At 40.3% G+C, this 72,089-nt stretch overlaps 1 protein-coding gene and 1 long non-coding RNA gene across 2 annotated transcripts; one reads left to right on the top strand and one right to left on the bottom strand.

The window, feature by feature from the left end:
* Positions 1-40,824: 40,824 nt before the first annotated feature.
* Positions 40,825-69,881, bottom strand: LOC142101456 (uncharacterized). The gene is made up of 3 exons (XR_012679019.1): positions 69,743-69,881; positions 53,328-53,469; positions 40,825-41,007 (listed from the first exon to the last, which is right to left on the bottom strand). It is a non-coding gene; the product is annotated as an uncharacterized LOC142101456 (long non-coding RNA).
* On the top strand, positions 55,782-65,250 carry LOC142102099 (uncharacterized). The gene is made up of 4 exons (XM_075186656.1): positions 55,782-56,012; positions 58,271-62,935; positions 63,131-63,237; positions 64,529-65,250. Exons 1-4 carry the CDS (start codon positions 55,943-55,945, stop codon positions 64,583-64,585), a joined length of 4,899 nt encoding a protein of 1,632 aa, XP_075042757.1. The 5' UTR covers positions 55,782-55,942; the 3' UTR covers positions 64,586-65,250.
* Positions 69,882-72,089: the final 2,208 nt, after the last annotated feature.

Raw genomic sequence — 72,089 nt, 5'->3', positions numbered from 1 at the left:
GGGTAGATTAGGTCATCTGCAGGTCGGAATCTGAAGTCTGCAATCCTGCTTCAAAGGGTGCTGAAGGAGAAGGTTATGAAGGAAGTTAGTTTGGGCCGCATGATTGGGCCTTTTGCTTCTCCTCCGATTCCTGGTTTGATCATTTCTCCGGTTGGAGTTGTCCCTAAGAAGGCTGCAGGCAAATATGGTTTAATACAACATTTGTCCCATTCCCCAGGGTTTCTGTTAATCACGACATAGACGCAAGCCAAGCTAGACATAGAATCTGCGTTCAGACTCCTTTCCCTCACCCGGAATCTTTCAGAATCATGGGTTTTAAGTTACAGGACGATTTTTACATCGATCGCTGCCTCCCCATGGGATGCTCAGTGTCATGCGCCTTTTTTGAAAAGTTTAGCTCCTTCCTGCATTGGTGCATACAAGCAGGAACCGGGCACCCAGGAATCACCCATTATTTGGATGATTTCTTGTTCATAGGTCCTCCTTCATCCTAGGTCTGTGCGGCCACCCTTTTTTCAGCTAAGGCTTTGTTTGCAGTGATGGGGGTCCCAGTGGCGCATGAGAAGACTGAGGGTCCTAGCACTTGTCTGTCATTTCTGGGCATCGAGATAGACACCATTGCAGGGTGTTGTCATTTGCCTAAGGAGAAGATAGATAAATTAGGGGCAGCGGTCGCTGAAGCGCTTAGTTTCCCGGCTAGCTCCTTGCGTCGGGTTCAGTCCCTTCTTGGTTCATTTAACTTTGCATGCAGGGTGATACCGATGGGACGCATTTTCTCTAGGACATTGCAAATGGCCACAGCTGGACTAAAAAGACCTCATGTGAGAGTACGCTTATCGGCAGAGATACAGGGAGATTTGCGGGTTTACGCTAAATTTTTGCAGACTTTTAATGGAGTCTGGATATGGCCTAAAAAGCAGGTTTCTAATGTATTATTAGATTTGCATACAGATGCCTCTTGGGCAAATGGTTTTGGGGCCATTTTTCAGGACAAGTTGTGTGCAGCTCCTTGGCCTGCGAATTCCACCCATAACCATTTGGTGGCAAATTTGCTAGTCCTGGAGTTATTTATTTCCTATAGTTTTGTCCCTCGATCTCTGGTGCCATAGGCTAGCAAGCCAGAATGTTGTTTACTGGTGTGATAATCTCGGGGTGGTGCAGGCGATTAAACACCAAAGCGCAACATCATTGCCAGCGGTGAATCTGTTGCGCAGGCTTGTTTTAAAATGCTTGAAGAATTATATAATTTTCCAATCCAGACATGTCCCTGGAAATGTAAATAATGTGGGAGATGCGCTCTCGCGTTTCCAATGGCGCCGCTTTAGGGAACTCGCTCCTACAGCTCAAGTAATTTGTGTATGATGGTAATTACTCCTACAAACAATTTTGTTTTGGCCGTACAGCTCCATGGAGTAAATGTATCAAGCTGCGACTTTTTGGCGTGTTTGAAAAGTGGAGATGTTGCCTATAGTAACCAATCAGATTCTAGTTATCATTTATTTAGTACATGCTACAATATGATAGCTAGAATCTGATTGGTTGCTATAGGTAACCTCTCCACTTTTCAAATCTACCAGAAACTCGCAGCTTGATACATTTACTCCCTGCAGTCCAACTAGTAGAACAATGGAGGTCCAGTCCTCTTCAATCATATGAATCATTTTGGAACAGCACGGACATCGATTGATTGAACACCTGTATCTGTTTAACCCTGGTTAGAAAGGGGTCACATTCAAATTTATCCTAAACTGTATGACTGGACAATAGTAAGTGGATGTGCTGGGGTGAAGTGGATTCACCCAAATCACGTGGTCCCAGGCATAGGACCACTTCTTCTAGAACTTGTATAAGACAGTCCCTGCTGTCAGTTACATACAACCTTCCCCTTCATATTTACCCTTTACTGGTGTCACCCAAACAGAACCGCTTGTGATTTGGAGCAGTTTCCCTTGTAACTAATGACATATATATATTTTTCTCCTTAGATCTTTCTGGCAAAGAGATACCCACCCATACAACCACGAAGATTAGAACGACAACTTGTCGTATTAGAGATGCTACTCCACCACTCACTTCCCACACTCATAAGCATATTAGTACTACTGCTCCAACTACCAAGCAAACCACTACTAAAGTGATCGCTCCTACTACTAGCAACATAACAACGCAAGCAAATACTACAATGTCCACACATGTTCCTAAAAACATCACTAAACAAATTGATACTACAATTTCTATTCTTACTACCAACGATGGCACAGCGAAAACTAATATAACGTTGAGCAGTGCGACTACTAGTAGCACTAATCAAACAAACAGTATAAAGACCAACTCTACTACTAGCACCATAATCAAGCAAACCAATACAGCAATGACTACTCCTACCACTAGCAATCATCATCCTATCACTGAGCAAATTCAGACTACAATGACCACTCTTACTATCACCAACAGCACTGAGCAAATCAATACTGCAATAGGGACACTTATAACCAGCAATAGCTCTGAGAAAGCAAATACTACAATGACTGTCCCTGTTACTAGTAGTAACATCACTGAGCATATTGGATCTACAATGTCCACTCTAACCATTAGCACCAGCACTGAGCAAGGAAATAGTACAATGACCATCCCTGGTACTAGTAACACCACTGAGCATATTGGAACAACTATGTCCATTCTTACATCCAGTAACAGCACTGAGCAAGCAATTACTACAGTAACCGTCTCTGTTACTAACAACATCACTGAGCATACTGGCACTACATTGGCCACACATACTACTAGCAACAGCACTGAGCAAGCAAATGCTACAATAACGGTACCTGTTACTAGCAACATAACTGAGCAAACTGCTACTACCATGCCTATTCTTACTTCCAGCAACAGCACTGAGCAAGCAAATGCTACAATGACTGTCCCTGTTACTAGTAACATCACTGAGCATATGGGATCTACAATGTCCACTCTAACCATTAGCACCAGCACTGAGCAAGGAAATAGTACAATGACCATCCCTGTTTCTAGTAACACCACTGAGCATGTTGGAACTACTATGTCCATTCTTACATCCAGCAACAGCACTGAGCAAGAAAATACTACAAAGACTGTCCCTGTTACTAGCAACATCACTGAGCATATTGGATCTACAATGTCCACTCTAACCATTAACACCAGCACTGAGCAAGGTAATAGTACAATGACCATCCCTGTTTCTAGTAACACCACTGAGCATATTGGAACTACATTGGCCACACATACTACTAGCAACAGTACTAAGCAAGCAAATACTACAATAACGGTACCTGCTACTATCAACATAACAAAGCAAATTGCTACTACCATGCCTATTCTTACTTCCAGCAACAACACTGAGCAAGCAAATACTACAATGACTGTCCCTGTTACTAGTAACATCACTGAGCATATTGGATCTACAATGTCCATTTTAACCATTAGCACCAACACTGAGCAAGGAAATAGTACAATGACCATCCCTGTTACTAGTAACACCACTGAGCATATTGGAACTACTATGTCCATTCTTACGTCCAGTAACAGCACTGAGCAAGCAATTACTACAGTAACCGTCTCTGTTACTAACAACATCACTGAGCATTCTGGCACTACATTGGCCACACATACTACTAGCAACAGCACTGAGCAAGCAAATGCTACAATAACGGTACCTGTTACTAGCAACATAACTGAGCAAATTGCTACTACCATGCCTATTCTTACTTCCAGCAACAGCACTGAACAAGCAAATACTACAATGACTGTCCCTGTTACTAGTAACATCACTGAGCATATTGGATCTACAATGTCCACTGTAACCATTAGCACCAGCACTGAGCAAGGAAATAGTACAATGACCATCCCTGTTTCTAGTAACACCACTGAGCATATTGGAACTACTGTGTCCATTCTTACGTCCAGCAACAGCACTGAGCAAGCAATTACTACAGTAACCGTATCTGTTACTAATAACATCACTGAGCATACTGGCACTACATTGGCCCCACATACTACTAGTAATAGCACTGAGCAAGCAAGTACTACAATAACGGTACCTGTTACTAGTAACACCACTGAGCATATTGGAACTACTATGTCCATTCTTACGTCCAGTAACAGCACTGAGCAAGCAATTACTACAGTAACCGTCTCTGTTACTAACAACATCACTGAGCATACTGCCACTACATTGGCAAGATATACTACTAGTAACAGCACTGAGCAAGCAAATACTACAATAACGGTACCTGTTACTAGCAACATAACTGAGCAAATTGCTACTACCATGCCTATTCTTACTTCCAGCAACAGCACTGAACAAGCAAATACTACAATGACTGTCCCTGTTACTAGTAACATCACTGAGCATATTGGATCTACAATGTCCACTCTAACCATTAGCACCAGCACTGAGCAAGGAAATAGTACAATGACCATCCCTGGTACTAGTAACACCACTGAGCATATTGGAACTACTGTGTCCATTCTTACGTCCAGCAACAGCACTGAGCAGGCAATTACTACAGTAACCGTATCTGTTACAAACAACATCACTGAGCATACTGGCACTACATTGGCCACACAAACTACTAGTAACAGCACTGAGCAAGCAAATACTACAATGACTGTCCCTGTTACTAGTAACATCACTGAGCATATTGGATCTACAATGTCCACTCTAACCATTAGCACCAGCACTGAGCAAGGAAATAGTACAATGACCATCCCTGGTACTAGTAACATCACTGAGCATATTGAAACTACTGTGTCCATTCTTACGTCCAGCAACAGCACTGAGCAAGCAATTACTACAGTAACTGTCTCTGTTACTAACAACATCACTGAGCATACTGGCACTACATTGGCCACACATACTACTAGCAACAGCACTGAGCAAGGAAATAGTACAATGACCATCCCTGGTACTAGTAACATCACTGAGCATATTGGAACTACTATGTCCATTCTTACGTCCAGCAACAGCACTGAGCAAGCAATTACTACAGTAACTGTCTCTGTTACAAACAACATCACTGAGCATACTGGCACTACATTGGCCACACATACTACTAGCAACAGCACTGAGCAAGGAAATACTACAATAACGGTACCTGTTACTAGCAACATAACTGAGCAAATTGCTACTACCATGCCTATTCTTACTTCCAGAATCAGCACTGAGCAAGCAAATACTACAATGACTGTCCCTGTTACTAGTAACATCACTGAACATATTGGATCTACAATGTCCACTCTAACCATTAGCACCAGCACTGAGCAAAGAAAAAGTATAATAACCATCCCTGTTACTAGTAACACCACTGAGCATATTGGAACTACTATGTCCATTCTTACATCCAGCAACAGCACTGAGCAAGAAAATACTACAAAGACTGTCCCTGTTACTAGTATCATCACTGAGCATATTGGATCTACAATCTCCACTCTAACCATTAGCACCAGCACTGAGCAAGGAAATAGTACAATGACCATCCCTGTTACTAGTAACATCACTGAGCATATTGGAACTACTATGTCCATTCTTACGTCCAGTAACAGCACTGAGCAAGCAATTACTACAGTAACCGTCTCTGTTACTAATAACATCACTGAGCATACTGGCACTACATTGGCCCCACATACTACTAGTAATAGCACTGAGCAAGCAAATACTACAATAACGGTACCTGTTACTAGCAACATTACTGAGCAAATTGCTACTACCATGCCTATTCTTACTTCCAGCAACAGCACTGAGCAAGCAAATACTACAATGACTGTCCCTGTTACTAGTAACATCACTGAGCATATTGGATCTACAATGTCCACTCTAACCATTAGCACCAGCACTGAGCAAGGGAATAGTACAGTGACCATCCCTGTTACTAGTAATAGCAGTGAGCATAATGGAACTACAATGGCCTCTGTTCCTACTCGCAACACCACCGGGCAAGCAAATACTATAGTAACCATCACTGTTACTAGCAACATCACTGAACATATTGGTACTACAGTGGGCATTCTTTCCACTAATAACAGCTTTGAGCAAGCAAGTACTACAATCACTGTCCCTATTAGTAGCAACATCACTGATCAAATTAGTACTACAATGACCACAATTACTAATAGCAATATCACTAGACAGAGTAATGCCACAATAATTACTCCTACTACTAGCAACAACCTCAATGAAACCAATATTACAAATTCTCATCCCACTACTAGAAAAACAACTAAGCAATTACAAGTAAATACTAAACTTTCCACTACTTTTACAAGTAACCACCCAACACTCACCACCAATGCCAGTAATATCAATGAGCCAACCAATATAGCAGTGACCACAGTTATTGTCAGCAACAGTAGAGAGCAGACAAGAACCACAAAGATCACTGCTAGACCTACAGCTACTTTTGACAAATCAACATCTAAGATCACAGACACCACTGCTAGCACTACAACTACCACCAAGCTAACACCATCTAAGGCCACAGAAACAACTGCTAATACTACAACTACCCCCAAGACAACTTTTGAGGCCACAGAGACCGCTGCTAGAGCAACAACTACCACTGAGGCTACAACAAAATCTAAGACTGCAGAGACCACTCCTAGTACTACAACAACCCCCAAGAAAACATCTGAAACCACAGAGACAACTCCTAGTACTACAACTACCCCCAAAACAACATCTGAAACCACAGAGACCCCTACTAGCACTCTAACTACCACAGAGGCAACAAGAGCGACTACCATTGACACCATAATATCTAAGACCGCAGAGACCACTGCTAGCACTGCAACTACCACCGAGGCAACAACAACATCTAAGACTGCAGAGACCACTCCTAGTACCACATCAACCCCCAAGACAACACCTGAAGCCACAGAGACCACTACTAGCACTGCACCTACCACCGAGCCAATATCAATATCTAAGACTGCAGAGACCACTCCCAGTACCACAACAACCCCCAAGACAACATCTGAAATCACAAAGACCACTACCAGCACTGCAACTACCACTGAGGCAACAACAAAATCTAAGACTTCAGAGACCACTCCTAGTACTACTACAACCCCCAAGACAACATCTGAAATCACAGAGACCACTACTAGCACTGCAACTACCACCGAGGCAATAACAACATCTAAGACTGCAGAGACAACTCCTAGTACTACTACAACCCCCAAGACAACATCTGAAACCACAGAGACAACTTCTAGTACTACATCTACCCCCAAGACAACATCTGAAACCACAGAGGCCACTACTAGCACTGCAACTACCACCGATGCAAGAGCGACATCTAAGACTGCAGAGACCACTGCAAGTACCACATCAACCCCCAAGACAACATCTGACACCACAGAGACCACTACTAGCACTGCAACTACCACCGTGGCAACAGCAACATCTAAGACTGCAGAGACCACTCATAGTATTACATCAACCCCCAAGACAACATCTGAAACCACAGAGACCACTACTAGCACTGCAACTATTACCGAGGCAACAACAAAATCTAAGACTGCAGAGACCACTCTTAGTACTACAACAACCCCCAAGAAAACATCTGAAACCACAGAGACAACTCCTAGTACTACAACTACCCCCAAGACAACATCTGAAACCACAGAGACCACTACTAGCACTGCAACTACCACAGAGGCAACAGCGACATCTAAGACTGCAGAGACCACTCCTAGTACCACATCAACCCCCAAGACAACATCCGACACCACAGAGACCACTACTAGCACTACAACTACCACCGTGGCAACAGCAACATCTAAGACTGCAGAGACCACTCCTAGTACCACATCAACCCCCAAGACAATAACTGAAACTACAGAGACCACTACTAGCACTGAAACTACCACCGAGGCAATAACAACATCTAAGACTGCAGAGACCACTCCAAGTACTACAACAACCCACAAAACAACATCTGAAGCCACAGAGACAACTCCTATTATTACATCAACTCCCAAGACAACATCTGAAAGCACAGAGACCACTACTAGCACTGCAGCTACCACCGAGGCAACAACTACATCTAAGACTGCAGAGACCACTCCTAGCTCCACATCAACCCTGAAGACAACATCTGAAACCACAGAGACCACTACTAGCACTGCACCTACCACCAAGGCAACAACAACATCCAAGACTGCAGAGACCACTCCTAGTACTAAGACCACAGAGACCACTGCTAGCACTGCAACTACCATTGAGGCAACAACATCTAAGACTGCAGAGACCACTCCTAGTACTACAACAACCCCCAAGACAACATCTGAAACCACAGAGACCACTACTACAACTGCAACTACCACCGAGGCAACAACAAAATCTAAGATTGCAGAGACCACTCCTAGTACTACTACAACCCCAAAGACAACATCTGAAACCACAGAGACCACTACTAGCACTGCAACTACCACCGAGGCAATTACAAAATCTAATACTGCAAACACCACTCCTAGTACTACAACAACCCCCAAGACAACATCTGAAAGCACAGAGACCACTGCTAGCACTGCAACTACCACCAAGGCAACAACAAAATCTAAGACTGCAAAGACCACTCCTAATACTACTACCACAGAGACCACTGCTAGCACTGCAACTACCATCGAGGCAACAACAACATCTAAGTCTGCAGAGACCACTCCCAGCACCACATCAACCCCGAAGACAACATCTGAAACCACAGAGACCACTACTAGCACTGCATCTACCACCGAGGCAACAAAAGCGACTACCATTGACACCATAATATCTAAGACCGCAGAGACCACTGCTAGCACTGCAACTACCACTGAGGCAACAACAAAATCTAAGACTGCAGAGACCACTCCTAGTACCACAACAACCCCCAAGACAACATCTGAAGCCACAGAGACCAATACTAGCACTGCAACTACCATAGAGGCAACAATATCTGGGACTGTAGAGACCACTCCTACTACCACATCAACCCCCAAGACAACATCTGAAACCACAGAGACCACTACTAGCACTGCACCTACCACCGAGCCAATATCAATATCTAAGACTGCAGAGACCACTCCCAGTACCACAACATCCCCCAAGACAACATCTGAAACTACAAAGACCACTACTAGCACTGCAAATACCACTGAGGCAAAAACAAAATCTAAGACTGCAGAGACCACTCCTAGTACTACAACAACCCCCAAAAAAACATCTGAAACCACAGAGACAACTCCTAGTACGACAACTACCCCCAAGACAACATCTGAAACCACAGAGACCACTACTAGCACTGCAACTACCACAGAGGCAACAACAACATCTAAGTCTGCAGAGACCACTATCAGTACCACATCAACCCCCAAGACAACATCTGAAACCACAGATACCACCACTAGCACTGCATCTACCACCGAGGAAGCAACAACATCCAAGACTGCAGAGACCACTCCTAGTACTACTACCACAGAGACCACTGATAGCACTCTAACTACCACAGAGGCAACAAGAGCGACTACCATTGACACCATAATATCTAAGACCGCAGAGACCACTGCTAGCACTGCAACTACCACTGAGGCAACAACAAAATCTAAGACTGCAGAGACCACTCCTAATACCACATCAACCCCCAAGACAACATCTGAAGCCACAGAGACCACTACTAGCACTGCAACTACCATAGAGGCAACAATATCTAGGACTGTAGAGACCACTCCTACTACCACATCAACCCCCAAGACAACAGTTGAAACCACAGAGACCACTACTAGCACTGCAACTATCACCGAGGCAACAACAAAATCTAAGACTGCAGAGACCTCTCCTAGTACTACTACAACCCCCAAGACAAAATCTGAAAGCACAGAGACAACTTCTAGTACTACAACTACCCCCAAGACAACATCTGAAACCACAGAGACCACTACTAGCACTGCAACTACCACCGAGGCAACAACAACATCTAAGACTGCAGAGACCACTCCTAGTACCACATCAACCCCCAAGACAACACCTGAAGCCACAGAGACCACTACTAGCACTGCAACTACCATAGAGGCAACAATATCTAGGACTGTAGAGACCACTCCTACTACCACATCAACCCCCAAGACAACAGTTGAAACCACAGAGACCACTACTAGCACTGCAACTATCACCGAGGCAACAACAAAATCTAAGACTGCAGAGACCTCTCCTAGTACTACTACAACCCCCAAGACAACATCTGAAAGCACAGAGACAACTTCTAGTACTACAACTACCCCCAAGACAACATCTGAAACCACAGAGACCACTACTAGCACTGCAACTACCACCGATGCAAGAGCGACATCTAAGACTGCAGAGACCACTCCAAGTACCACATCAACCCCCAAGACAACATCTGAAGCCACAGAGACCACTACTAGCACTGCACCTACCACCGAGCCAATATCAATATCTAAGACTGCAGAGACCACTCCCAGTACTACTACAACCCCCAAGACAACATCTGAAATCACAGAGACCACTACTAGCACTGCAACTACCACCGAGGCAACAACAACATCTAAGACTGCAGAGACCACTCCTAGTACCACATCAACCCCCAAGACAACACCTGAAGCCACAGAGACCACTACTAGCACTGCACCTACCACCGAGCCAATATCAATATCTAAGACTGCAGAGACCACTCCCAGTACCACAACAACCCCCAAGACAACATCTGAAATCACAGAGACCACTACTAGCACTGCAACTACCACCGAGGCAATAACAACATCTAAGACTGCAGAGACAACTCCTAGTACTACTACAACCCCCAAGACAACATCTGAAACCACAGAGACAACTTCTAGTACTACATCTACCCCCAAGACAACATCTGAAACCACAGAGGCCACTACTAGCACTGCAACTACCACCGATGCAAGAGCGACATCTAAGACTGCAGAGACCACTCCAAGTACCACATCAACCCCCAAGACAACATCTGACACCACAGAGACCACTACTAGCACTGCAACTACCACCGTGGCAACAGCAACATCTAAGACTGCAGAGACCACTCATAGTATTACATCAACCCCCAAGACAACATCTGAAACCACAGAGACCACTACTAGCACTGCAACTATTACCGAGGCAACAACAAAATCTAAGACTGCAGAGACCACTCTTAGTACTACAACAACCCCCAAGACAACATCCGACACCACAGAGACCACTACTAGCACTACAACTACCACCGTGGCAACAGCAACATCTAAGACTGCAGAGACCACTCCTAGTATTACATCAAACCCCAAGACAACATCTGAAACCACAGAGACCACTACTAGCACTGCAACTACCACTGAGGCAACAACAAAATCTAAGACTGCAGAGACCACTCCTAGTACTACAACAACCCCCAAGAAAACATCTGAAACCACAGAGACAACTCCTAGTACTACAACTACCCCCAAGACAACATCTGAAACCACAGAGACCACTACTAGCACTGCAACTACCACAGAGGCAACAGCGACATCTAAGACTGCAGAGACCACTCCTAGTACCACATCAACCCCCAAGACAACATCTGACACCACAGAGACCACTACTAGCACTGCAACTACCACCGTGGCAACAGCAACATCTAAGACTGCAGAGACCACTCCGAGTACCACAGCTACCACCAAGAAAATAAGTGAGATCACAAAAATCACTGCTAGATCAACATCTTCCACCAAAGCATCAGCATCTATGACCTCTGAGACAATTGCAAGTACTAAAGCTACCCTCAAGACAACATCTGTGACCACAAAAAAAACTGCTAGCACTACAGCCACAATTATTTCAAGTAAGTTTCTAAACAATAAAACTTACCTTCAGTTATTTAGACTAGTGTTGTTCTTACTTTATGTCGATTTTTATGGATAGGTTTTACTGGATGGGCAATCTGGTTACTTAAAGTAACGATGATGGCTTTGCCTAGCTCACTTAGCAGACTATCCACAATGTCGTGAACGTAACCCTAGGACAGAAGCAATGCCACTGCTGCATGCTCACTTTTTCTAAGAATTTTAATTCATATTCCCTACTACATGGTCCATTAATGTATCTTGCTAAATATTTAATGATAACTAAGAGTCAACATTTTTATACATGTGGAAGTAAATGGAAAAGTGTTTGATTTAAATGTATTTTACATGTCCAAATTTTTTGCATCTTGAGCAAAAATATGTATACTTAAGTCACTGGATGTTGCCATTTTTCTATAAGTGACCCCCCTCCCCCCCAGAAATCAGGGGCTTAGAAGAGTACACAAGATACTTATTTAGCAGACTTCTATTCTTCCTGTTATTATATCACAGTTTTGAGGTACATTTGTTAGGATATCTATTTTTAAAGTAGGCACATGAGTATTAAAATGAAATTGTCTTTGTCCCTAGCACAGTACGCTGTCATTAATATGTCTCATCATGGCATCTACCAGTCAGTAAATACAGAGGCTGAAATACGCATGTACAGATGAAGTACCTTTATTGTAGACCAGGCCTAGCCAACCTTTGTCACTCTAGGTATATTTACTAATCTGTGGGTTTGAAAAAGTGGAGATGTTGCCTATAGCCACCAATCAGATAATAGTTATCATATATTTAGTACATTCTACAAAATGACAGCTAGAATCTGATTGGTTGCTATAGGCAACATCCCTACTTTTGCAAAAGCACATATTAGTACATATACCCCTCTATGTTTTAACACTACAAGCCCCAGCATGCTTTGCTTGTAGATAGCCAGCCAACATCTGGAGAGCCACAGGTTACACTTAAGAACATTACACTGTTCCAGAGCCTCTCAGCAGGTAACTGAGAACTTCATCTCCTGTTGTCCAATATTAGGGAGATGAAAACCTCACCCTTCCTATTGACTCCTAACTTGCTACCAGCACAACCCCAGTGTACCACCAATAATTGATTGCAGAAAGAAGTTACCTGTTCTGCTTCCTACAATCACTGTTCACAGTGATGATAACATGAGTGGAGTAGGGATGAGGTGAGAGAGACACTCAGCATGTTAGCCACCATTCTACTAGTACAATGATTGCAGTAAGGAGGACAGGATATATACTTGCCTACTGTTTGGCTCTCCTGTCTTGAATTTGAGCCATCAAGGCGTCGCCTACTCCAGAAGAAAGTGATGCGGTATCTCCTGTAAATTCTGGGAGAGAAGGTAAGTATCGCACAGGTGAGACATGTCGCTCCAGAGTCCCGCTGGTGACTGGAGCGTCAATGGCTACAACAGTACAGGTGCAGCCTGTCAAAGCCACTTTTCAATCTACCTGCCTTAATTGTTAATCTATGCCCCTGAATCTATTCAAAATGTTTGTATTAAAAAAACAGAACTGTTCTGCAAAAGAAAAATAACTATTGTTAGGTATCTATGTCCACTTAAATTATGAATCACAAATGGAAATTATATTGAAAAAAAAGTGCTTTAACAATGGACATGTCATGTCTGTCTATTATTGCCAGAGTCAGTAGAGGGATCTGCACTTCCGTTTTGGGCCATCATTCTCATCTGTTTGGCTGTTATTCTGTGTGTCACTTGTCTCCTGTGCATCATCTATGCGGTGAGTCAATATTTCTCCTGATTATGTGGATGAGTTATTGAAGGTGGTATATGTTTTTCTGAGCTTCTTTTTGACATTTTGGAATTGTTTTTATACCTTATAATGACCAGATAAATCCCTATTAAAGTGTTCTAAGGCGCTAATGCTGGAGTGTTTAAAAAAAAAAAAATACCTGCATGTATTTATGCTTATGCAATGACGGTCAGCTAAAAAAAACACTGCTTAAAACATAAATGTCTGCCACAGTAAATGCCCCATAGAGCTATGAACATGGTAGAAAATTAATTACATCACTTTTGCTGGCCCCAAAGATCATAGCCGGGGACAGTATTTCCAGCAGTATTCCTCTCTATAGGCTCTTCTCTTCCTTCAGTTAGATATCACCATCTTTTATTTATATAACACAAAAATACAATGCCCAGCTGTACAATCAGGAGAACAGCTTGAACATTTCATCAATTACAATAACATAACAAACAAAGAAACAGACAGCAGGAGAGCCTGACTCACTAGAGCTTACAATCTAAATGAGTTTGGATTAAAAAGTATAGAAGTTTGTACAATGGACCAGCTACATGCATCATCATCATTATCATTTCTTTGTAAGGTGCCAAAAAACTCTGCAGTCAGACTCACAATTTATAGTAAATACAAATATAACCAAGGTTGATGAAAGCGGTGTAGACAAAGGGTAGAGAGGGCCCTGGTCATGAGCGCATATACTGTATATAAACATATAAATAAAATGAGTTGGGGAGCAGATATTGCTGGAGGGTATAACAATGGCAGGAGTCAGTGGCGAAATTATCATTGGTGCCGCAGGTGCGGTGCACCGGGGCCCATAGAGATAATTGGGCCTGCTGTGTGGGGAACTAGAGAGCTGTGAGCCCTAGTTCCCTCTTCACCGCTTCCCTGCACCGGGGCGCACAGCTCGATAGTTCCGCCTCCGCCAGGAGTGTTCAGGATACCTCCAAACATCTGAATTTGTAAATCAGGATATTTCAGCCCCATCCCCAATCTATGACCTGATTGACTTAAATCACAACTTTAAACCATACAGTTTCTCCTATTGTGAAATCCACATTCAGAAGAGGAAATCAGGACTATCCTCACATCAATATAACTTTAGTATTAAGTGTTGTATAAAAAGGTAATATATAGGTGACAGAGAGTGGGGTTACCTGCTTGACAAAATGAACTGAAAGCAGGGTATGAAAGCTGACCACAGACGTTCCGATCCCAACACTGGACCCGAGGACTTTTGGACAGAAGTTGACTGCACATACAAGGCAACAGTATTCTTCTACCAACTGCACTTTCCATCATGCCTGATAATGAGAGGATCATTATTGAGTATCGCAAATCTTTCAAGCCCACATACTGCTGCCATTTTTGGCTATGATATCGCAAGTAGTTTGGGCACCTTCACTGAATTTAATAGGCTTAACTGAGGAGAAATGTTGCAAGGGTATATTGTAAGCTTGCGAGCAGGGCCCTCTTACCTCTCTGTCTGACTGTATTACCCAGTATTGTTTTATTAATGTTTGTTCCCAATTGTAAAGCGCTACGGAATCTGCTGGCGCTATATAAATAAATGTTGATGATGATGATGATGATGATGATGAAGGGTATGCTTAATACTTTGAAAGTTAGGGTTTATTCTAATTTTGGATAATATCAAATCAAACTGTGTGAATATAGTCAGGTTGAATCCAAGAAGACTAGCAATGGGGATGAGTGCTCAAGTTGGAAATTAAGGCTGTGCGAAGTTTACAGTATTTAACTGTTTCATTAGATAGTGTGGTGTGGTTACTATACTCAGCACTATATAAATGTACAACCCTTGAAGAAAGTCATCTCTAGAGATTTTCAAAACTGCTCCGCAAAATTTTGACTCATTCTGCATTTGGTCAAGAAATATTTCACTTTTTTGACCTTAGTTGTCCACCGTCCAACCCCAACTACGTCACACAACAGCATAAATTGTCATCGCTGTCTTCCCCTCTTTTATGCTCATGCCATGACATACCTGACACCTCCATGTCTGTGGCAGCACTGCCAGTAGGTGAACCTAGGCAGTCCTCTAGGGCTCCAAGGTTTGGGCCCAAAACACTGAGTGATATAATGTAATTCGTAGTGCGTGCAATATACTTCATAAATTTACCCTGGTGTACAGTAATTATTGTCCGCATATCGCAGTGTAATCATTATCAGTATAATTATGCAATGCAGCGTGTACATTCATTTGATATATTTTTTTGTAACTAAAATTTGTTTTAACCCCTTTGTATCTAGATTTCACGTTTAGGTAGGAGACGAAGACGTCCCACGGTGTACGTGGTAAATGAAGAATTATTTTAAAGCGACACAGGACCTCTTTCCAGAATCCTTTGCAAATGACTTGCCAGCCCAAACCTCACTAAGCTTGTGAATTTCCTATGCATGTAGCAGTGATTCCTAACCTTTCTGGGGTTGTGACACATATAAAGCTTTCCAACAAGAGGAATTATCCTATGACAAGCCAGTGTGACAATCATATTTGCTGACTCTCCCAGAATGTTTAGTAGACTCCCAGTATAGGGTGAGACTTCAAAAATGTAAGAGAGAGGGGATGTACCATGACGATGCATGTCATCATATGCCTTAATCCTCCCACTTGATGATGCTATTGGCGTCTTCAGACTCCATCGTCCACCTCAGGAGGCAGGGGGATCAGCCACATCATCCAACGCTTACCCATACTTGCCAAACCTGGAGGGGAGCTCTTGTGACAAGTGTTGTGGGGGGTGTGGTGATGCCATCACTTCACCGTGGCCCCTCCCGGTGCTATGGAATAGGAAAATTCATGGCACTCCATAACTCCATAGCGGGAGGCAGTGATTGACGACGCAAAATTGCGTCATTAAGCCCCACCTCCACCACAGAGGATGTCTTCTATATCGGGAGTCATCCCGCACATTACCTAGTTTTTTCATACCTCCCGGCATTAAGGCATGAAAACTAGGCAAGTATACTTAAAATATTGTTCAAATAAAACCAAAATCTTGAATAAAGATGTTTATATTTGAAAACCAAAGTGAACTACAATTAATCTGTTTAAATTACAATTAAAACATAATTGATGTGTACCTCTATTGGCATATATTTTAACAATTTACCCATTACCCATAAATTCTTGTAACATATGAAGACTGGTACACTGGTTGGGAATCACTGTGCTATAGAAATACCTCAACTTTCATGTACTGATAATTCAACCTGCATATTAAACTTTGTAGTGGTCAGGGTATAAATTGTATTATGACATTTATGAAAAAGTAATGTAAATATTCTTCTGTTGACAAGCTGAGCTGTGCTGAGCTGAGTGCAGGCAAATATTGCACAATGAAATGTCGATTTGGTCTTGGTATGCTGTTGTACATATTATCTGAATGTAAGTAATGACATTTTTATAAATACTTGTATATGCCTCATTTAGCTGGTTAGTCATACTTTATTACCGTAGATATAATGTATTTATTATTGTTCAATTATGTATGTGCAATATAAGACTAAATGTGTGTACTTTATTCCTTTTTATAATGTATACAAAATTTTGTTTTTAAAAACAACAACTATTATAGAATCTGGCTGGAGAATAGCAACCTTTCAGATGTTATCTTTGATCAGGCTAATGCATGTTAGACTACTGAGAGCTAATATATGATATTCCTATGGGACATAGCATATTTGCACTGTTTAGACCAGTGATGGGCAACAGACGGCCTTAGCCTGCAACCCCAACTCCTTCTTAATTTATTGTCAGATTTGTAATAACTTGTGACACTTGCTTAAAATGCCCACTGATATGTTATTACAGAGGTGTCTCTTTTTTTGGTCAAATGCATTTTTTTATTTATTATTGAGATTATGGGTATTGTGCAGCCCTTGTGTCTGGTTGCCTATCACTGGTTTAGACCGTATATATAAGTTATATCATTTCAAGGTGTTAAATAAGTGGACATTTCTCTGATGGCAATAGAGTTATTGGAAACCATATTTCACTGTATGAAATAAATAAAATTAATTGTACAATCAATCTGCGGATTTTTAAGAATAATGTTTCAATATATGTAAACATTTTGGTGCTGATCAGGGATCCTCGAGAACTGGTTCATCGAATTGGCTCTAAACTTCAAAAATGAGTTGGAAACTCTCAAACTTTAGATAGACTAAACGATATGAGCTAAATTTAAGCAAAACGAACCAATTAGATTATGTTTGAGCTGGTTCAAACATGGTTGAATCGACTCAAACAAGTTTGAACTTAATGACTAAATTTTCCAACGCAAGCAGCGACCCTAAACTGTCAATGGTGCACCTCTCAAACTCAAACAGTACCAAGCAACATTTTATAGTTTAAATAATAAAAATATTTTAATAAGAACCTGGAATGAGTACAGTAACCTGCAAATGCAAGCGCCGAAATATGAACTCCAAATGTGGATCGCAAAATTATATTGACTTAAAATCAACTTTATACGGTGAATATATTTCAAAACTGATTCGAAATGTAATTCAATTTTGAATGGGTTTAAATTTTTTGTAAATCTCTTGTGCTGATTGCAATCGATGGACTGAATTCTGTTCTTTGTCCTTCTACAATGCAGGAATGTCTTCTCTCAATGGAGAATGAACAGCAGTGGTAATTTAAACTAAACGGTATGGTTATTACAGAATGGGAAAAAAGTGTAATTTACCCGATTTGTAATAGGTCTTCTTCTTTCTAAGTGGTGGAGCGCCGGGGAATAACTTTATATATCTTGTATTATCTATAAATGTAAGAGAGAGCATTTAGACCCCTTAGGGCAGCACCCCACTCCAATAAGAAAAAACCTGAACGAGTTGACAGCGCTTGGGATTTTTATCTAAAAAAGTGTAATGGATGAAATAGCGGTAAAAGGTAATAAAGGATCAATGCAAACAAACATATACTAATACACAAGCTTGTGGTTCTTTTCCTATATATGTACATAATTGGCTCTACTCACTGATGAGTAGCTGCTTACAGTAAACACACTGTATGAAATGACATATAGAGATCATTCATAGAGGTATCTATGTACTCTGCGCAATCGAGAACCATGGCTAGCGAAGGATGTAGTTTCTCAAGCAACCAGTAGCATCTCAGGGTTGCCCTAGAATATTTCTGGTTAGCAGTCCTTAGCATCACATTTAATTTTGTATTTATTTAAGGGATCATTAGAGTGACTAGACCCTCATCTTATTTTCAGATATGATTTATAAATGTAAAGACATTGTATGGTGCTAATCTGACTTTTCACTGCAGCTCTGTTAAACTGTTATGTTTCCACTCCAATAGACAACTGAAGCCCCTCTCACATTTTTCGGATTGTGACCTAACAGGATGTGTTACAGATTAATAAAAGGAAAAAATTATAAAAATTGATACCCCCTTATATGATAAGTAACCAGCACCAATTCTATAGCCTGACCTGGTTACCACTAAACAAGGGGAGAACAAACCTAGGTTCCAGTACCAGGCTGTTCCAGGTAGTCAGTGCATGCTTACTCCGCAGACCTGAATAGCACTGAGGCTTTACCTGGTACCCCTTCAGTGGTGGGTGCCATGGTAAAGCTAGTTAGTCATAAATAGATGAAGTACTATGGTGGCACAAGTTCCAGCAAGCCCTGGAGGTCATTGACTGCTTGGACTTCTTTCTTCTGTCCAATAGGAATAAAAACAATCCATATGACAATGACGAGACTTACTCCTAGAGGAGCAACATCGCAAATTAATGATGGGGTCAATGTGCGAACAGCCAATCAGAGTTGCTTGTGTCTGATTGGCCGGAGCATGGGAAAACTAGTTTGGTTATGGGCTATTTTCTACTTGAGGTTGTTACTTAAGTCATCCTATGCTTGTCCATGGGTTACAGTGGAAGCACTGATGAGATTGACTATAAGCCTATCACAGATAAAACCACAATGACAGACTTGACAAGCATCATGTCTCTGACATGGTGTGAGAGTATACATAGTGCATCATATTATGGGGTATGCTAGTGGCTATAACAGATGAAGAATTAACTAGAAAATGGGGCCATTGAGGAGACAGAGGACTTACAGCATCAATAGCAAATGACTCACAAAGAACCAGTAAGAAACTGTTAGAGTATCTTTACCAGCTGAAAAAGTGTTATCTAAAGATTACACTAAATGTCACTAAACCTGTGAGCGAGTAGTCAGAAGAAACATTTGCTGAAAGTGATGCTAACCCAAGACCCCATTACAATAAAGCTATGGTGTTGTAAGCCACAGAGGAGATGTTTTCGTTCTCTCAGTTGATTAAAAAGGCATGGCACAGAATAGACTACTAGGAGAGTAACTACAGTGATCTCCCACCCTGAGACAACTAGCAAAGATAAAGAGGAGATGGAGGTGGTTAAAATTCAAGGGGAATTAATGTTGCAGTCAAGTCCATTAGTCTCCAGCCCCATGATTTCTTGTTCACCTCAATGGGCAATTTTGTGAACTCCTCCTAGAAATTGAGTCACATGTGTCTATCATATTTTACAAGTGGCATTGAAGACATCTGCAGAAAAATTATATATATACTCTGTAACAGGTGATTTCACCACAGTTATATACAATATACAAAACATATTTAACTATTTCTCTACCTTCTCACTGACCCTAGTCTACTCTGGTCTATTTCCTATCCCTCTAAGATGTGCCTGCATTCATAGGTACCGATTTATGATCTTTTTCAGTTCTCCAGAGAGCTGGGAGAGAGAATTATTTTTATAAATGTTCTCATCCAGTCTGTCTAGCAAGATACCAAAAGAAAGAGAAGTAGATGGAAGGGAGCAATAAACTTAGACTTGAAAGCTTTGAGTCTGACTTCCAAAGTAGTGACATTCCTCCAACAGAGAAGGAGAAAGTAGTCGCTGGGATAATGGGAGAATAGGACTATGGACTAGAAAAAGGAGAAAGGAGTGGAGCATCAAATCCATCCATCTGATAGATGAGAAGCCATTTCAAGAAATATCTTGTAGGGTAGACATGGAGGATGTGAGGCAACATTTATGGAGTCTGCTAGACAGAGGAGTAAAATCAGATAGCCCCTATGCTTTGCTTACAGTGGTATCCCCAAAAAAGAATGGGGATATTTGAAAGTGAGTTATCATAGTCTTAACAGGCAGACTATTCCTCATCTGTACCCTGTTCCCTGAATTGACGAAGCCTTGGACTATGTGCAGGGGAGTTAGTGCTTCTCAGTGTTGGATTTCAGAAGTGGTTATTACCAGATCCCCATGAGCAAGGAGAACAAAGAGAAACCCACTTTTATTTGGCCTGGGTTCAAGAGAATATCTCAAAGAGTACCAGAGGTCCCAGACACTTTATAGAAGTCTACCACTCAGAACGGTAATTGATGCACACCAAACACAGAACAAAATACAGATAAGGAAGAGGCAAGAGAAAAAATAGAATCAGTAAAAACCAATACAAGAAGAAACAATAGAGAAAGACACTAAATAAGAAGACACAACTAGAATAAAGGAAACTTTATAAAGAGGATGAATTAATTGGAGGTAGAGAGGGCCAAACTTGTGAGAGTGAACATTCAAGAGTAGTAAGGAAGTAAGTAGTAAGTAAATGAACATGATAAGGGTGGAGGGAAGCGAGAGGAGGGAGCGGTTTAGGATGAGATTAGGTAGCAAATGGAGATAATAGGGGTGGAGGAAAAGGAGTGGAAGAGGCAGGCGGAGCATGAGGAGGGAACTGTCTCAGGATGGAGTTGGGTAGGCAAGTATGAAAAGGTGTGTTTTGAGGGAGCTCTTGAAAGATTTGAGTTTGGGGGGGCAGGGAGTTCCACATGTGAGAAACAGCTCAGGCAAATTCCTGAAGTGATGGGACTTGGCCAAGAAGGAGTTGCCCAGATCATTAAAATCAAAATGTTGAGAGGTATAAAATATGTAGTTGTAGTGTAATATGTATTTTAAAACAAAAATACTTTAGGCTTTCACACAAGGTAGCACTAAAACGTATACACATTTTTGCTTTATTTTTCAGCCAACCATGAAATGGTTTGTGACAAAAAGACACTTTCCCTCCCCATTGAGGCAGGAGACAGAAACCCAATTTGTTGTAAAAAAACATTATTTCAGATCCAAAAAAAGCTCATAAATGCAGAGGCATGCATGGTATAGAGTTGTTGTTTTAGACATGTATATAGAAGAAATATGGAGGGAATTTGGACCAATTTGCATTATACACTATATGTAGCATGGTGGCTTAGTGGTTAGCACTTCTGCCTCACATCACTGGGGTCATGAGTTTGATTCCCGACTATGGCCTTGTCTATTTGGAGTTTGCGTGGGTTTCGTCTGGGCGTTTTCTCCCACGCTCCAAAAAACATACTAGTAGGTTAATTGGCTGCTATTAAATTGACCCTAGTCTCTCTCTCTCTCTCTCTGTGTATGTTGGGGAATTTAGACTGTAAGCTCCTATGGGGCAGAGACTGATGAGAGTTCTCTGTACAGAGCTTCGGAATTAGTGGTGCTATATAAATAGTTGATGATGACACAGTACATATCCCCATGTCCATATCTGTGTACTGCACATGGGGGATGTGCATTACTATATTTACTGGACATTTGGCTGTGTATGATGGGCAGTTGGGTGTCTGTGCAAAATATTTTCTTTTTTTTCATGCCTATGAGCAGCACAGCACATGTTTTACTGCAGCATGGAGGCTGAGTTTTATCTATTACATGGCAGAAATCACTTTAGTTTTCACCAAAATATACAACATCTATATTATTTCACTATACTGTCTACTAAGTGGGTTCTTTTTGCAGAAAAGCAATGTGCTATACAACACACACTAATTCAACACCCCTGTGGTGTGCGCTGACCAACAAATGACTTAGTGAAATCACAACAGCACCCACTCTGTATTGTGTGTGCTTTAGTGCTTTGCGTTCTTTGCAGTTGTGTATAGCAAGCTGTGTTTTAAGGTATGTTGTTTGCTAAAAGTTTGCGTATGTCCTTTTGGACAGCTCAGATGTTGATGGGTTTAGCTGTGCACCCCCTTAATGCCAACAGTAATTACACAGCACAAAACTGGAACTGTGCCCACTAAATGACAAATATGACAGAAATAAACACTGTGAAAGCTTTGTTAGACTTGTACACTTATAATGACAGACAGGCCAGGGCTGTTGTTTGAAGGGCCACTTTATTATACTTACACCTCAATTCAAAAATTCCAACCTTTTGCTGGTGTACATTAAAGTCTATATATAACAACTTAAGGGTCACTTCAGTTAGAAAATTTTCCTGTCTACAGCATTACTTGGCTTAGAACATAAGGGTTTAGCGTTGGGTGGTGTACTTAGTAAATTCTGCAAGTATCTTTTGGTATTGCAATATTTGCAGGTAAAGTAAAAGTATGCACAGGATCATGAGTCTTATTCTAGTATATATCATTGCTCTCATATACATAGAAACATAGCATTTGACAGCAGGTAAGAACCACTTGGCCCATCTAGTCTGTTCATCTTTTTACCTATGATAACCTCCAGCCCTATTTGATCCTTTATTCTTTGTATGGATATCCTTATGTCCATCCCAAGCATGTTTAATTTGCTGTACTGTATTAACATTTAGCTTCTCGGATGGGAGGCTCTTCTACTGGGGCTAGGTACACACTGACGAATTTTCCGACCGACGTGCTATCTACAGCGACTTTCCCTTCGACCGAAGGTCCGATCGCCCAGACGATTAATGCATACACACAAGTCACGTTTTAGACAATTAACGAAAGACCGACCATACGGGAAGCGACTTTTCATCGCCATATTGTCGTACATTTGTACATACTTAAATGTCTATAGAACAATATTCCCAAGAAATTTAAATAAGGGGCAGAGCATGTCCAGTAGTAACCACCCCAGAAGCACCTAATTACAAAATGAGTGACGTGCGGGCACCACAGCACGTGAGACTGGTACATGCATCAGAAATTAACATACACACGCCCCCAAAGGAGTCGCAGTTCCAGGATCTATCGGCACTCGGTCATGGATCGATCGAAAAATGATACACACTACATGGTCGTTAGGTGGATTGGTCGAAAAATATTAAACAGTACGACCAACCAAATGAGCCGACAATCGCCACTTTGGCATGACTTTCGACCATCGTGTCACATTACACACTAATCCAACTTCCGACCGAACGGTCGAATGTCGGCTGATTCGCCCAATTTTTGGACAAAAATGCTTCAGTGTGTACCTAGCCTTACCCACTACCCGCTCTGTGAAGTAGTTTTTCCTCAAATTTTCTCTGAACCTACTTCCCCCCAGTATCAGTGCATGTCCTTGTGTTCGAATACTTCTCTTCCTTTAAAGAATGTTTCCCTCCTGCACCTTGTTATAACCCTTGATATATTTGAAAGTTTCTATCATGCCCCCCCCTTTCCCTTCTCTGCTCCAAACTATACATATTAAGATATTTTTGTCTTTACAGGTAAGTTTTGTGATATAGACCATGCACCATTTTAGTTGCCCTTCTTTGTACAGTCTCTAATGTATTTATATCCTTAAGGAGATGTACATGAACTGAATCTCTCATCATCTCATCCTCTTCTATTCTCATCAGTGCAACTGTGCCTGTATTTAAAAAAAAAACAAGTATGTAATAAGACTTTGTTATTTGCTGTAACCTTTGTTTAGTTGCTGCTCATTGAATCTTTTTTATGACTGTGGCCTGGCTGTTATGTAGCCTGAGTAAGCCCAATATTTCCCCACCTCCCTTCTCTGATCAGCTGTCCAATTAGCAACTTAGGGCCTGATTCATTAAGGATCTTAACTTGACAAACTTCTTATTTCAGTCTCCTGGACAAAACCATGTTACAATGCAAGGGGTGCAAATCAGCATTCTGTTTTGCACATAAGTTAAATACTGACTGCTTTTTCATGTAGCACACAAATACTTGATAGCGTATTTGTACACTGAAATTTAAAGTTGATATTTGTGTGCTACATGAAAAAACAGTGATGATGAATAACAGAAACATGGCTCATGCAATCAGACACTGCCTCACCTGCAGCCCTTTCACATGGTGGTCTCCATTTCACCCACACCCCCAAACCAGGAGGCAGACAAGGAGGTGGGGTTGGACTACTTCTCTCCCCACAGTTCACAGTTCTACTAAATGTCCCATCACTCACGTTCACATCTTTTGAAATACGTAGTGTTAGGATTTTTAACCCTGTTTTCTATGCATGTTGCTGTCATCTATCACCCCTCTGGACCACACCAACATTTTCTTGAACATTTCTCTGCATGGCTCCCTCACTTCTTATCTTCTGACATCCCCACCATCATCATGGGTTATTTAAACATCCCTATTGCTAATTGATGTTCCAATGCTGCTTCCAAACTACTCTCTCTAACCTCCTCACTTGACCTCTTCCAGTAGATTGGATCCTCACCTGTATGATAGGTGGCATTTTACTGTGTATAAAAAAAAATAGAAAACAAATAAATAAGAAATAACAGCATAAACCCCTTCCCCGAAAAACAATATTAACCAGCGCTCATAGAATGTGCTGGCTATTGCTAATACGGGGAGATGAACGGTGTGTGGGTTTCCCCCGCATTAAGCCACAGCCATCACCTGGTTATAACACTATATACTGCGCTGGTCTCACTGTAACAGGGAAATCTGCTGTAAGGGGAACAGTAAGGGAAGAAGAGTGGAAGAATGTAGGGAATAAAAAGAAAAAGAAGAAAAGAAGAAGTAAAAAACATCCCTGAGGATTTAGCAGAGGAATAAAGATGGCAAAGAGGGAATGGGTGAATCTTTATTTAAAATATAGGATTTTTATAAATTATACTTTACTATGTGACAATACAAGTACCAGCGGCTGTCAGGAAATACTGAGTTTTGTACCTGTACAAGCTCCACTATGTTCTAGCAGACACTGGCAACCATCGGCCTGCTGGTATCCTGACTGTCAGGACTGTGCGACACTACCACAGAATCGGGAAAGTCCTGTCTGAATTTAGACAGTTGTGATGAAGGCATAAGGTCCACGTGTGATCAGGCCACTCTGCCTTAATACTGAACAGCCACATTTGGTCAAAAAGGGGTGAGCCCATAGACCACCATGCTTACAATGATAAGTTATGATAGTTGTGGGCAGCATGGTGGCTTAGTGGTTAGCACTTCTGCCTCACAGCACTGGCGTCATGAGTTCAATTCCCGACCATGGCCTTATCTGTGTGGAGTTTTTATGTTCTCCGTGGGTTTTCTCCGGGTGCTCCTGTTTCCTCCCACACTCCAAAAACCTACTGGTAGGTTAATTGGCTGCTATCAAGGTGACCATAGTCTCTCTCTATCTCTGTGTATTAGGAAATTTAGACTGTAAGCTCCAATGGGGCAGGGACTGATGTGAGTTCTCTGTACAGCACTGCAGAATTAGTGGCGCTGTATAAATAAATGGTGATGATGATGATGATGATAGGAAGTAACATAGCAGTAACTAGCAATGTTGTTACCTCCTGCTCCATATTAATAGTTATCAATATTTCCTGTACTTTTGCATTGTAAGTAACTATATGACAGTTCACATTGGGCAGTAGCTACCAGTACACAGCCAGATAGGTGCTATAGACACTGACCATTCACTACTGATTTACTGTGTGCAGCCCTAGCGTAAAGTTATATGAATCTCTTAGCCCTCATTTGAAAACACAAGTGTGGCCTAGTTGCAAATTGCTTTACTATCGATTTCCTAGCCCTCCCCGTCTTTGAAATTAAAGTACCACCTGTCCACTTTCACAGGGATGGTTAGGTTGGGAATGTTATCTCCAGGTTTCTCTAATGCTGTATCTGAGATCAGACACTTGATGCAATGACCAGACCGGCAAGGCAGCCCTGAATTAATGTGAAATATTTAGCTACAAGGGCCAAAGTTATAACAAAACAAGAGTGTGGGAGGGGATAAAGGACCAGTAAGCCCCCCTTAATTTCTTGCCCCTTCTCTCAGGAGTCTTGCATTGAGGAGCAACACTCCATCAGAAGAGTCCTGTATTATAGCCATCATAATCCCCACCAACGCGTTTCTTCTGTAAAGACGCACGTTCGGATGTCCTGTCTCGTTGGTAACAATAGTGTGTTATTATATTCCTGCAGTATGTCTCTGACTCACATTACATTTCATGCATGTCATATTCCCTCACACAGTTACAGATTTGTTTGTTCTAGAGATATAATGCATACGCCTCAACTGTTTTCACGCTTTGCACAAGAGAGATTGCTTCCAAACCATGTTTGCACAAGGCTTGGCACTCAGGTCTGATGTCAGAAAGACACATATTTGTGTGTTTATTGTCACAGCAAAAAGTACATATTAAAACCTTCCTCTCTGGAGTATATGCAAATATGTACAAAATGTGCTAAAGTATTGTGTGTCTGAAAATGAAGATAAATTTGATTGTCTTCTTGACCCCAGTCCTCAATTGTTATAAACTAATGTATAGATAGCAATATAGTTAGCTCTCAATTAATAGTAGAAACTCCACTAAGCATAGCTGCCCATATTTAAACACAATTGACAGGGACAATCTGTTTCTGGGTACATTTGCCCATTCACATAACACAATGAGCAGTGCTGCTTTACTACAATAGCATGGGCGCCTGCAGGAAATTTGTCAGTGGGGACATAATAGAATAAACTAAAGTTTACTGGTGGAGCTTTGGGGCGGAGTACCTATAGATGAGGCATTGCCAGTGGCTATCCATAAAAGGTGCAGAGTGTGTATATCATGGGGACCCCACACCAGACTCTTGATTTGTGGGACCAACCTGCACCAATCCAGTGAAGCATTCTGTTAGGTTCTCTCCCTACAGCAGACATGGAGTCCCTTATGATGCGGTGGCTCTTAGTCACTGATCGGCACCTCATCACGTGATCTGGTGGGCATTAACTTTGCTACTATTTATGCACAGAGTGTAGCTCTGTTCAAAGAGATGGAGACGACGCTATGGCCAAGCAGAAGCAGGATGCCTGAGACTGCTGTATACCTACTATTGTTTCCCAGCCCAGTGAATGGCACTAGATAATAAGCTCTAACACAAATAGGTTTTCTGCATTTATTTTGACTAGCTGGTATGTCCCTGTTTTATGTATGCTCTGTTTTTTCCACTGTCTGGCACGGCAGAGCACAGTGGTGCCTTACAAATCAGCAACCAGGGCCGTAAAGTGTGTGTAAATTATATGGGCAGATGGGGCATGTGTGTGTAATGCATGTGGGCAGAAGGGGCATGTGTGTAATGCATGTGTATAGTGGGGGCATGTGTGTGTGTAAAGTATGTGGGCAGAGGGGGCATGTGTGTAATGCATGTGGGCAGAGGGGGCATGTCTGCATACCTCCCAACTTCCCACCACCTGCTATATCCCCCTGTATCCCAACTAAATATATTCTATACCCACAATGTATTCCAACCCCTGCTATAACCCCTGTACCCCATCTAAATATATTCTGTACCCCCAATGTATTCCACCACCTGCTATATCACCCTGTACCCTAACTAAATATATTCTCTAATCCTAATGTATCCCTTTCTACATACCCCTGTACATGCCCTCCCGACTGTCCAGATTTTGGCGGGACCGCAAAAGGGGTGGCGTTTAGCAGGAAAGTGGGCAGAGCTTTACATTAATGTGCCATTTGTGGGTGGAGTTTGGGTGGACATGGGGTGGGGCTTATTTGGTCCCTCTTTTGGGATTGTAAATGTTGGGAGGTTTGTAATAGATCTAATAGTCTATGAATACAATTTAGCAGGCCTTTAGTTGGTCGTCATAACAACAGGCTAAACTTTATTCATGAGTGGAGTAACAAGATCAATGGAGACTGACTTATGACTGGCCGACCAGTATCACGTGATCGCTGGCTCGGCGTATATTCAGTGTCCGGAATAAAAGGCTACTTCTTGCTTCTGAAGAAACCGCCTTAGTGAGCGGAGAAATGCGTAAGTTGACGCTGTTGTTTTGCTATTGAGCTCTGCCCATTCAAACCCCAGGGTTCGGCATTATCAATGGGATCAGAAAAGGTCGCCAATAGTTACTGAATTAATATATTGGGACTATTTTCCTCAATTCCACTGTGGATATTACAGCTGACACTGAGAAGCATTTATGTTACTTCGGGATAATTCCAGCCCTCTGTTATCCTTTTTCGTAGAAAACAGCAGTTTCCTCCAGGTTTATGGCTGATCGCAGTTTTGAAAATAGAACCCTGAGCTACATCTGCTTGGTAGGTACAGAGGTAGATGGAGATATACACCACTACCACCCACCAGGCAAACAGGGGTTACATAAAAACATGAAAGCTAGTGTGGGCAGCTTAGTGGTTAGCACCTCTGCCTCACAGCTGACCTCAAAGGCCTTACCTATGTGGAGTTTGTATGTTCTCCCTGTGTTTGTGTTTTCCTCTGCATGCTTGCCTACTCTCCAGGAATTTCTGGGAGGCTCCCGGAAGAGTAGGCAAACCTCCCGGATCCTATAAAATGCCGAAATTCACGGCATTTAATAGCGGGGGTGGGGCTTAATTGCATCATTAAGCCCGCCCCCTGCTATTTAATACCTTGAATTTCTGTATTTTATAGTGGGGGTGGGGCTATAGTGACGTAACGTCGTTGTCATGCCCCCTCCTACCCTCTGCCACATGACCTGCACTCCGGAATCTCCCGGAGTACAGATTTAAAAAGTAGGCAAGTATAATCCTCTGTACAGCGCTGCGGAATTGGTAGCGCTATATAAATAAATAAAGATGATAGTGCCATGGCAAGGCACTTCTTTCTCAAATATATCCTGTTTTATTCATTTGATTTAAGGAAGTACTTGTCTACAACACAGGATCTACCACTCTCACATCTAGAAACTTTCTAATTAACCTATTTTTTTCATAGTTATTGCAAAGATGACTCTTTATGTTGCCAATCAAAAACAAACATCAACACCTGCAATTAACTAGGATTTGAGAACCTTTTCATTAGCATTCTTCATCTCCCAGGTCACTAGAATGGTCACAGCCACACAGAGATTACCAGGAGATGAGTGTGCTGATCATGTGGGCGGCAGTGATCTGTCCTCTCATGTGATTAAGTGAGGATTATGTGATAGGGGCGGTATTATCATGTAAAGCGGAGAATGGAAGCAAACAGATCAGGGCTTGCTGCGGTATAAGAATATGATGCAGAAATACTGTTGTGTGTTTAAACATGAAACTTGTGCAAGAAGTTTTCATGAGAAGTCTGGGCTCAAGCAGAGAGAACTCTGGTTTCAGGAAACGTCCTCTTGTCTGAACGCGCTGTGTGAATCGGGGTTAGTCACACAGTGAGACATTGGTATGAATTGACAGATACGTCACAGGTGAATACAATCAAACATTTGTTAAGAGATTCTTTGCGTATGCAAAATAGACTATGAAGCTTTCACGCTGCATGCATTGTTTGCACAGGTTCATCGGTACAGGTAGGGTATGGTTGTACTTCTGTTTGCTCGGCAAAACATTCTGTACGGAATCAATAAAAAGAAGCATAGTAAGCGAAAAATAGAGGGGGGATGTTATGTACATGTGGCCACACATATAATATACATTTGTATATATACTCACTGTACTGACCATATACACAAACGGCCAATGTGTGCCTACTCACACATTGTTGCAGCCAGCCATGTAATGACACACACACACACACACACACAGTATACTGTATGCCAAAAGACACATAGTGTACTGGCTTTATGACCATACACATGCCTTACACATACTATACTGTCCATGTGCCCTCACATACACACCGTATTGGCCATGAGTCCATACACACACAATACCGGATATGTTCCCATATACACATTGTACCATACTGGACATGTGGCAATGCACAAACGATGTACTGACCGTGCACCAACACATATAATGTACCAGACACATACACATAGTGCACCAGGCAGCCTGTACTGTGTCCTTATGTGACCCTACAGAACCAATAGTCCTTGAATGCTAGTCCTTTAGTTCTACAAGCACCAGCATACCCAAGCAGTTTATGACTGCCAGGCTTGTTGGGACCAGCAGTGTGCCACATACAAAAATGCTATTTTTAAGCTATTTTACACCATTACATCCTATTTCCGTAAAAATACGCTTTTCCTTGCTGCTGACAAGTACAAAAAAACAAGTACAGTATACATATATGTCCATATACAGTTTGTGACACATCCTAAACATACGAATCCTTAAAGAACAACATCATGGGGCATAGAGAAGGGATGCACAAATTGCTTTTCTTAGTCACAAATTGCTTTTCTTAGTCTCCTTTCATGGCATGATCTTTAGGACTGTGTCATCTTTCACCCCTCCACCAACACACAAATTTGTTCATATTGCACCTGCATTACTCCACTCACCTCTAGTTAACACCCATGAACTGTTGTCCTATTTATTATCTCTAACAAGTACAGCCTCCACCTGTCGCCAGAAAATAAAAGGCCACACATCTTACAATCCCCTTGCCTATCTTTCACTCACTCTGCTTCTATTAGCTGGTGATATATCACCTAATCCAGGTCCCCCACACTCCTCACACACACATACATCAGAACACTACCGTTCTATAGCAAACCTCAAACACATCACCTGTCTCCCCTCTCTTCCCAAGTCCTTTAAATGTGCCCTTTGGAATGCACGCTCTGTTTGTAACAAACTTACCTCCGTTCATGATCTCTTCCTCTCAAAAAACCTCAACCTTCTGGCAATAACAGAAACATGGCTCATGCAATCAGACACTGCCTCACCTGCAGCACTTTCACATGGTGGCCTCCATCTCACCCACACCTCCAGACCTGAAGGCAGACAAGGAGGTGGGGTTGGACTACTTCTCTCCCCACAGTGCACATACACAGTTCTACCAAATGTCCCATCACTCACGTTCACATCTTTTGAAGTACATGCTATTCGCATTTTTAATCCATTCTCCCTACGTGTTGCGGTGATCTATCGTCCCCCTGGAGCACACCAACAATTTATTGAGGATTTCTCTGCATGGCTCCCTCACTTCTTATCTTCAGACATCCCCACCATCATCATGGGTGACTTCAACATCCCCATTGATAACCCACCTTCCAAAGCTGCTTCCAAACTACTCTCTCTAACATCCTCACTTGACCTCTCCCAGTGGATTGAATCATCTACTCATAAGGATGGCCACTGCCTTGATCTTGTTTTCTCTAGACTATGCTCAGTTTCTAATTTTATTAATACACCCTTCCCCCTCTCGGATCATCACCTTATCAGCTACACTCTCACCCCCACTGCTCTAACCTCTCTACTGTCTGACTCAACCAAGCCTCCTCATACTCGTAGAAATCTTAATTCTATTAATCTTCAACAATTTTCCACCTCTCTCCAACACCTTCTCTCCCCTATCTCTACATTCTCATCACCTGAGATGGCAGTACCTCATTTTCACCTAACCTTAGCAACGGCCCTTGATCAAGTGGCTCCAGCAACACTTCATACTACACGTCGACTTCGATGTCAACCGTGGCACACCAAAGCAACACGAAATCTTCAAAAACTGTCCCGTAAAGCAGAACGTCACTGGCGTAAATCTCGAAGCTCTAATGACTTCTTCACATATACTTCTGTCTACCACTCCTATCGAAATGCTCTGGACACTGCAAAACAAACATACTTTCAATCTCTTATCTATGCTCAGGCTTCTAACCCCAAACGCCTTTTCAATACAATTAATCATCTTCTCAATCCTCCCACCCCGAACCCTCCATCTACTATCAGTGCTCAGGATCTTGCTTCCTACTTCAAGGACAAGATTGACAAGATCAGACTAGAAATGGTATCCTCTTCCTCAACAAGCCATCAGCTCATTTCCTTCCCACTACCCTCTGACACCCTTTCTTCATTTGACCCCACAAATGAAGAGGAAATTTCTACGCTCTTCTTATCTTCCTACTCTACCTCCTGTCCTCTTGATCCTATTCCCTCGCAAATTGGTAGATCCCTGTCTTCTGTGCTCATTTCACCTCTAACTCAAATCTGTAATCTCTCACTCTCTACTGGCATCTTTCCATCACTATACAAGCATGCAGTGATTACTCCTATTCTAAAAAAACAAAACTCCGACCCAAACTCTCTCTCAAATTACCGTCCCATCTCTCAGCTCCCTTGCCCCTCCAAGCTTCTAGAGAGACTTGCCTACACTCGCCTCGCACGCTTTCTTTCCGCAAACAACCTGTTGGATCCTCTTCAGTCTGGCTTTCGTTCTCAACACTCCACAGAGACTGCGCTGACCAAGGTTGTTAATGATCTGATCACTGCTAAGACTGAACGCCATTACTCTCTCCTAATTCTCCTTGATCTCTCGGCTGCATTTGACACCGTTGACCACTCTCTTCTCATACAAACGCTGCAATCCCTAGGTCTTCAAGACACAGTTCTATCCTGGTTCTCATCTTACCTCTCTAATCGCTCTTTCACTGTTAATTTCTCTGGAGCCACATCTGCTCCGCTTCCCCTATCAGTTGGAGTACCACAAGGCTCGGTGCTAGGTCCTCTGCTGTTCTCTATCTATACCGCTTCTCTTGGAAATCTAATAAGTTCCTTTGGCTTTCAGTATCATCTCTATGCGGATGATACCCAAATCTATCTATCCTCTCCTGATATCTCGACATCTGTGTTGTCTCGTGTAACTGACTGTCTTTCTGCCATTTCATCTTGGATGGCCTCTCGTCAACTCAAACTTAATCTTTCTAAAACAGAGTTAATAATATTCCCACCCGCCAACAAGAGCATACCTGACATTTCTATCTCTGTTGATAACATGACCATAAATCCCACCCCACAAGCTCGCTGCCTAGGTGTAATCCTTGATTCACGCCTATCCTTTGTTCCCCACATTGACTCTATATCTAAATCATGTTACATACATCTAAAGAACATTTCCAGAATCCGCACATATCTCACACAAGACACTGCTAAAACCTTAATTCATGCACTAATCATCTCCCGCATTGACTATTGCAATTCCCTCCTTACTGGTCTTCCCAAAAACAGACTCAAACCCCTAAAATCTATTTTGCATGCTTCGGCAAGACTGATTTTCCTTGCAAATAGCTATTCCTCTGTTGAATCACTCTGTATGTCTCTACACTGGCTGCCTGTCTTCTACCGAATCCAATATAAAATACTTTTACTAACCTACAAGGCCATCAACAAAGCTGCACCAACATACATCTCCTCTCTTGTCTCAAAATATCTCCCAACTCGGCAACTCCGTTCTGCAAAAGATCTGCGTCTCTCATCCACCCTCATTACATCCTCCCATTCCCGGATACAGGACTTTTTTCGGGCTGCACCCACTCTATGGAACTCTCTCCCTCGCACATTAAGACTCTCCTCTGTTCTACAAACTTTCAAGCGTTCTCTGAAAACCTACCTATTCAGACAAGCTTATAATATTCCTCAACCACCATCTTAACCTCACTACCTTTAGCCTGTTACACAATTTCACACAAGACAACTACCCCCGGAATAACATTGTTGTGTGACAGGATCATTTAGCTTATGAGTCACCCTACCTTTGCAGTCTGGCTGGGCCAAGATGCAAAATGTATACTTAACCTTATGTGTCAATCTCCCATTGTCCCATAGATTGTAAGCTTGCGAGCAGGGCCTTCTCACCTCTTTGTCTGTTTTACCCAGTTTGTTTATTAGTTTATTACGTTTGTCCCCAATTGTAAAGCGCTACGGAATATGTTGGCGCTATATAAATAAATGATGATGATGATGATGATGCACAAGCTTAGGCTAAGTACAGTAAGGGGATCTTACTGTAATGGCGACTGAACTAGCGCTTGACACTGATATAGACAGGGCTGCCAAGAGGAATTCAGGGCCCGGGTACAACAAATTCATGCCCCCCCCCCCCTCATAGTCGAGTAACCCCCAAATATTTTTACTATATATCAATACATTCAGGGGCGTGGCAATGCGCCGGTGGGGCGTAGCTAGCCTAACGGCGGTGCAGAATTTTTCAGAGGTGTGGTCATGCATTTGAGGGCATGGCAAATGCGCCATTGGGGCGTGGCTAGCATCAAAATCACTAGACTCTCAATTCGCCGGAGCGTCACATATGTTCAAGCACTCCTGACTTTCAGGACATCTACCACCACAGTGTAGTATACAAAGAATGCAGTGTGTACACAAACAGTTCAGTCTTGGCCTACACCTTACATTGGGCACAACATTCACCAAAAATTGCCATTGTTCCTACTAGAATCACAACATTTCACACACTGTGCTGCACTCTCCTACCTGTTCTTCTCCCTTTCTCCACCTGTGGCTGCTGGTTTCTTTAGTTGTGGCTTGTCCGGATCCAGGAATGTTGAAGGACCTTTTTTGAAAAAAAAATGACTACATTTAGAAAATTACAGCCAGCCCCGGCGTTAAATCAATAGCACTCACAATTAATAATTAGGCCTTCCTCCAGCCCCAACATTAAAATAATACTATTCACATTTAATAAATAAACCTATTTCCCTTCCTGCAAACAGCCCCAGCAGTACCTATTTCTTGCAACCATCACTGCCATTAAATAATTCATAGTCACATTTAATAAATAGACCTCCTTCTCCCTAAACTCACCTCAACATTCAATAGCCCCCAAACCTTTTTTTCTCCCCTGTTCCTCTCTCCTTTTTTTCCTCCACTGTTATCCTCTTTCCCACTTTTTTTTCTCCTCTGTTCCTCTCTCCCACTTTTTTTCCTCCTCTGTTCCTCTTTCCCACTTTTTTTTCCTCCACTGTTCCTCTTTCCCACTTTTTTTTTCTCCTCTGTTCCTCTCTCCCACTTTTTTTTCCTCCTCTGTTCCTCTTTCCCACTTTTTTTTCTCCTCTGTTCCTCTCTTCCACTTTTTTTTCCTCCTCTGTTCCTCTTTCCCACTTTTTTTTCCTCCACTGTTCCTCTTTCCCACTTTATTTTCCTCCTCTGTTCCTCTTTCCCACTTTTTTTTCCTCCACTGTTCCTCTTTCTCACCTTTTTTTCTCCTCTGTTCCTCTTTCCCACTTTTTTTTTTTATTCCTCTGTGGCTCTCTGCTTTTTTTCCACCTCTGTTTCTCTCTCCCCTTTCTTTATAGTACTGTCCCTCTCTGTTTTCCTCCCCTTGCCTCTCCGTTTCTTTACTTACCTTTTGTCAACTTCTTTCCTTTCTTTCCTTTCTTTTCTTCTCTTCTGTCTCCTCTTCTGTCTTCTTTCTTCATGCTGGCTGTGGCGCTCCTCACTGACTGACGGACGTGACTTGATGACGTCACGCCCGGCATTCAGTGTGAATAGAGAAGAGGAGAGGAGGGACACGGCTCCGCGCGATCATGTGAGTATCTTTTTTTTGTTTGTTTGTTTTTTTTCTTCCAGCACCCCCCACCAACGAATAGCCCCCCCTACCCGCGGGAAAAAAAAAAAATTAAAAAATATTTAATTAGCGGAGAGGGCCCGGCCCGGGCCCCCTGGCATGGCTGGACCCGGGTAAAATGTATCCGCTCCCCCCCCCTCTCAGCGGCACTGGATATAGAACCACCTTTTAGGAGCCGTATCTCTTACGGTTGCCGGAGGGCTGGTGCAGAGAGCCCATGTCGCACAGTCCTAGTTACGGCCATGCTGCTTGTGCATTGACTTCTCTAGTTTATAGTACTTATCAACAGCCATTATCATCAGCCACTGGCATGTGCTTAGTCCCCTGGCCAAAAGTGGCCAGCCCTCCCTTGAATGTGGCTAATTCACATTCAGCAACACCTCAATCCACCAAGTTTCACTCTGAATTATTTATCTCACATGAACCGGTTCCTAAACCAAGAGTACTCTCATCACTGATCTTTTTCCCTAATTACTTGTTGATGACATGAATGTGTTCTGACATTTTTCTGGTAGAATAAAGTATGTGTTATGATGTTGATTTGCTGTCTATTGTCTTTGTTTTTGTTTTTTACATTAGCAGATAAATCATTATGGCATGTTTTGCTCATATTATTAGATGCATGATCAATCTAAATACATTGGATAACTGCATTCATCGTGTGGTTTTATCCAACGTAAGAAAAGAAGTGTCAACATTATAGTACGAGTTCTGTATCCCAAAGAATTTACAATCTAATTGGATAGTAGGAAACAGAGGGGTTTACAAAAGTAACTGAAATGTGCTAAAATGTAAAGTGTTGATCATAGGACTCAGTAGAAGATTACTCAGTCATTAAAACATTTCTGGGACTCTAGGTAGGAGAAATTCAGCTTTGTTTTGCAGGTAGATGGAGACAGAGGGCCTGATGCAGAGTTGAAGGCAATTTGCGGGCCAAAGACCCAACGCGTTTCAGCCCTTGTGTTGAGGCTGACGCATTTCAAGATGTGACCAGCTTTACATCTGTAGCACATGCGCCAGGTTTACCGCAGGCGTACTTACACCCACATAAGCGATTATTTAGTGCTAATGATCGTCATCATTATCATGTGTATTTGTTCCAGCCCCTAGACTGGTGCAAATAATATGGCTGTAAAATGCGCCTCTGCTACCAAGTCTGCATCAGCTCGCACTTCCGCAAACACATCCTTAGTGTACACTATGGCCAACATTCCTCTTTAGGCCCTTGGGCTGTAGTCCAGTTAGACCTCGGATTAATCCAACCCTGGATATGCTGCACCATGAATGATGCCCTAGTTAACCATACGGTGAAGTTCAGGAACATGATATCATCATTGGCTTAGAGTCGCTATGGTTGCCATAATGCCTGCATGCAAATGACGGTCATAATCAGAGACAGTGACGGCACAACTCCCCCTTTGTTTAAAAATAAAAATAGGAGCATTTCAACACCACACTCAAAACAGACAGGTAATCAAGAGGGCATTTGGAAGGTTTAAGACTAAATAGTAGAGCCTTGGCGGCAGTGTTGAAAGGAATGATAGTCACCTGCTGTAGGTTACATAATGTTTGTGAGATAAATGGAGAGGCAGAGAGTTGGCAAGGACCTGTAACTGCAGATGAGTCTGGGAACAATAATGCGATGCTTAGTTCAGTGAGGTACCTAGACATATTAAATGTCAGGGATTTATTGTCCGGGATGCTTACTGCTCTTTTGTTCCGAGCCCGCATGCTGATTAAATGGTTTATTGTAATGTTTATTTTATATTTGTAAAACAAATACAAGTTGCTGTGCACAAAATTCCCTTTTGTTGATGCTACTTGTACATGCTTGTTATGCGTAGAAATAAAAACTACAAAAAATACATTGTGCCTTCATGTTCATCACAAATGAATATTTATTGTAGTTATTCTCCAAATGCTTTTAATTTTTAGAATAAAAATGTGTGTGTATATATATATATATATATTGCACTTATAGCAATATAAATGCAATATTAAGCAGTAATATTTCTATTCATCAAGTACAGTCAAATTCCCATTTTAGGAACTCATAGACCTCACATATAATAGGTTATCTGTGTTAGTCCACAGCCGGCACAATCAGAGCTCATGTTGACCGATTTTGAATTGTGCATTTTTAAGCTTGTATTAAAGCTTTGGAGCCATTTTGCTTTCACTGAAAACTGTTCTAGTCTCCTTGGGTACCCATATTTTTGTATTTTTCTTTGAAAGCTAAATGAATGCATTTTTATTCCTATAAATATAAAACACATAAAGTCTCTAAAAAAATGCATAAGTCATCGAGAATGGACTTGTGCTCTCATGATCTTCTCTGGCTGCATGATTTGGAAATATTTAGCACACACATGTGAACAAAAAGTACAATAAACTAACACAGCCCAATGAGAACAGTTTAGTAGGCAGAAAGAGGCAATGGAATGTTCTTATATCTTATACGCTGGAGTCTAAGTTCACAGCGCGGGTTCTCAAACTGCCAAATAGAGATCTATGTGGTAGAGGCATCTAGAGATGTCCTTTGTCTCCCTTTCAATGCTTCCTTTCTCTCTGATGCCCCTCATCTGCTTGTATCAAAGCAATGTGATGGGCACACCATGGAATACGATGTGAAATTTGGGCCACAGGTCCTTGCATAATGAGTGGAACACAATTTTTGCCAAAGTAAAAAGGTAAGTCCTCCTTCATTGTGTCATCACCTGTCAGTAAATCCATAATGTCCCTCAACCTCTATCCATTTGTGGACCAATACTGGTGACAGGTTCTGAGCTGACTGGTTCATTGCAGGTGCATTTATGGAACTTTCCTAGGTTGGTTCAAAAACATTGTCAAGATCTGTCAAATGAAGGATAGCATTCTTTAATTTTTCCGTACACTTTCTTTATCGGCTTTGGCATGTTCTATTTTCTGGCCTTGACCCTTGTGTTAAGGGGTCTTGACAATGGGAATATAATCCAGTAGAGTTTATTGTTGTTTCCTTGTCTTGTAGAAGATTTTGGAGTGCATAATATTATAAAGTTGTGAATAAATTACAGTAAGTGCCGCAACAGTCTTTGTGTAAGTTACATATTGCCTTTACATATAGTAGTTCAACATTCACAAGGTGTTAACATTTTATATGTTTGTCTAATTAGTTTATTGTGTTGACCTGAGATACTTTTCATGATGCAAATCGTCTGCAGTCTCTCGACAGGACTTAATTGAAACAATACACTTTACGCTACATTTCTTTCTTAAATATGACTTTCATTCTGACAGCTGCAAATAACCCAACACTTGGCAGTGAATGGACTGACAAGATTTATGCTATGGCAAAAGAGGGACATCCTGTGCCAGTCATTCAGAAATTACTGCAAAGCTCAGAAAAGTGTGTAGTGTCATGCCAAAATAACTGAGAAAAACCTGCTGTCCTAGTCACCCAGAAGTACAGATTCACTCTATTGCACCTTAGTAATTCATAAATAAAGTACTGTGTGGTTCTGCTCCCATCTAATAACTTTGTTTGTTTTTCATTCATTTGCAAAAAATTTAGGAACATGGTGAATTCAAAAAATCATGAGCATGATGAATTTTGTGTGGGTAAAAAAAAGAATATTAAATGTCAGCATGGTATTGAAATCTCCAAAAACATCATACAGAGTATGAGACGTCAACTCAGATGGACTTTTGGTCCAACCAACTAGAGTATACAGTAGTAAAATACTATACACTAAGTGTCTAAGATTAATGTATATGTTTACAGCATTAATGTTTCTTAACCATACCCAATTACCATCACTTTATATATGTGAATAAATAAAAAAAAGGCTAGCCCAGCCCAGTGCTATTATTGGCAGTGGGGAACAAATCAATGATGTGATATTCATGGATTAAACATCTGCGGCTTTGAAACGTTTTTCATCACCGACTTTTAGGAATAAAATCCCACCTTTACATCAATCAAGTGAAATGGTAAAGCTACAGGAATGTGGTGGTTGTATTACAATCTGCATGCTTCTTACTATATGGTATGTACTTAAAATTTAACACATTTAGTTTTTCTACATATTTTTAAGATTGTTATGTCAAATAATTGTTAATTTGGAAAGCCTACTTTCAGCCCTGCGCATTTCAAATGGGAGATATGGAATTACTCTAACCTGTTAGAACTGGAGACACATGCACCAGAAAATAGCATCTTACATGTTGCTTAAACTACAACTAATGTTGAATAGCCTCAGACTTGCTAAGTGAAAGTAAACAAATTACAGTACCATAATAAAAAGGTTAAACAAGACAACTGTTTTTGGTTGCGCTACATTGACTTTCTTTAGCTAAGTAGCAATGGCATTACAAATCACTTTATAGATCAGCTTACTTCAGAAGTACAGGCTGTATACTGTATTCACATTGTAAATATTACATGAAATGAAATGAATGGTGGTGTTGAAAGAAATTTGAGCAGCTAATGGAAGCCCTGGTCTATTATGGACACAGTCCAGTAATGCTATTTATAAACCAGAATATAGTAAATAAATAAAACTATAAATAAATAATCAAACAAATTATTGGTAAACCAAAGTTCACTTAACTGATACAAAGGAAGACATTGTTACAATATTATATCAATCGGAAATTAATTTTATTCACCTCCAGTACACACGTTATACAACAAAAGTAATATCATGACAGCCCATTTTCTTTATGAATCCCTCATGTGTGCACGCAGCTGTCCACCGTACTTGTAGTTTATCATAGCCAATATATAGATCCACTGTATAATTCTGGTATTGCGTATGCGTCATGATGACTGTGGTCGTAGAGGAATTAAGGACCAAACTATCGGAAGGGATGTTATCTGACTGTAGATGACAATAGCTGCAAAGATGGGCGAACATTGCACAGATTAGCGTAATGGTGCAGTATCCCATTGCCACCACAGTGCATTTCTTATACAGGAAAGGTAACAGAGAAAGAAGGAAGATGAGAAAAATAGAGGTGCAAACAGGAAAAACACATTTCCAGCGTGTACAAACCCCATTAAAATGAGTGGAAGAAGCGTCATTGCAATACAATTTTTTTTAAACAAGAGTGCCCCAACCTCAATGACAATACTGCTAGGGGTTGTCTTGTGGGAAGACACTCCTCTTTGGGGGGGGGGGGGGATACGAGACATACAATGGAGTATCCAAACCTGGACAAGTCCATTAACAAATAAAGAACTGTAGGAATAATAATGACAAGGTTCCCAAATTCTCCACATAGTGTACTGTCAGATAATAGGTTGTTTTTCATAATATGTCTCTTTCTCTTCGAATTGAATTCATGATATTTTGTTCTAAGAGTTAATTTGAAGACCCAAAATCTAATTACGATTGATGAAAATTTACTTATACCTATGGCTGGCATGGTCTGACACTTCCTGAAGGGAAGAGAATCGGGCATGCATCACAGTTATCAGTGGGCAGCACAATAGGCAGCTCTAATGACCGATGCTCGATTGCACCATTTGTCTAAGTAAACTTTGCTCCACCTGTACTAAGCTTGAAGAATTGTTACATTGCTGACTACAGATGGAGTGTTTGTTGTTGAAACAATTCACTCACTTAGTTCACCAAATAGTGTGAATATTATAATAAAAATATTTTTATAAAATAAAGGGGCATTAATGAAATGCTTCAGTAAACAAGTAAGTCTGTAGCTTTTGAAGGTTCCTAGAGTTCAGGTCTGGTGAACTGTGCGAGGCAGAGAGTTCCAGAGAGTAGGGGCTGCAAAGCTAAAAGCTCAACCCCATATGAATTATTTGAGATTCCAGGAACATTTAAGAATCTATGGATTGAAGAGAGCGAGTGGGAGTGTAAGGAATGAGAAGCTGCTTCAAGCACCCAGGACTCTGGTTGTGTAGGGTTTTGCATGTCAATTAGCCAAACTTGAAACAGATTTGCCATCTTACAGGAAGCCAGAGTAGGGAAGGGAGAACAGGTGTTATGAGGCTGGTTAGTTAGCAGCCTGGCTGCTACATTTTGTGCAAAAGGCAAGTGGTACAGTTCTTTTATGGGAGACCCACTAGAGTGTATTACGACTCTCTCAGTGAGATGTAATCTAGTTTTTAACATGCGCACCGTGGTATACACCCTGCACCAAACCAGTGAAGCATTCTTTTCGGTTCTCTCCCTACAGCAGACCTGGGGGTAAATGTATCAAGCTGAGAGTTTTCCGGCGGGTTTGAAAAGTGGAGATTGTTGCCCATAGCAACCAATCAGATTCTAGCTATCATTTTGTAGAATGTACTAAATAAATGATAGCTAGAATCTTTCAAACCCGACGGAAAAATCTCAGCTTGGTACATTTACCCCCTAGGACTTGGAAGTAATAGCTACAATATATAATGGCTAATCATCCTTTATAAATAGGATATATTTAGTTTCGTATTTGGGACATATTCCTAATAATTCCAGAATTTATTTATTGTATAAATGATCCATGTTCGTCATGGTGAGGGGAATATTCATGTGAATTACATTTCTTCATGAAAGAATTGAGAATATGCTCTTATTTAAACTTACTTTATATGGCTACCACCATATCCACTTAACCCCTATTTCCTCCGCTCATTCTCCCCTCTCTCCCATTGCCTCAACCGGCTCCTCTTGTGCCTGGTCTATCAACCCTCCCTTAGGATGTAAGCTCGAATGAGCAGGGCCCTCTTCCCTCCTGTCTCCTTACCCGTTCTTCTGCTCCGTGTCTATTGCATCTGCCTGCCTGGAGTTTTTGAAGTATTGGTACTTTTTGTTTATTGTTCTGTACTGTTATACCCTGTATAGTCTACTGTTTGTACTATGTGCGGCGCTGCGGAAACCTTGTGGCGCCTAACAAATAAATGATAATAATAATAATAATAATAATGGCTGACATTACATTTTTGCTCAAATGCTAAAGGTGCTATAACCTTATTTATTTATTCACATAAAGATAGTAGCTACAGATGGCAACAAAATTGAATTCTTTATGATGGGAGAAGCTTTGGAAAGTTTACTTACGTCTATATATGTATCTATAGACCTTTCCATCATTTCAACAACAGCTCAATAATCCACCATATGATGTTGTATTAAGGTCTTATCTCTGAGTATATAAACCGTTACAGTAACAACCGTACTCCTCTTCCTGCAATAAGAAAGGATTTCACTGACACACCTTAATGTCACTGCTCTGACCGTTCTGTATCAAAACGCTGTCTGCACATCTTGCAAGAGAAGTGCCTAAGCTTGAGATTAATACTGATGTCACAACGTGTCTCCACCCTTCTCAATAACCAAAGCATATAAAACTGTATTCAGGAGCAGTATTCCAAAAGCATTTTATAAAGTATCATCTATCAGACAAGTGGATATTTTCCCCCCGAGAACTACTATGAAATACTCAGGATTACATGTTATCGCACACATGGGGCTGCTCATACTTATAACAGGTAAGTCAGCATATCAGCTGTATCAGTATGTAACAGTTCAGGTGAACTGCTGTGAGGATGAGTGTAAGGTATGAAACTTATGTGTCTCCATTTTTTACATGTCGGGACTAATAAATTCTGCATTTTAAAGTCACTGTAATTCTTGTTGGCATTTTCGTAGTAGCAATAATGACTACTACCCATCACTAGTTCCTGCGTGTATAATGACTGTGGAACCTGCAGTCAGTGTGACCTGTCACCTGTTTCATAGCTGCCACCTGTCACTTATTACCAGGGACAGTTACAGGTTTTAAAGATATGTCCTTGGAAAAGTCCCTATTTTTTTTAATATTGACCAAGTAAAACATACAATTCCACTTTTCCGCCTCCTAGATGTGGATCTACCATCTGTTCTCCATCACCCTTAAATAATTGTTTTTCTGATTTTATTTTTTCCCCTTTCAAAGTGTGTCCCTTTGTTCTAGAAATCCTCTTATATTTAGTACTGCTGTCTCCCTGAACTCCATTACTACTTGTAATATATTTCAGTGTTCCAAAATGATCACCTCTGTTCCTTCTCTCCTCTCAGTTGTACATGTTCAGGTCGTCCCTGATCCGTTTTGTTATGTAGCCTATGCACCATTTTATTAGCCCATCTCTGATTTTTATTCTTTTTTTTCTATTTTATGAATTTCTTTTTAGAAATTGGGCCTCTAGAACTGTATTTAGTAATGGAGGTGAGACCTTACCAGTGCCCTATAAACTGGTATATAATCTCCCTTTTCCAACAACTAATACCTCTACCCATACAAACATATCCATACAAACAGGTATTCCAATACCATTTCCTTGTGATTACTTACCTTGATCTCACCTGAAACTAAAATTCCAATGTCCTTTTCCATTGCTGTTAGGGACATTACATGTCTATTCATTCTGTAGTCACATTTTGGCATTTTTGTCCCATGTGCTTTATTTTATATTTTGATGTATTAAATTGGAGATTCCATTATTTATTTCCTCTTTTTTCTCTAATTCACTGCACATTTATTTTATCTCTTGTGGGGTATCAAGTCATTGCATGTTCTGCAAAAAAAACCTTCTCTTGTAGACCCCTTCATCTCAGCTCACACCATTGACTACAACACTTTCCTATCTTCAGCCAGACCTTTATCTATTAAATGCAAGAATTGTCAGTTTCTGAATTAATTTATTGCAGGACATTGTAGCCAATGTTATAATCTAAATAAGCTATCTCAATTGATCCACCCGGATCACTTTAGTTACTGAGTCAAGAAATCCACTATATCTGACATGATTACCAGTAGCAAAGCCATTGGATCTTGTAATTGTTTGACTGCCAGAAGTACCATTATTCCTTTTAATACTCTTGGATGTATATCATTAACTTATCTACTTTGAATAGATAGAACTGTGGCAGCGTGGTTAGCATTGCTGCCTCACAGCGCTGAGTTCGATTCCGACCAGGCCTCTCTCTGTATTGAGATTTACGTTCTCCCTATGTTTGCGTGGGTTTTCTCCATTTGCTGTGTATTCCTCCCATAGACTAAAAACATACTGGTAAGTTAACTGGCTGCTGATTGGAATAGACCCTAGTATGTATAATGGTACTATATAAATAAACAATAATATTTAAATAGGTGGTGGTGAATTTCTCCATGACACCCAACACTCTTGGGTCAGCCACCCGGCTCTAGCCAAATCCCTCTGGCATCAGTCTACAACAACCTGTATTCCTCCATCTTACACTAATACTCACATAAGTCTCAAAGTTTACACTCATCCAAACAGTAATTTGTCTCTACTTTTACATTGCTCCGTTTTTAATAGTTTGCATGACCTGCAGTTAGTGGTTAAAGTGGGCAATTATATGGTCACATTCTATACCGCTCCTTCTACTGCTCTCCTTTGATTGTAAAACTATCAAATTCCATTCACTTACATTTTCCACACTGACAAAATTTCCATTTTGACCACGGCCCGTAGTCCTAATCCCTTAACAGGCAAAACTTCAGAGAAGAATACAGAGGACGATATCAGCTCAAGATCCTTTTCTAACAGTTAAAAAGCTCTCTGCACTGTTCCAACATCGCTGGTAGATAAATCTTTAGTATCAACATGTACCACAACATGTACCTCTGCACTTTGACTCACCGATTCAACAGCCTTTACCGTGCGGCTCCTATCTCGGAGAAGTAGGTCTTGCCAAGCACCTAATCTCTCAGTTTCTTTCATGACCAACTGCTAGCAATTATCTTGTGAGTGTGACTACAATTGATGTAAAACATACTGTCAGTGTGAGTGTAATGGTAGTGAAAACTGCTGTGTAATAGCCTGAGGAAAATGATTTTAGCATGAGTATTATTTTGGGGAAATGGATATGAGAGTAAGTGTAATAAGAGGGAATAAAGGATGTGAGTGTGAGTGTAATGTCAGGGAAGATAGATTTGGGTATAAGTGTAATGTCAGGGAAGATAGATTTGGGTGTAAGTGTAATGTCAGGGAAGATGGATTTGGGAGTAAGTGTGATGGCAGAGGAGATGGATTTGAGTGTAAGTGGGATGTCAGGGAAAATGGATTTGGGTGTAAGTTTAATGTCAGGGAAGATGAATTTGTGTGTAAGTGTAATGTCAGGATGGATGGATTTGGGTGTAAGTGTGATGGCAGGGGAAATGGTTTTGGGAGTAAGTGTGATGGCAGAGGAGATGGATTTGAGTGTAAGTGGGATGTCAGGGAAAATGGATTTGGGTGTAAGTTTAATGTCAGGTAAGATGAATTTGTGTGTAAGTGTAATGTCAGGAAAGATGGATTTGGGTGTAAGTGTGATGGCAGGGAAAATGGTTTTGGGAGTAAGTGTGATGGCAGAGGAGATGGATTTGGGTGTAGGTGTTATGTCAGGGAAGATGAATTTGGGTGTAAGTGTAATGTCAGGGAAGATGAATTTGTGTGTAAGTGTGATGTTGGAGATGGATTTGGGTGTAAGTGTAATGGCAGAGGAGATGGATTTTGGTGTAAGTGTGATGGCAGGGGAGATGGATTTGGGTGTAAGTGTGATGTTGGAGATGGATTTGGGTGTAAGTGTAATGTCAGGGATGATGGATTTGGGTGTAAGTGTGATGGCAGGGAAAATGGTTTTGGGAGTAAGTGGGATGGCAGTGGAGATGGATTTGGATGTAGGTGTTATGTCAGGGAAGATGGTTTTGGGTGTAAGTGTGATGGCAGAGGAGATGGATTTGGGTGTAAGTGTGATGTTGGAGATGGATTTGGGTGTAAGTGTAATGTCAGGGATGATGGATTTGGGTGTAAGTGTGATGGCAGGGGAGATGGATTTGGGTGTAAGTGTGATGGCAGAGGAGATGGATTTGGGTGTAAGTGTGATGGCAGAGGAGATGGATTTGGGTGTAAGTGTGGTGCTGGAGATGGATTTGGGTGTAAGTGTAATGTCAGGGATGATGGATTTGGGTGTAAGTGTGATGGCAGGGAAAATGGTTTTGGGAGTAAGTGTGATGGCAGTGGAGATGGATTTGGATGTAGGTGTTATGTCAGGGAAGTTGGATTTGGACGTAAGTGTGATGGTAGAGGAGATAGATTTGGGTGTAAGTGTGATGGTAGAGGAGATGGATTTGAGTGTGTGATCGCAGATGAGATGGATTTGGGTGTAATGTAATTTATAACATACTGTCTTGTGCTATTTATCACAGGTCTCTGTGTCCAAGCCCAGTATTCCAAGTCTTTACTCAGCACCAAAGCCAGGACTACTCCCGATGACATTAATACCCAAACTCTGACCAGTAACCAAGCAACATCAAACAATACTACAACTACATCTCCCAGCATATCAACATCAGTACTAAGACATATAATCACACCTTCCAGCAATGACATCAGTAGCCAACATTCATCAACGCCAATTAAACCTCCATCAATCAGTATTACAGCAACATCTTCCAGTATTTCAGCAGAAACCACAATGAGAATAACTACCTCCTCTAATAAGGACACCAGCATTAATTCAGCACCAACCATTAACCAATCAATCCAATTATCAGTATTGCCATTCATTAACATTATGAACTCTTCTAGTGATGATGTCAGCACCCAGCCTACATCAGCCAGTAGCACAACAACATCTTACAGTAGTGTAACAAGGAGCCCATCAGTTACCAAGACTAATACATCAATATCTTCATCTTCATCATCATCAACACCCATTAACATGATGAATTTTTCGAGTGATGACACCAGTATTCAGCCTACATCAACCAGTAACACAGCAACATCTTACAGTAGTGCTACCAGTATCCCAACAGTTGACATGAATAATACAATTAATTCTTTAACTTCAGCACCATCAATATCCAATCACATGATGAACTCATTCAGTGATGATACCAGTATTCAGCCTACATCGGTCAGTAACACAACAACACCCTACAGTAACGTAACACGGAGCCCATCAGTTAATATGACTAATACAGTAATATATTCAACTTCATCATCATCACCACTCATTGACATGATGAACTCTTCCAGTGATGATACTAGTATCCAGCCTACATCAACCAGTAACACAACAACATCTTACAGTAGTGTTACCAGTAGCCCATCAGGTATCATGAATAATACAAACTTATCTTCAACATTATCAATATCAACATTCAGTAACCTGACCAACTCTTCCAGTGATCAAACCCATATCCAGCCTACATCAACAAGTAATACAGCAACATCTTACAGTAGTGATTCTAGTAACACATCAGGTACCATGGAAAATATCTCTATATCTTCAACATTATCCATATTATCATCCAGTACCATGATAATATCTTCCAATGAGAAAGCCAGTGTCCAGACTACATCAACCAGTAATACAGCAAAATCTTACAGTAACATTACTAGTGTCTCACATGATATTATGAATAACACAATGCTGCCTTTTAGTACTTCAGCTTCAACTAATAGCAGTGTGATGCCTTCTTCCAGCAGTGGTACCAGTATTCAATCAGAAGAATCCACAACAACATCTCCCAGTGGTTCTAGTACACCACAAGTTACAATCAAAATCACATCAACTACTTCTAGTAGCAATACTAGTAACCAACCAATAGCAACTAATACCACAATGACATCTACCAATACCAATACAGCAGTTACCAACACAGGGACATCTTCAAGTTTATCAGCATCTACTTCTTTTAGCATAATGACCACTTCTAACAATTATACCAGGACACAACCAGGATCAGCTAGTAGAACCACAATACTTTCCACTGCTACTAATGTTATGATGGGTAACACAGAAACATCCACCAGTCATTTCAAAGCAAGTACCAGTAACATGTTGACTGCTTTCAGTTATGATACCAGTACAAAGCCAGCATCAACCAATACCCCAAAGATGTCTTTCAGTAGTGCTGTCAGTACCCTACCAGCTAATGTGAATAACACATTGTCACCTTCAACTTCATTTATGTCATCACCAAGTCATACAATTACTTCTTCCACCAGGGATACCAATATGCAGTCAGCACCATCCAGTAACACATCTTCCAGTACTGTCACCAGTATCCCACCGGTAATTAAAAAGACAGCATCAACTTTTAGTGCATCCATAACAAGTGTCAGCAACATGTTGACTGCTTTCAACAATGGCACCAGTACTCAGCCATCCTCAGCCAGTAACACAACAACGTTTTCTAGTAATGTTAACATGATAACCTTGTCCAACAATGACACCAGTACTCAGCCATCCTCAACCAGTAACACAACGCTTTCTAGTAATGTTACCAGTAACATGATGACCTTGTCCAACAATGACACCAGTACTCAGCCATCCTCAGCCAGTGACACAACAACGTCTTCTAGTAATGTTACCAGTAATATGATGACCTTGTCCAACAATGACACCAGTACTCAGCCATCCTCAGCCAGTAACACAGCAACATCTTCTAGTAACGTTACCAGTAACATGATGACCTTGTCCAACAATGACACCATTACTCAGCCATCCTCAGCCAGTAACATAACAATGCCTTCTAGTAATGTTACCAGTAACATGATGACCTTGTCCAACAATGACACCATTACTCAGCCATCCTCAGCCAGTAACATAACAACGCCTTCTAGTAATGTTACCAATAAAATGATGACCTTGTCCAACAATGACACCATTACTCAGCCATCCTCAGCCAGTAACATAACAACGCTTTCTAGTAATGTTACCAGTAACACGATGACCTTGTCAAGCAATGACACCAGTACTCAGTCATCCTCAATCATTAACACAACTATGTCTTCCAGTAATGTTACCAGTAACATGATGACCTTGTCCAGCAATGACACCATTACTCAGCCATCCCCAGCCAGTAACATAACGTCTTCTAGTAATGTTACCAGTAACACGATGACCTTGTCCAACAATGACACCAGTGCTCAGCCTTCCTCAATCATTAACACAACTATGTCTTCCAGTAATGTTACCAATAAAATGATGACCTTGTCCAATAATGACACCAGTACTCAGTCAGCATCAACCAGCAGCACAGTGATGCCTTATAGTGGTGTTACCAGTAACCTGACAGTTACCATGAATAATACAGCTATAGCTTCAACATTATCAGTATCAACTCTCAGTATCATGTCAAATTCTTCTAGTGATGATACCAGTGTCCAGCGTACATCAGCCAGAAACACAGAGACATCCTACAGTAGTGTAATAAGGAGCCCATCAGTTATCAAAAATAATAAGTCTCTGTCATCAACTTTATCATCATCAACAATTCATAATATGAACAACTCTTCCAGTGATACTAGTATCCAACCTACATCAACAAGTAACGCAGCAGCATCCTACGGTACTGATACTAGTAGCACATCAGTTACCAGGTATAATATAACTATAGCTTCAACTTTATCAATATTATCATCCAGTAACATGATGAACTGTTCCATTAATAAAACCAGTACCCAGCCTACATCAACCAGTAATACAGTAGCATCTTACGTTAGTGTTAACAGTATCTCACAAGGTTTTAGGAATAACACAATGTTACCTTCTAGTACATCAGTTTCAACCAAAAGCAGTGTGATGACTTCTTCCAGCAGTGTTACCAGTATCCAAGCATCAGCAACCAGTAGCACAACAACATCTACCAGTGGTTCAAGTACACCACAAGTTCCTATGAAAATCACATCTACATTGTCAAAACCATCTTCATCAACTATCAGAAGTTTAATTGCTACTTATAGTAATGATACCAGTAACCAACCGATAGCAACTAGTACATCTTCCAATACTAACAGCACAGCAGTTTCTAAGCATGTCACAGTGACATCTTCAAGCCTATCAGCATCTACTTCTGTTACCATAATGAGCTCCTCTAATGAAACTAGGACTCAACCAGGATCAGCTAGTAGCACCACAACATATACCAATACTACTAATGTTATGAAGGGTAACGCAGAAACATCCCCCAGTCATTCCACAGCAAGTACCAGTAACATGTTCATTGCTTTCAGTAATGATTCTAGTACACAGCCAGTATATACGAATAGCACAAATACGTCTTTCAGTGCAGCCAGCACCCCACCAGTTAGCATGAGTAACACAGTGTCGCCTTCAACTTCATTTATGTCACCACCTAGTAGTTTAATTACTCCTCACACCAGTGATACCAGTATGCAGCCTACATCAACCAGCAACACAACAACTTCTTTCATTACTGTTACCAGTAGCCCAACAGTAACTACGAAGATAGCATCATATTTTAGTCCATCCATAACAAGAGTCAGTAAGAATGTCAACAGTGCTCAGTCATCCACAGCCAGGAACACAACAATGTCTTCCAGTAATGTTACCAGTAACAAAATTAATGACCCCAGTATCCAGTCAGCATCAACCAGCAACACAGTTATATCCCACAGTAGTGTTACCAGTAGCCTACCAGTTACCATGAATAATACAGTTGTATCTTCAACTTCATCATCATCAACACACAATAACAGAGTGAACTTTTCCAGTGGTGATACCAGTATTCACCCTACATCTACCAGTAACACAACAACATCTTACAGTAGTGATACTGGTAGCACATCAGTTACCAAGAATAATGTCACTATATCTTCAACATTATCATTATTATCATCCAGTCACATGATGAACTCTTCCAATAATAACACCAGTGTCCAACCTACATCAACCAGTGATATGGCAGCATCTTACATTAGTGTTACCAGTATCTCACAAATTGTTACAGATAACTCAATGTTGGCTTCTAGTACATTAGTTTCAACCAACAGCAGCGTGATGACTTCTTCCAGCAGTGAATCCAGTGTCCAATCAGCAGCAACCAGTAGCACAACAACGTCTCCCAGTGGTTCTAGTACACCACAAGTTCCTATGAAAATCACATCAACATTGTCAAAATCATCATCATCATCTACCAGAAGTTTAGTTGCTACTTCTAATAATGATACCAGCAACCAATCAATATTAACTAGACCCACAATGACATCTTCCAATACTGTTACCGGCACAGTAGTTACTCAAAGTGACACCATGACATCTTCGAGCTCATCAGCATCTACTTCTATTAGTATAAGGACCTCTTCTAATAATGATACCAGACCACGACCAGGATCAATTAGTAGTACAGCAACATATTCCAGTACTGCTGATGTTATGATGGCTAACACAGAAACATCTCCCAGTTATTCCACAGCAAGTACCAGTAACATGTTGACTGCTGCCAGTAATTATGCCAGTACACAGTCAGTATCAACCAAGAGCACAAAGATGCCTCTCAGTAGCGCTGCCAGCACCTTACCAGTAAATGTGAGTAACACAGTGTCATCTTCAACTTCATTTATGTCATCACTGAGTAATAAAATGACTTATTTCACCAGTGATACCAGTACACAGTCTACATCAAACAGTAATAAAGCAATATCTTACAGTGGTGTCTCCAGTAGCCCATCAGTTATCATGAATAATACAGCTAAATCTTCAACTTCACCATCATCAACCTCCAATACCATGGTGAACTTTTCCAGTAATGACACCAGTAATCAGCCGACATCAACCAGTGACACTGCAGTATTCTACAGAAGTGTTAAAGGTATCCCATCAGTTACCAATAATAAAACAGCTTTGTCTTCAACTTCTTCATCATCAACAACATACAGTAACATGATGAACTCTACAAATAATTCAGCCGTTTCAGCCAATAACACAGCGACATTTTCCGACAGCATCCTGTCTTCCACCAATATTGTGACCCGCACACAGTCAATGTCAAAATCAGATTCTATAGCAAAGATAAGTGCTGGTTCTTCGCCCCCAGAGGTCCATTCTAACTCATCCACCATCTACTCTGCAACCAGTGGACAGAATTTAGGTAAATTAAAAAGTAAGAGATATAAAAAGAAAGAGAAAGTGAAAGAGAGAGAGAGAGAGAGAGAGAGACAGAGAAGAGGAGAAGAGTAAAAGGGACAGAGAGAAAAAGAAGAAAAAGGGATTCAATATAAATGAAAAAAGCATAGAAAGAAAGAAGAAGGGGGACAATGAGAGAGACAGAGAAATGCGAGGAATAGAGAAAAGAGAGAGTAAAGGATGAGGAAAGGAAGATGGAGAAAGGGAGAGAGATGAGGAAATAGATAAATACATATGAGATAAAGATACAGATGAGTAGAAGCTGTATGAATAACATTTTAATTTCCTTCCAGTTACCTCACTATCTGGATCAACCAATGTTTTAGCTTCATGGAAAACCATCATCATCTCATTGGCTCTTGCATTTGGAACAACTGTTCTTGGTGGCGGCACGCTGACGGTATGAGTCCTTTTCTTACATCAGATCATCCATTCCTTCCTGGGCAATCAAATACTATTGTACATGTTACTGCACAGAAGGTGTTGTTGCTCATGGATGGCAATCAGTAACATGGTCATTGTAGGATGGATAGTGGACTGTATGATAGCCTTAGGACTTGCTAGTGTTAAATTATTATTTGGTGCTATTAACACACTGTATATGTTATATGGCTAAGCTCCATAGAAAATAGTGTGAGGGTGACATTAATGGTTGTTGTGCACATTATATGTTTTATAGTGTGTTACGCTCTAGTTGGGATAGTGGAAGCGACTGAGTTCCATCTTCTAGAAAGAATGGGCCTGATTCATTAAGGATCTTAATAAAACAATAGTTAAATAAAGTAGAAAAGAAAGTCAGCTCCTTTACATCCTACTCAGCACCAGGCCTGGTCCTCTAAGAACTGGCGGTAGGCTGGGTGCGAAATAATTATTGGGTCCTGTGCACCTAGAGAGTATCAGCTCAATTCTGACTAGCAGTGGGCCCCTCCAGGTACCCCTGGCCATTCAGTACCAGAGTAATGTTGTCAGTATGTAGTCCAAGCCCTTGTGGAACTACAGGTGCTCCCATTCGCAACATTTCTAATACATAAGGTCACTGAGCACTTCATACATGAGACTTCATACAAGTTTCACATCATTGAAAAAAAAAATATTGCTGTTATCCTGTAAACTAAAATAACAATTCATCCACATATGTTCAAAGTATTCAAAGACTTTTAAATTGCCTGATCACATGATGGACAAGCAGATTGTTTTTCTATATACTGTATGTACAACGTATGTTGTTCTATCTGTGGCAAACTGCTCTACCAAAAAATACAAATACATGCTATTTAAGTCAGCATTTGTCTGCACGTGTGAATAACAAATGAGCAATATTTCAATATGGCATAACTTACAGATGTGTGTAAAAACGAACATGGAAATGACAGAGCGCTTATATAAAACACGCATTTTATGCACCTGTAAACAAGGCATCTGTCTCTATCTGTCTTCCACCGAAACTGAATGTCTCCCTCCTAGAACACTGAATTGTTTTAACTACTGAACAATCCTGCACTTCTTGTACCAAGTAATATGACTGAAAAACACATACTTATGAGATGCCCAAAGCTTAAATCCAACACACCCCTTTCTGTACATTGACTACATTAACCAGTCCATTTCACATCTATCTATCTATCTATCTATCTATCTATCTATCTTATATCTATGTTCCTATATATTTGAGGAAGTTTGTATGTTCTCCCTGTGTTTGCGTGGGTTTCTTCCGGGTGTTCCGGTTTCCCCCCACACCCCAAAAACATACTGGTAGGTTAATTGGCTGCTAACAAATTGACCCTAGTCTCTCTCTCTCTGTATGTGTCTGTGTGTGTGTGTGTTAGGGAATTTAGACTGTTAGCCCCAATGGGGCAGGGACTGATGTGAGTGAGTTCTCTGTACAGCGCTGCGGAATTAGTGGCGCTATATAAATAAATGGTAATAATAATAGTATTTATCTATCTCATATCTAGCAATATTACGACCTCCTATCTATCTATCTATCTATCTATCTATCTATCTATCTATCTATCTATCTATCTATCAGATATATATTTATCTCATATCTATCTATCTATCTATCTATCTATCTATCTATCTATCAGATATATATTTATCTCATATCTATCTATCTATCTATCTATCTATCTATCTATCTATCTATCTATCTATCTATCCCATATATCTCAAATCTATCTAATTCTATCTCACATTCATGTATCTATTTATCTATCTATCTATCCCATATATCTCAAATATATCTAATTCTATCTCACATTCATGTATCTATCTATCTATCTGATATATATTTATATATCTATATGTCTATCTATCTATCTCTCTATCTATCTATCTATCTATCTATCTATCTATCTATCTATCTGATATATATTTATCTCATATCTATCTATCTATCTATCTATCTATCTATCTATCTATCTATCTATGTATCTATCTCATATCTATTTTTCTAGCTATTTATGTATCTCATATATAATATCTAGCAATATATTCATCTCATATCTATCTATCTATCTATCTATCTCGCTATGTATCTCGTATCTATCTGTCTATCTCATATGTATAATTATCAGAATCACTTCCTATTGCAGTATATACCGTTTGACTACAGGCTTATCTCTGTGTATATAAACAGTTACACCCGTCCTGAACTCTTATTCATGCAGATGAGAGCACTTCACATCTGACACTCCCTGTTCTCACTGCTCCAACTGTTGTGTATGAAAGTGGTATCTACACACATTGCAAAAGAGATGCCTGAGTGTGAGATACATAGTGATGTCACGATGAAGTCATCGCCCCCACCCTGCTAACTAATCATCGCATATATAACTGTGTCAGGGGCAGAAATCATTTTACATTTCATAAAGTATCATCTAACTGTGTTTAAGAAGATTGGAAGTTTCCCCATGAGAACTACTATGAAATTCTCAGGATTACATGTTATCACACACGTGGGACTGCTCGTACTTATATCTGGTAAGTCAGTATATATTGTATCAGTCTGTCTGTCTGTCTGCATGGATGCGGGGCATGCAAACTATCACAAGGATGAATGTAAGCTAATAACAGTCAATGTGAATTGTTGTCAGGATGAGTATCAGGTATGGAATGTATGTCAGTATATGTGTAAGTACCGCATCACGTTATGGCTGCGATTGTACAATGGCTATTATTAGTTTATAATGGCTGCGTAAACTGCAGTGAATGTGGCCTTAATGGCCGGGGGACATCTGTCCCTAATTACAAGATTCAAAAACTTGTCCCACAAAATGTCCCTATTTAAAATAAAACAGTATTTATTGAAGGGGAACAGTTTCAAAGTTAGTCCCCTTATTCCAGAAATCCTTGTCTTTTAAAATGCTGCCTTTTTGAACTCTAATACTACTTGTGATGTATTTAGTATTTGTATCACATCACACAGTCCATTCTATCTCTAAGCTGGATATGTTCAGCTCTTGTATTCTTTCCTGATAAGTTTTGCTATGCTGCCCATGATACACTATAGCAGCCCTTCTCTGATGTACTTGGTTTTTAGTAATGTATTTTTTGAGATAAGGCCTCCAGCACTGTACCCAGTACTGGAGGTGAGACCCCACCAGTGACCTATAAAGTGCCAATATAACTTCCCTCTACCTTATACTTATACCTCTTGCTGTATAACTACATATTCTATTGGCTTTTCCCACTATTTCCTTACAGTGCTTGCTGACCTTTATATCATCTGAAACTATAATTCCAAGGTCACATTTCTTTATTGTTAAAGACATTATATGACCAGCCATTCTATGTTCAGCTTTATTACTTTTGTGTCCAATGTGCATTACTTTACATCTGAATGTATTAAGTTTAAGTTCTTTGTATCATCAGCAAAAAAAACAACTACGTACTTTTGCTTGTACACCATAAGCGATATCACAAATTAATACATTAAGTAAAACATGACACAAGGTTGATCTCGGATATACTCCTTTGGCTACCAGACTTTCATCTGAGCTCACACCAAAGACGAAATCACTCTGCTTCTGTCCTTTAGACAAACTTTTATCCAATACCCCATCTTTGAGACAGCGCCAAGGATTTTCAGTGTCTGAAATTATTGACTATTGCATTGAATATTAAGTGCTAAAAATCTCAATAACCTATATCACCAGAACCACTCTGATCTATCACTTTAGCTGCAGATCTATAAAAATCCACAAGATTTTCTATAATCTCCCAGCATCACATCTGTGCAGCCTTGGGTGTTGAATTTTGTCACTAAATACTCAACATATCTTTCTTTTTGCTTTTTTAAGGGATTCCATTTCATTTTCTCTGTCCATTCTCCAATCATTAGGAATCATACCTCTCAGCAGAGATTAAAAGCTGGGATAATGGCACACCAGACACTACTATTAATTATTTTAATGCTCTTTGATGTATACAGGGAGGAAAGCATGCCATGCTGGACCCCATGGCGAAGATTGGGTAAGGGCTCAGTAATGCAGCTGTAACCTCCTGGGCCCCCCTGCTCTGAATAGTACAGAGAGCGGGCATACTCTGACCATGCCCAGCAGGAGCATGAACCCACTAGGCATGCTCCATTCAGACAAGGACTCTCTTTCCTCAAGTTCTCCTTCTACTATTGCATCACTCTGTACTTTTAGACCTGCTTCCTTAGCCCTGTTTTCTTGAGCTAAGGCCTACTTCTTGTTGGTTATCTGTGTACTATTTGTTAAATAGTAGATGTCTGGTCTTTGTATTATTTTGTTTTTCATGTATTATGTAATGTGTTATGGATCGTTGCTGTCTGTTTATTGCATACTACTGTGACTTTCATATAAGGCACTGCATACCTCTTGTGGCACCTTATAAATGAAAGATGATAATAATGAAAGAAAAGCAGAATCCGGGAAGTCTCCAGGGAGTATTTCCCAAAATTTGGGAGTCTCCCAGACCTCCCAGGAGCATAGCCAGGTTTGGTGAAAATAGGTTCTAATTATCAATAACAACTTAATGAAAAGAAATGCTGAACTCCTGTCCAGTACTGGGAAATTCAGATAGTGACCATTATCAATGTATTAAATAAATGATTCTAGTGGGTGTAACATTTACAGACACAAAGCAGCCTTGAACTTGGTTATGCATGTGTAGGCATATACTTCATATGTAATAGCACAATGCAGCAATTTCTAAATCAGCATTACATGTACCAATGAAATCTATAACATACTGTAATGTGTCATTTATCATAGGTCACTATGCCCACACCCAGTCTCTTGGATCTGTTTTAAGCACTGTTATCAGCCAGCTGTTTCCCAGTACAACTGATACCCCTGGAATTACTGATACCAGTAGCCAACCAGAGGAAACCTCTAGCACAATAACTACTTCCTTTACTGACATGAGCACTCAACCAGAAGAGACCATCAGCGCAAGTACACCTTCCTTTACCGAAACCAGCAGTCAAACAATACCAATCACTAATTTATTGTCATCTTCTGGAGTAACTGAAGATCGAACAGCTGGAAGCACCATATCTTCCTCAAGTATCATCAGTAGCTCTCAGGTTACTATGGATAGTACAATATCACTTTCAACTACATCAACATTAATATCTAGTAGCACATTTACCTCTTCCAGTATACAACAAGCATCAACAATTATAGATATACTATCAAACAATAGCACAACTACATCTTCCAGCATGTCAACATCAGTGCACAGTAACATAATGACCTCTTCCAATGACATCAGTATCCAAACATCGACCAGCACCCAACCAACATCCAACAATATTACAACTATATCTCCCAGCATAACAACATCACAAAGTAATACAATCACACCTTCCAGCAACAACACCAGTACCCAACATGCATTAACCCTTGTTCAAGCCATATCAGTCAATAGTACAGCAACATCTTCCAGTATTTCAGCAGAAAACACAACAAGCATAGCAACCTCTTCTAATAATGACACCCCCATCAATCCAGCATCAACTATCCAACCAGTTTTGAACACCAGCACGGCTACAACTTCCAGTACATCAACATCAATGATCAGTAACATGATGACCTCTTCTATCAATCATACCAGTTCCCAACAAGCATCAAGCATGATCCACCCCGACACAAATAATAGCTTAACTACATCTTATAGTATATCACCATCAACGTTTAGTAACAGGATGACTTCTTCCAGTATTAGTGCCCAAACAACAGCAGCCAGCATCCAACCAGCATTAACAAGTACCCAACCATCATCAAATACTATCCAACCAGTTTCAAACAGCAGTGGAACCCTTATACCACTGTCATCACCTAGTAGCCAACCAGCATTAAACTATAGCACAACTACATCTTTCAGTACATCTTCACTTAGTAACATGAACTCTTCCACTAAAGACATCAGTGCCCAAACAATAACAACTAGTATCCAACCAGCATCAACTAGTACTCAATCAACATCAACCACTGCCCAAGCACCATTACTCACTGTCCAAACTGCATCAAACAATAGCACAGTTACATCTTCTACCACATCAGAAGGAGCTTTCATTATTGTAACCAGTATTCCACAAGTTAGTAAGAATAACACAGTGATATCTTCTAGTACTGCAGTTTTAACCCAAAATAGTGTGTTGACGTCTTCAAGCAATGACAACAGTATCGAATCAGTAACGACCACCAGCACAACAACAATTTCCAGCAATAGTACTGCTAGCTCAGTAATGAATGACACATCCACAGTGTCAAATCCATCGTCATCAACTACCAGTAGTTTCACTGCTACATCCAGTAATTATATCAGTAGCCAGCCAATGCTAACTACTAACACAAATATTATGAATAATTCAGCTATACCTTCAACATTCTCAGCAACATCAACCAGTAACACAGCAACATCTCACAGTAGTGTTACCAGCAGTCCATCAGTTACCATGATTAATACAGCTATATCTTCACCTTTATCATCATCAACACCCAATAAGATAATGACCTCCTCCAGTGATGCTACCAGTATCCAGCCTACAACTACCAGTAACACAGCAACATATCAGAGTAGTGTTACCAGCAGTCCATCATTTACCATGAATAACACAACAATAACTTCACCTTCATCATCATCATCAACACCCAATAAGATAATGACCTCCTCCAGTGATACTACCAGTATCCAGTCTACAACTACCAGTAACACAGTAACATCTCATAGTAGTGTTACCAGCAGCCCATCAGTTACCATGAATAATACAGTTATATCTGCAACTTCATTATCATCAACGTCCAATAACATAGTGAATTCTTCCAGTGCTGATACCAGCATCCAGCCTACAACTACCAGTAATACAGCAACATCTAATAGTAGTGTTACCAGCAGTCCATCAGTTACCATGAATAATACAATTATAACTTCACCTTCATCATCATCAATACCCAATAACATAATGACCTCCTCCAGTGATGCTACCAGTATCCAGTCTACAACAGCCAGTAATACAGCAACATCTCATAGTAGTGTTACCAGCAGTCCATCAGTTACCATGAATAATACAGTTATATCTGCAACTTCATTATCATCAACACCCAATAACATAATGACCTCCTCCAGTGATGCTACCAATATCCAGTCTACTACAGCCGGTAACACAGCAACATCTCATAGTAGTGTTACTAGCAGCCCATCAGTTACCATGAATAGTACAGCTATACCTTCAACTTCATCATCATCAACACCCAATAAGATAATGACCTCCTCCAGTGATGCTACCAGTATCCAGTTTACTACAGCCGGTAACACAGCAACATCTCATAGTAGTGTTACCAGCAGTCCATCAGTTACCATGAATAGTACAGCTATACCTTCAACTTCATCATCATCATCAACACCCAATAAGATAATGACCTCCTCCAGTGATGCTGCCAGTATCCAGCCTACAACTTCCAGTAACACAGCAACATCTCATAGTAGTGTTACCAGCAGCCCATCAGTTACCATGAATAATACAGTTATATCTGCAACTTCATTATCATCAACGTCCAATAACATAGTGAATTCTTCCAGTGCTGATACCAGTATCCAGCCTACAACTACCAGTAATACAGCAACATCTCATAGTAGTGTTACCAGCAGCCCATCAGTTACCATGAATAATACCATTATAACTTCACCTTCATCATCATCAATACCCAATAACATAATGACCTCCTCCAGTGATGCTACCAATATCCAGTCTACTACAACCGGTAACACAGCAACATCTCATAGTAGTGTTACTAGCAGCCCATCAGTTACCATGAATAGTACAGCTATACCTTCAACTTCATCATCATCATCAACACCCAATAAGATAATGACCTCCTCCAGTGATGCTACCAGTATCCAGTCTACTACAGCCGGTAACACAGCAACATCTCATAGTAGTGTTACCAGCAGTCCATCAGTTACCATGAATAGTACAGCTATACCTTCAACTTCATCATCATCATCAACACCCAATAAGATAATGACCTTCTCCAGTGATGCTGCCAGTATCCAGCCTACAACTTCCAGTAACACAGCAACATCTCATAGTAGTGTTACCAGCAGCCCATCAGTTACCATGAATAATACAACTATACCTTCAACTTCATTATCATCAACGTCCAATAACGTAGTGAATTCTTCCAGTGCTGATACCAGTATCCAGCCTACAACTACCAGTAATACAGCAATATCTCATAGTAGTGTTACTAGCAGCCCATCAGTTACCATGAATAGTACAGCTATACCTTCAACTTCATCATCATCATCATCATCACCCCATAACATGATAACCTCCTCCAGTGATGCTGCCAGTATCCAGCCTACAACTACAAGTAACACAGTAACATCTCATAGTAGTGTTACCAGCAGTCCATCAGTTACCATGAATAATACAATTATAACTTCACCTTCATCATCATCAATACAAAATAACATAATGACCTCCTCCAGTGATGCTACCAGTATCCAGTCTACTACAGCTGGTAACACAGCAACATCTCATAGTATTGTTACTAGCAGCCCATCAGTTACCATGAATAGTACAGCTATACCTTCAACTTCATCATCATCGTCAACACCCAATAAGATAATGACCTCCTCCAGTGACGCTGCCAGTATCCAGCCTACAACTACCAGTAACACAGTAACATCTCATAGTAGTGTTACCAGCAGCCCATCAGTTACCATGAATAATACAGCTATATCTTCACCTTCATCATCATCAACACCCAATAAGATAATGACCTCCTCCAGTGATACTACCAGTATCCAGCCTACAACTTCCAGTAACACAGTAACATCTCATAGTAGTGTTACCAGCAGCCCATCAGTTACCATGAATAATACAGCTATATCTTCACCTTCATCATCATCAACACCCAATAAGATATTGACCTCCTCCAGTGATACTACCAGTATCCAGTCTACAACTACCAGTAATACAGCAACATCTTCTAGTACTGCTACTAGTAGGTCTTCAGTTACCATGAATAATACAGATATATCTGCAACTTTGTTATCCTCAACGTCCAATAACATAGTGATTTCTTCCAGTGCTGATACCAGTATCCAGACTACAACTACCAGTAACACAGCAACATCTCATAGTAGTGTTACCAGCAGTCCATCAATTACCATGAATAGTACAGTTATACCTCACAGTACACACAGTACTATGAGCTACACAAGTACTTTGGCAGTTTCTAGCTCAGTGACTTCTTCCAACCACTTGCCGTCTTCCACCAATATTGTGACCTCCTCCAGTGCACAGAGAATGTCCACCATTAGTGCAAAATCACCTTCTATAACAGAGACCAGTTCTGGTTATTCATCCCCTGAGACCCATTCCAGCTCATTCACCATCTACTCTGGCACCGGTGGACAGAATACAGGTAATCTGGGAAAGAAAGAATGAAACAAATAGAATAAGAGAAAGGGGGGAAAAGATAGACAGACAGGTTGAGAGAAAGAGAGAGAGAAATAGGGATAGATAGAGATTAGTCAGATAGACAGAGAGACAAGCTTTCCATGAGGAATAGATACAGATGGCCATAAAGTATATAAATAACTAATTGTTTTTCTTCCAGCTACCACTGTGTCTGGAGTAGCAAATTTTTTGGCTCCCTGGAAAATTATTGTCATCTCGTTGGCTGTTGCCTTTGGAACATTAATCCTTGTTGGAGGCATATTAACGGTATGTTTATTTTCTTTCTTCTCTTTGCTGGGCTACCAGATACAATGGGGGGACGTTTTCCGTTACTGTTCTACATAGAAGGAGTTGTTGCCCATAACAATCAATTCAATTCTAGCTACAGTGCCAGAGTCACATTTGTAGAACACTTTAGAAAATTAAAACAAAGTCGTCCCCCCCCCCCCCATTTTGTATGACTCTTTGAGCGATTACTATATTTTTAGAATATTTGTTGTTTTAAAATGCAATTTTATACATCTAAGAATTATGGGCCTAAGTCATTCAAGAGAGCAAAGTATAAAAAAGAAGTATCTTTGCACCTGGGCAAAACCATGTTGCATTGGAGGGGGAGGTAAATGTAAAATGTGGGGATAGATTTTTAGCTGGGGTAGAGCATGTCTTAGATTAAGCAGCCAGTATTTAGCTTATGTGCAAAGTAATAAACTAATGTGCACCCCTTGCATTCTAAGATGGTTTGTCCCAGGGAGCATTTACTAATTTTTTTCCTTACTTTCCTCAATGACTCAGGCCCTATATTATTACTATTATTAATATTATTAATATTATTATTATTAATATTATTATTATCATTGTAGTAAAAATTATGTAGCTCAGACACACCCATCTAGCAAATTCTATAGGTGTTAACTACAAAAATTGATGCTCACATCAAAATGTATTCAAATATATTGAATGAATATATATATATATATATATATATATATATATATATATATATATATATATATATATATATATTCCCCCAAAAAAAAAAAAAGAAAAAAAAATAATAATAATAATACACACATATATATATATGTATATAATATATATACATATATATATGTGTGTATTATTATTATTTTATTTTCTTTCTTGGATTTTTTTTTTATTTTTTTTTTAGATCAAATTTAAACAGTTACTTGATGTATTAGTTGAAAATTTAAAATTATGAATATAGTAAAATAATAATAATAATAACAATAATTCTTAAATGTATAAAATTGTATTTTTAGCTGCTATTATAGTCTCCAAGGGTCTCATGTTCAAATTACTTTTCCTTGCAAAGTTGGAGTTTACTGCAAAATGTTTGTTTTTGCATTTAATTTGAATATCCTGCGCTATTCACAACTACATTAATCAGACCTGTCACAAGGCAGCACAGATGAGTCTCTAAACACTTCACTGCAATAAACTCTATTCATCTGTAGTTAAAGCTTGTAACATTTGCGTTGATATATACATATTTAAAAAAACAAACTCATTTTAACTACCACATCGATTTATTTTACAGGCTGTATATTATGGCAGAAGAGGAACACGCTATAACATTTCTGGATCAAATATTTAAGTAGCCGCCTTGATTACCCTGCAAGAATCCTTTCACCCTTCAAATCAACAGTATTATATACAAAAAGTGTTTTGAGAGATACTGCCACTAGTGGTTGCTGAGAGTATTACATGAGGAATTAACATGAACATTTTTTTATAAAGAGCCAACATATATCCCAGTGCTTTACAGAGAATTTGCTTAATCGTTAATATCAGTCTCGACGACAGTGCTGCTTACATTTCCGACCACATAAACATACTCTAACATACATGTGATAGAAGAATGTATATTAGACAGTATGATGGCCTTAGAGTTTACTAGCATTGATTTTGATGTATTTAATTTTTATAGTTATTATTTAGTAATGTTGACACTCTGTGGCCACTGTATATATAATAGGAGTATATGCTTCACAATGTAGATAACAGTGTGAGAGTGACATCATGTGTCTGTTTTGTGCATTACATGTTTTATAGTTTTAAGTATTTATACCAGAAGTACACAAGTGTGATATGAAGTATGTATTGTAGCACTACTAATTACTACTGAAATGACGTTACATTGCTGGAAAATGTAAAAGTTTTCTTTAGTGAGACATGTTGTAATTAAGATTTTTATTTACATGTTGGATTATATTATTTATTCTACTTGTACAAAGTGTCTATGTTCATACCGATATTATGTGGTTGCAAATGTATTTCCAATGTAAGTTCCTGATTAAAATGTGTGTCAATTGTTACACAGGCCACATTTTGTTGTTGCTGTTATTATTATTATTATTATTATTATTATTATTATCCTTTATAAACGGTAATAGTTTTAACGCGCTCGTTCTTCCGGCGGCCGGAGCAACAATTGAATACCCCCCATAGGGCTAGATTTACTAAGCTGCGGGTTTGAAAAAGTGGGGATGTTGCCTATAGCAACCAATCAGATTCTAGCTGTCATTTTGTAGAATGTACTAAATAAATGACAGCTAGAATCTGATTGGTTGCTATAGGCAACATCCCCACTTTTTCAAACCCGCAGCTTAGTAAATCTAGCCCATAGAGTCCTTGTAGCACTGGAACTTACAATCTAATCTCCTTACCAGAAGCACACAGATACACACATACACACACACACACGCTAGGACCAATTTAGTCAAAGCCAATTATTCTGCTGCAGTAGAAGGAAACAGGAGAACCCATAGGAAACCTCACAAACATGGATAAACCGTACACACTCCGCACAAATAGCGCCACTGGTTGTATTATAAATCTTGCTGAGGTTGGAAAAGTCATCTTTTGGTATTGTAGAGATATTTACAGTATATTACGCCTGATGTTACCTTGCGATCAGAGCACAATTTCTGTTTTCATATTTTTTATTTTTCCCCCCCTACATTATTATTAACCTCAATAACACAAATTTCAAGTCATTTGCAGTCAAGTTTGATCACCTCACAGGTCACAATATTATTTTCATACACTTTCAAACAAAAACTGTAGATTTAGAAGACCAAGCCTGCCAGACCTATTATTTCTATTTCAGCAGTGACAATTAGCAGTGGAGCAATGGAGCTCTCCTCTTTGTATGTTACCTATATAACTCAGTACAATGTGACTGCAGATTTAGAAGAACAAGCCTGCCAGACCTATTATTTCTATACCAGCAATGACATTTAGCAATGGAGCAATGGAGCTCTCCTGAATGACACTGCAGACTTTGAAGAACACTGCTACCCCTCCTCTTTCTTTTCTTCCTATGGCGCTGCCCAATTGCACTAAAGACTGCCAAGAACTGTGTGTGTTCGGTTCTCGGGGAACCGAGAACATGAATATAGTGTAGAGCACAAGACATACTGTATATCATACACTAATCTAAAGGTACACAGACAGCCATATTGAGAAAGGATGTTACCTGTTTCCATGTGTGTTCTCTCCTGAAGCCAGATCTTAAGACTCCTTAGGGTAAATAGATCAAGCTGCAGGTTTGAAAAAGTGGAGGTGTTGCCTATAGCAACCAATCAGATTCTAGTTATCATTTATTTAGTGCATTCTACAAAATAACAGCTAGAATCTGATTGGTTGCTATAGGCAACACCTCCACTTTTTCAAACCTGCAGCTTGATAAATTTTCCCCTTGTCTACTACTGTACATGTATACGCCTGATTGAGCGTACATGTGAGGACACACGGATACTATCCTTCATGTGACACTGGTATAATAGCAATAATTATATAGTACTTTGCTGCATATCCAGAAGCTCTTACAACCATGTTTAATGACATGTAGCACATGGGAAATATCTATTTCCATGTCATACATTACAGTTTCAGAGCACATCGTGTTCTCCATTGAAAGCCATTTGCCGATAACTGAAGTTGTCACAGTTTCTGAACGAGGGTGGAGCTGCTCTGTGACATCACAGCCCAGGGCCACACCCCCATCCCGTTACAAACATGTAGGAGCTGCAGCCAATGGCCTATTATGTCATTCAGTAAATTCCGGTATGTGACGTATTTTTTGTAAAATCGCACTGCTCATGCAGAGAAACGGACTGTACACTGCTCATGCAGAGAAACGGACTGTACACTAGTGAACGCAGCAACACACAATACATCAGCCTACGGTGTCAGGTGCAGAACGGGGAGGGAATGGGTGTATGCACGTAGTCAATGTACAGTCAGAGCGTGCCAAGCTCGAGCGCACATCGCAGTATCCGATTCAAGCTTTGGGCATCTCTAAGTGCGTGTTTTTCTGTCGTATCACTTGCAGCAGTTATAGTCTGGTGTAAGGGCCTACTACTACAGCTGTGTATACATGCTAGAACATGTGTTTGAATTCAGGATCAACTGTAAAAATGCATTTTATGTACAGGAGACATTCTTAACATCCTAATAAATGTATTTTATGGGAAAGGGATGGAAAAAAAAAATCTTTTATCTTTTAATGTTTTGTCATTAATATATTATAAACATGAGATATTAATTGTATAGTTTTTTTGCTGTGTGCTTTCTTTTGGGACTTTATATTCCACGTATGTATTGGACGTATCCTGCAGTGTATTGTCTGTTAGAGCAGAGTGACCCTAGATTCATATTCATCCTTTAATAGGGACCTGCGTATGCCCAATTTATGTTCGTTTTGCATGCTTTAATGAATCACGACCTCAGTATTTTTTGTGCCACCTAGACCCTGGCACCCTAGACAACTGCCTAGCTCACCTAATGGTAGCACCAGCCCTGCCGATACCTGCTACATTTTATATCATATGATATCTGCATTACATTATATACTGTAATATTTCCTTACCCAAGAGAATCTGTAATAGAAAATTACATTAAATGAAAAAATATTATGACATGTCTAATTTAATTAATATAATCACTATTATACTCATTTTTACAGCACATGCAACATTGTTCTTATTTATCTGTAATTAATCCTGAAACAATATTTGGTGATGAGTTATAAATGACATGTATTATGTTCACGGGGATGTCTGTTTCACTTTTAACATCTTTCAAACATATCATTAGCTCATTGTGGATAACCACATCTTACAGATAATTTTACACAATGTTTTCTTGAAAGAATGCCAGACATTGTGAAACACCTTATTTTATGATTTGTAAGACATATGCATGAAAAATAATCCTTGTGCAACACTGGCAGTTAGTTCCTGGTTGGTGGTAAATCTAGATTCTGTCCCTGATTCCAACATCAATTCCTAACATTCTATTTAATCTGTAACTCTCTTGTTGCTACAAAGCTGGTGTTCCTAAGGGGTCAATTCATCACTGCAGCCAGTGGGGAGGCGGTATCATTATGTATTGCTCCACATATCAACGAATCTTGGACCACCGCTGTTTACCATGCCGTGACTGCTCAGGGATCCCCTGCAAAGACCCCTTCCTCCACAATGGATTTTTACTAGTTACCTGGAGGAAGTGCTATGATTATGTGCGGCTAACTTCGGCACATGCACACAGCGCTTTGACACCGTGAGAGATCCAGTAAAGCCAGAGAAGCTCTGCTAGATCCCATGTTAAAGACAAGTAACGCAATCCAGAGATAAATTGGCCAATGCCGCTGTCCCCATAGAGCTCTTTGGGTATAGCGATAAGCCTCTGTGAATAGGTTAGGTCCAGAAAATCTCTGATATCCCCGGTGTTAACCCTGTGTTAAACAAGAAACAGCCTTTATGACGGCATTTTGGCTCTTTACCGCTTGTTAAGTAGACCCCTATGTATAGGTATGGGATCTATTAGGCGGAACGCCTGGAACTCTCTTGGAATTTTTTTTCTGTTATTAGGAACATTATGCCTGAAATAAAATAAATATAGTCTACAAATGACCCCGTCTTTTCCCATGCTACCGCTGCTATTCAAACCGTAATTAAAAAGCTCAGCAAATGCACCCCAGTGATTATACTTTTAGTTATGATGGTTGGGTCCATATTTGCACCCTTTATGACAACATATTAACAAAAATATATATGTTTAATTGTTCACTTTCTCATATCCTGAGGGATTGTGTTCCTTTATGACCAGACGATTTTTTTTTTTACATTTTTCTCGCTCTGACAACTTTTCTCTTGAGTTTACAGATCACAATCGTTTCAGCAGATGAAGAGCACAGATCTGAAGGTAAATCATGTAAAACGTGTATAGTGTGTACACATGTATCGGCATGCTGATCGGGACTATCAGTCGTTGGTAAAATCGTTAACAATATCGCATCAGGAGAAATTTTCTGTAGTGTGTACCCAGCTTAAGTTAGATTAGGATGGTTTAAGATAAGATAAATCATACTTGCCCACTTTTCCACATTGGCTTCAGGGAGATCCTGGAGAGGTGGGCGTGCAGAGCTGGGGCTTGACAAATCGCATCATTTTGACCACGCCCCCTAAATGGTTGTCACAATGTTGGCCAATTACAGCAGGGGGCGGAGCTAAGATGGCTCAATAATTGCATCATTAAGCCCCGTCCCCACCACTTATTTATTACGGGGGCGAGAACCGGAATGTTGCCCTGCTCTCCCGGACGGTCTCCCAGAAATATGGGAGTCTCCCGGACATTCCGGAAGAGTAGGCAACTATGTGTTAAAAAAAAAAGCAGCTAATGAATCTCTAGAAACTGAAGTGTCTTTTACATTTCTGTCTCCATTACTGAAGTCATGTTGTCTTACCTGTCATTCTTTGATTAAATCTTGGTCTCCATGAAAATGGCCACCTCTATAGGCATCAATACTTGGACATAGGACACAATTTCTGAACTGTGTCATCATGCCACAGATGGTGAAGCCAACCACGTCTTGTACTGGCTCAGCATCAGGGAGAATGCCAGACTCTTCAGGGAGTGAGGGAGATCACCCCTATTTCGGGGAGTCTCCCTGACATTCAGGGAGAGTTGGCAAGTATAAGATAAATGCTTTAAAGATTACTAGTGATCTATACTCAATTCAGTATCAATCCTACAGATCTATTATATGAACACTGTAGAAATCACTAACTTGGACACTAGCAACAAGAACATGAAGATTTATACACTTGAATTCCTACAAATTTCTGCCAATATGCTACTTGTCTCAGTTCACCTCCTTATAAAACGGCTTTCTATATAGACAGAGTAAAGCAATCAGAGATTGATTTGTGTACAGGCAGATAGATTATCACAGGTAAGTGTTGTGAATGGAACAACACTGTGTTGTTACAGAGTCGTAATGAATTCATGACCTCGGTTTCTGTGTCATAGCAAAGTGTTGAATCACCAGTATCACCGCTCCTATCAGAGACTCATCGGAGAGGAAAACAGACATAATCCCTGATACGTTCTCTCTATCTCTCCAATAATATTGGATGGACTACACCCATGAAAAAAATTTAACCCTTATTACTTTATAAAAATTGAGTTTGGTATATACCTAGCTGTATATCTTGTTACATACACACCTACAATTCTGAGTTATTCTCGGAGGCAACTGAAATTCAGGGGCGGCCCTTTCACTTCCATAATTGCCAACCTTCCATAATTTCCAAGGACAGTTCCCGATCTTAGAGATCTGACCCAGAAAAAGTTTATCCCAGAAAATATTCCTGTTTTCCAATGTTGATCGATTGCACAAAAAGTCCTTTGTTTCTGTATCGCACATGTAATTTTTACCATCTATTCTTATGTTTATTGAAGAACAATACGTAAAATGCTGCAGAAAGTATGTTGTAAACCAATCGAGCAAACAGGACATGACTGTAGCACTCTTAAGTCACAGAGACAGTGTCACACACAATGTACTTAGCTGTCACCACTGCAGAAAATGACAGTTTTAAAAGGTTGGCAACATTGCACTTAAGTGCAGACGTGTTTAAAAATCAACAAGGAGTGTTGTACAAGTGGCCCAGGATTGTGTCTCTTGCACAGTGTCTCGTTTTGTTATTTTGTTTTATTATGTTTTTTTAATTGGTGTATAGTAATCTATTTCACTATAAAGTGTTCTCGAGCACCAATATAGTTACAATGAGTTCTGGTGTTATTGGGGTCACTAATAACTGTGTACACTATGGGCCTGATTCATTAAGGATCTTAACTTGAGAAACTTCTTATTTAAGTCTCCTGGACTAAACCATGTTACAATGCAAGGGGTGAAAATTATTATTCTGTTTTGCACATAAGTTAAATACTGACTGTTTTTTCAAGTAGCACATAAATACTTGATAGCTTATTTGTACACTGATATTTAAAGTTGATATTTGTGTGCTACATGAAAAAACAGTCAGTATTTAACTTATGTGCAAAACAGAAAACTAATTTGCACCCCTTGCATTGTAACATGGTTTTGTCCAGGAGACTTAAATAAGAAGTTTCTTAAGTTAAGATCCTTAATAAATCAGGCCCTAGAATCTGATTGGTTGCTGTAGGCAACATTTCCACTTTTTCAAAACCTGCAGCTTGATAAATTTAACCCCTAGAGTTAATGTAAATATAGTCCTCTAGATAGAGCAAGCTATATTGGGCTGATCACACTTGAGCATATGGAATTTTTGTATTCTCTCTGAATCTTTATTTTAATGTAGAATGTAAAATTCTGTTTCATAGAGCAGCATGAGTTTAATGGGGAAGAGTAAAAGAACAGTGGGAAAGTGTGGAATTAAACACTACGAAGCTATAGATTAAAGCTGATCACACACGTGGTATGGCTAGATATCTCGGCAAGTTGAAAACACACCTGGATGGCTAAATTGCACAAATCAGGCCATTTAGGCCATCATTAAGGGTTACTGTTGCTCTAAATCATACTTGCCTACTTTTAATTTGTTATCTCCGGAGGAGGGGGTGTGGTGAGAGGGCTTTTGGGAGCGGGGGGGTCTAATCGAGCCATTTTGGCCCCCCCGCAAATCGCCTCATTGAGGCTCAAAGTGAGCAGGATGCAGGAGAATTGCCTGCTCTCCTGGGAGTCCTGGAGACCTAGCCAGAATTCAGTAATCTCCCAGACATTTCAGGAGAGTAAGCAAGTGTGCTCTGAATGCATTCATGGGTCT

The sequence above is a fragment of the Mixophyes fleayi genome, chromosome 9, assembly GCF_038048845.1.
Source record: "Mixophyes fleayi isolate aMixFle1 chromosome 9, aMixFle1.hap1, whole genome shotgun sequence".
NCBI lineage: Eukaryota > Metazoa > Chordata > Amphibia > Anura > Limnodynastidae > Mixophyes > Mixophyes fleayi.
This window is presented reverse-complemented; position numbering and strand designations above follow the sequence as displayed.

Coding starts and splice junctions, on each gene's coding strand:
- LOC142102099 (XM_075186656.1), top strand. CDS start 55,943: ATGAGAACTACTATGAAATTCTCAGGATTACATGTTATCACACACGTG. Junction 62,936..63,130: donor CACCGGTGGACAGAATACAG/GTAATCTGGGAA, acceptor TTTTTCTTCCAG/CTACCACTGTGTCTGGAGTA. Junction 63,238..64,528: donor TTGTTGGAGGCATATTAACG/GTATGTTTATTT, acceptor TTTATTTTACAG/GCTGTATATTATGGCAGAAG.